Source organism: Netta rufina, assembly GCF_964035555.1.
Source record: "Netta rufina genome assembly, chromosome: 3".
Classification (NCBI taxonomy): domain Eukaryota; kingdom Metazoa; phylum Chordata; class Aves; order Anseriformes; family Anatidae; genus Netta; species Netta rufina.
The window spans coordinates 44,160,825-44,232,281 of record NC_140125.1 but is presented as its reverse complement, the minus strand read 5'-3'; the positions used below and the strand labels follow the sequence as shown (position 1 = coordinate 44,232,281).

Sequence of the window (71,457 nt, the reverse complement as noted above, 5' to 3'; positions counted from 1 at the left end):
CTTGCCTGTCAGGGCAGACACCACAACAAAACCCGGACCCCTGAGCAGCAGCAGCACTGTGCCAGCAGCGCCTGCCCCATGCCCTGGGCTGGGACGTGGATAAATTTGGCCTGCAAGCTGCTGGGATGCTGAGCCGTAGGGATGCTGAGCCGTAGGGATGCACACAATTCTTCCAGGCTGCTGCAGGGCTGGGGGGCTGCAGGGTGCAGGATGCAGTGATGTCGCGATTCCGGGATGTCGGGATGCAGGATGTCGCGATCCCGGGATGTCGGGATGTGGGGCTGCGGGGCTGCAGGATGCGGGTTGCGGCGGCGGCGGCCGCCCCCTGCTGTCGGTGCCGCCGCGGTGCTTCGGGGCCGGGGTCCCGCAGCTGTGGGGACTCCCCCCCTTCTACCTGCTCTAGCCGTAGCAGGGTGCCCACCCCCGATTTTACAAGATCCTGAAGGATCGTTGCGGTTTTTCTTTATTTATTTTTTCCCTTTGTGCCTGGTGTTGGCGGCAAAGGGCCCTGCATTTTCCATGCAAGATGTCCTGCGGTGCCATCAGGTTACTGATTTATCCCATTAGTCACAGCTTGGAGGTCACAGTAACACATTCAGGGGCTATTTGTCTGCTAGCCAGTCACTCGCAGGATACAAAACCCTGGCATCAGCCTCATTTTTAGCTCACCGTGGCAGTGTGTGAACCCGAGCTGTGAGCAGGAATTTTCAAAACCGCACAGCATCCGCATAGAGCAGCACAACAAACCTGTGCTTACAGGTAGTTCGGTGGCTCGAGCTTTCCTTTCCCCAGGGACCGGTGGGACACTTGCACAGGCACTGCACACGCCCTAGCTACCCATGGTGAGGCTACTTTTCTAGGTTCTTATTTTCTACTTTTGCATTCTCTTTCAATATAATAATAATAATAAAAAGGAACACCGCTCTTCCACTATTATCAGAAATGTCCTGGTGTAAGTACAAACAGGCTGTGCTGCATGCATTTCTTTATCTCCTCTCAGATGAACTAAAAAATTACTCACGTAGTTAATTAGTTTTCATCAAATATAGGCAGCACCAAGCTCTAGGACACTGCATGCAGTACAGTTTGTTTCCCAGGACTGTTCTGTGCCACTTATGCAGTGCTAGCAGCACAGCTGATGCTCAGGGGACGAGATCCAGGACAGCATGTCTCAAAGCCTTCATGTCACTCTGTGAACCACTTCTGAGGGCTCTTCATGTACCCAAAAACTGGTGCTTGAACTGCTAGCAAAGAGCAGGAGGAAAGCATGGCAGTGCCCATCCCAGGGCAGGGCAGAGGTGGGGAAGCTGCCCCTGCAGTCCTGCCTGCGCTGGCAGACTGTTCAGGCATCAAATTGAGAAATATATATATTGTTCCACAGACCTTTAGTTTTTATCCAGTTTTAATTTGCCTGATATTTTCCACTGGACGTGCAGACCATCTGTCATGAATTTAAGGCAACTGACAACAGGGTTGATTTTCTTAGCTCCTTTCCCCTACAGATAACCCGGAGGTCCCCTCAGGGCCTGCAGACAATAGGTTGCAAACTGTTGGCATTGATAGATGGGCTTCCTCCCCCTCTGCTCAGCCTGGAAAAGTGCTTGCTCGTCTGTTGCTTAAACAAATCAAATGTTCCAACCCCAAACAATGCTAGAGCTAATAATGGAAACAGGGACTGATTTAGGGTTTGAGTCTCCTGACTCCTGGTCCTTTCCATCCCCACCCTCTGCTCTGGCACCAGCTTCTTAGATTGCATTTCATTTAACAGTAAAGTGTCTGTGCATGTGTAGTGAGGAATAAAAACATCATTCCAAAGGTACCACTGTTTCAATCTGTGGTCTTGATGCAGGATTTGAGCTGGCAAGGTGGGGAATTACAGTCTTTTCCACTACAGTAACAACAAAAAATAATCACCATATGCCATTCCTACAATTGGCAGACTCCTTTACTTCAGCTGACCAATACTCTCCCATCCGTATCAGCTCTCAGGAATGGGATCTGGCCTTGGACAGAACCAGGCACATATAGGTGCAGCACCAGCATGAATACAGGAGTACAGAAGCAGGGACACATTTAGTGCTGTAGGATCCTGGAGGCAAACTTGGCTTATAGCTCCCACACCTATGTGCCAAGGTACTTGAAGTATAGACGTGTTCAAACCCTTGCACCACAAAATACTGGGCCTATTTTAAGGATGAGAAAGTGTCTGGCTAGCAAACAAGCTTTGTGTGCTTGGGCCTGGCTTGTTTCTTCCAGAATATTGGAAGTAATGAAACTGCCCGCAGTAAAATACCCGATAAGCCTCTCCTCCTCTACAGAGGGTAAATGCATGTCATTTTCCAATTAGCTCTTGCTCTGAGCAATTATGTTGATCAAATAATTGAATAAGTGACAGGAATGTGAATTCTGGAGACAGTTAATTTCCCTCATCTGCCAGTTTATAGCTTGACTTGCATGAACACATAAACCAGGCTAATGTGTTATTTATAACATTGGAAATACAATTATAATAGTCAGGCATGAAGAGCTGTGTGTTTGGTGTACAGAGAGGAAGGTTTCTGCTAGTAAATTATAATAATAGCATAACGAGTGAGTTTGCTGTTTATAGCCAGCATGCAGGACAGGAAGGATGTGGGGCTTGTGTTTGAAACAGCGAGCAAGGTTGGCGTCAGTGCTAGCAGGGCTGGAAGTGTCCCTGACCCGCGTGCAGGGCAGAAGGGCAACCAAATCCCCTCCATCACGTTTGGTGGGACATGGCATACGTGCTGTCCCAGGGACTGTCAGCGAGGGGCTCCACCTCCTCCAGCCATCCCTTTACTGGTGCATATGCACCACGCTCATATCGAAGCTGAGCATCTTTTTTTGAGGGAGAGCCAGGACTGGGATCACTTTGCATGGAAGATCAATTGCAAAAGAGACAAGGTGTTTCCTACTTGGCATTGGTTTTGGGCAAACACCAGGGTGCTCTGGAAAAGAAGTTGAGCATGGTCGACATTGACACATGGGAACAACCTTCACAAACCCTGTCCTGACTTCCAGCAAAAGTATGAGCTGTGCTGGGAGCTTTCGTCAGATATAATAATATAAAAAAGAGTTAAGTGGAAAAACAAAGCTTTTTTTTTTGCTTTTTTTTTTTTTTTTTTTTTTTTTCTTCTTCTCCTTAAAGCTATCTTTAGATTCTCTTAACTGGTTGTACCTTTTATCTGAACCCCCTGTAGCAATCTGGCCTCCCATCCGACAGGAACTAATTAGCAGAGATATACAGTAATAAAAGTAGTGTGCAGGCATGAGCCATTGCCTCCCAGGGAGTATTACCTGGATGAGTGCTACACAGGCTGCAAGGAGGAAATTTGTGCAATTAATTGCTTCCTGATTAAAGGCGTTTGCAGTCTGGTCCTTGCATCTTCAAGGCCTAAAATCACACACTGAGGTAAATCTGGAATTTGCCCACAGTAGTCAGAAAACATTGCCCCAGACAGCAGAGTTTGGTGCTGTAATTTTGATTGTGAATAAACACTTCCCTGTCTAAGCGTGTTATACCCCAAGCCAAGTCTGCAAAAAGTCAAAACTAAAGGGCGACAAAAGGTTTTGCGTGTGTTTAACTAAAGCATTTCCTAAGCTGGTTTGGTTAAACCAGCACGGTTTTCCTGCAGGGCCAAGATCCTACTGGAATTAATTTCCCGGGCTGTGAAGCAGAAGAGGCAGAAACCCCCCAGGAGGCTGGGAGGCTATTTAAATGGTAATAAACTTCAGGGCAAAACAAAAAATGGCCACTGATTGCAGGCACAGCGGGAGAGGGGCTATTTTGTGTGAGGACGCAGGCGGCGGGGAGGCCTGCTGCTCGCTGCACACCCTGCACGGGTCCACGCAAACAAGATGGGGCCTGGCCCCGTGGGGAGAGCAGAGACCCGCTTCGGGAAGGGGGGACAGTGCTTGGGATCCGAGCTGTTGGGCTTGGAGGCCTGCTGCTCTGCGGGGAAGCCATCAGGGGAAGAACGAAGGGCAAAACAAGGGTATTTGAGCACACAGAGCCCTCTTCTTGCTGCCTCCTGGGAAGCCGCAGCGCTGGTGATTTATGGGCAGTACTGGTCCTGCTGGAGATGGGCTTTGTTTGGCACCACAAATTGTCACGCTGCAGGGGGGGGTGTCACAGAAATGCACACTTTGTTTGCTAGTGTGTGCTGCTGTTGCCCCAGTATTGCCCCATTATCACTTCTTCACCAGTTGGTTTTGTGAAATTCAACAGAAATACGCTGATATTCCAGGCAAGAAAAGCATTTTAACATCTAATTAACTCTGAGTGTAGGAGAGGGCCTGTCAGACTCAGGGGGACATGATATAGGTCTTTAAGCATGTGCTTAAGCACCTTGCTGAGGGGACAAAGATGACAGATCTTCTTTGTAAGCCCCTAGCCCCTCTCCTCCCCACATACATTGACATCAGTGAGTGCAGGCAGGAAGGTGTATGGCCTGAATTATGGAAGGCTAATGCACAGATCACAATTTAATATGCCATTAGGCCTGCCTCCTCCACGAAACCAATCTCTCACCTCTACAGAAGTTAGGTGGTGGGGAGGGAAAACAAACAATCCTGCCAATTGTTAGTGGAAAAAAGAATAAAGAGGAGAATGGGACCTGCTTATCAGAGACCCACATTTTGAGAGGAAAATTCCCTGAATCCTGAGGAAGGAAGGAAGGATGCCCTGCAGAGCTTCAAGTACCCATCTGACAGCCCTGTCCTGCAGGAGCTGTGGTAGGGTGCTGGGCCCCTTCCTCTTGTGAAAACTGGGCCCAGAGAGCTGCAAGTGGATGTAACAGGAGTCCCCAGACTGCAGCAGGACTTTGAAGCTGTAATTAAACAGACTTGGTCTTAACAAATCTGACTGGCACAGAGCGCTGTGTATGAACTGTGATTTTAGAAAGGGGAAGAATGACTCCGAGACCAGAGAACTGAAGTTTGGAAGAGTCTGAGGCGAGGTTTTCTCTCAGCCCCCAGTCAGACTGGGGGCCATCTGAAGTTCAGATCTCACTTTTGCACAAGTGTGCAGGTGTTTAGATCTGCACACCTTATATATAGCAAAGGATTTGGCTACCTTGCGTTCAGCTTCAGGAGAACTTTGATTTTGACTCATCTGGGGAACAGCTGTGTGATTTATTTAATTTTTTAATGACTGGAAATCATCATTAATTGAAGCACCTCCAAGGACTTCCCTAACACCAGCGAAATTAATTTGCCCTCTTGCCTCCCTGGTCTAGTTTCCTAACACAGTAGGTCCAATAATCACTTGCAACATATCAGCACCTTGGAACAAGGTTCCAGAGATGCAGGGCCAAACTATCTTTTGGGTAATCTAATCTCAGAATCCAGCTCCTGCCATTACATAAAGGGATTAATATCTCAGCTTTCATATGCGCTTTTAGCTCTTGTCCTGGCCTGTGAGAGCAAGCTGAACGCAATCCTACCTGCTTGCGTTTATGGTGTGGTGTCTGTTTTCCCTTCAGAGGTAGAGCTCGCCAGTGCAGAGCTCTTGTGGGACACCCACTGGTAACTGCGTGCTATCACAGCTCCTTCAAGTAATTTGGGAAGCAGGCTCTCTCCATCCTCCCATATAATCTGCTTGGGTGTGAAGTGGGATGCTCAGCCCATTGAAAGAAATGCAACCATGATCCAGCTACAGCATGGGGAGGGAGAGAGCATAAACAACACGGGGTCACAGAAGGGTGATCTAAAATTGCCCTAAAGCTGTCCTGTCAGTCATGTAAACCTCTAGAAAGGGGAGTTGCTAGTACTTGGTCTCTGCTGTGTCAGACCAAGGACATCTGCAGCAGAGAAGAGCCTGTAACCCTGAAGTCCAGGTCTGTATTATGGGGCATGCTGAAGTCATTAAAGTTGCTTTAGCAAAGTTTCCTAAATACTCAGGAAGTAATTACTCTCTCTGTGCCTGTGGTGGCTCAAGCAAAAACCGATCTATTACACTACTTAGTGTCCATTGTAGTAATAAAGGGCATACACCTATTTTCATAAAAACAGTATACTACATGTGATTGGGAAACAATCTTCCCACAGTTTGTGGTGTTTCTCTCCAATGGCTTTTGGAGTTTACAAGCACTGAACATACACCATCACACTTGAACCTCCGAGGAAAAGGATTTTTCTGCAGGCTATGCTCACAAAACTTTTTGACAGATAGGCTACGTGCTGGATTTGACTTTCTTCATAGAATAAGCTTGCAGAACTACTAATATTTTTAAGTAAAAGGTAGTCCAGTTAAAATATGAGTTGTGCAAGAGAAGTTTAAGGAGTGTGTAAAATATGAAGATTGGTGTTAGGGTCCTGCATGACTGTGTTAAGAGTACAAAGCTGCATTATGAACGAGACTGGTTAAGCTCTCATTAGGCATTTCAGTCCAATATTATAGTAAAATGACAAAAGGCCGTGCAGGCTTGGTGATGAGAAGTCACTAAAATGAACACCATTCACTTAGCTTTAAAGAATTATCAACCATGAGATAGCTGAAGCTAGGACAAGCAACTTTCCACACCCCTGCAGGGGGTTGCAGTCTAGCAGAAAGTCTGAGGCAGATCAGTAGTCACATACTGGTACACACTTCTAAAAAAAGCAGACAGATGAGAAACCAAGATCCTCTGCAGGATGCCTGCTGATGGTAGAAAAACACTGCAGGAAAAGAAAACATGAAGAATTATGAGACTGATGGTACAAAGATCAGAAAGCACATAAGAAAAGCAGTACCAAGCAAGGAGTTGTGACATGTTGACGCTAAAATTCAAATCATTTATTGCAACACCTTCATTCCCAATGGTACTACAAAAACGTCCCCAAGCAAGCTGCAAGGCAGTACAGATTTAATGCCCATACCTGCCCTGGCTTGCTGAGGATTCAACTGACAAAACTCCACCTAGTGAGGATGGGGCACACTGCACATTGAACATTCAATTAAGTATGAACATATCTAAGGGCAAAATCAGCTCTGGAAGGTAATAAACTTTATGACATTACACTGTCCTGTTGTTGGTAAGGCCTCAAATATTGAGCCCAGATCATAGTAGACTGCAGCCCCTTCTCAATTTTAATCAGATACTATTTTGAGAAACATTATTTTTAAATTTCACTTTATTATGCTATGTGCTGGCTTTGTAAGAACATAACTGACAGTGTAACTAGCATCTCTTGGCTTTTTAGCACCTTGCTGCCTCATGTATCCACCTCACAAATATTAACTGACCTGAAGCTCTTCAACATCACTGGAGATTTATTAATGGACTTGGACTTTGAAAAAGGCCATCAACATTCTCCTTCTGATGATGATGTAGTAATAACGGAAATACACCACCGGTGTTGTATGTCCAAAAGGTTTTAATATATGGTCCTCACTGTTCAGAAAAGTTATTGCATTAAATTCTAATACATAAATTCATCTGAATTAAAAAAGAAATAAATCATATTACACATCACAATTTTGTCACAGCAGCTAAAGGAAAACAGATTTTATATGCAATTCTCTCAAAAGAAGCAGTAACTAGCAAAATTACAGCTAGCTCTTCCCCAAATCAACAGAACTGCTATTGTATTGTTCAGTAGTTACTGCAAATCCCAATTTGAGCCACACTACCTCCACAAGCGAGCAGCTCAGGAAAATAAAAGTGCCATTCCAAATTATTGTCTGCAAATCTGAAACGCATTTATTAAACAATGACTTTCAGCATGTGTTGGCTTTATCTGTTAACTGAATTAACACACAGAGTGGGGCTAATGTAATTTACACACCATTTTCCTTAAGCCATTGTTTTTCTTTCCACATGACTTGAATAGATTTGCAAGTTAAAAATTATCAGTGCTCCTTACAGCAGCTTACACAATTCAAACGTGTGGATTTCTAACAGGCACGTGAAAATGACATTTGATCACTAAAGTGAAAGGTCAGATCCCCTGATCCATTAAAGCCAACATCCACATAAGCCTACTGCCCCATGGATAACAGCAGATACAAGATCAGGAAGACCGGCATGCCTTAAATAGATTAATGCCCTCCCTTCTCCCTGTCTTCCAAAATGCCCATCATCACACAGAGTTCTCACTCAAAATCCACTTGAAAATATTTCCCAAATTAAGTGAATCCAGATTGCTACCTTTGCCTATTTGAAACAGTTGATGGAAAATGTATTACTTTAATACAATTCACTAGGTTCTGGTATCAGAAAGTCCACTAGTAGAAAAAAAACACCTGTTTGGTGCTCTCTTGAAGCTCACATTCACACGAGTGCTAGCTCTCCCCAGCCCTGTACTTTAAATCAAAACTATAGTTATTACAGTGGTTTTCAAACAGTTTTAGCTCAGAGCAGTGAGATACACCTTAAAAAACACTGTTTTTTGATTTTCTAGCAAAACACTCAGAACTTTGGAGAGCAAGCAAGCAGACACTTTGCAAAATCTGACAGCTCAAAAGACATCCAAAGATCAAGAGAATTAAAACTAGTCACCAAAGCAAAGGTTGCATTAAACCAGAAGTGTGAAGACATGGCAAAATGACACACCTCCAGTATAAGCAATAACAGAGGCAGAATGTTTTACTAGTGGTTTCTTTTCTTTGCTCACACAGTCACAAGGTATTCATTATCATGATACAAATTGCAAAAGTGTTCATTTGAAAACAAGAGGAATAGGGTACTCAATTATTCCAGTTAAGACCGCTTATTGAGTCTAATATAACGTTAAACTGCTGCGATTTTCTCGCAGTTAAGGTCTGCACTAAAAGGGAAGAAGTTTATGCAGTTTAGACGGTGATGCTGACAGCTTCCTAAAGGCAGGCTTTACATAAGACTTGGCTCATTTTATTTCATAATTTGCCACATACTGAACAAGACAGGCATCACCACTCAATCCCAACAAGAAAACATTCACATAAACTTCCCCCACCTACACTTGAGCTCGCAGCCAGATATATTCCTTGTGTTTTCTGTAAAAAGGATTGTTCTTGGTTATTGCTGTATTACAGGAAACAGGAATATTTTCAGGAGAGTTAGGGTGTGTATTTTGAAGATGAAAGTCCTAAACCCAGGTTTTTTTACCCCTTTTTTTTTAATCCTCTGCTGCTTCTGTACAGCAAAACTAGAATCCCGTTTCTTCCAAACGGAGCAGTACCTTATGATCCTCTCCCTGCTCTGAGCGTATCAAGAGCATTTATGCCTCTTTGCTGTGTTTTCTATCAGCAGGTAATGGCCCATAAATTCATTTATGACAGCACCTTGAGCAAGAGTGCCTACCTCAACACATGGAGCTGGGAGGACCAAGGAGGTCCATGAAAAAAACAAGAAAAACAAGGGGAACGCAAAGGGGAAAGGAAGACAACTATCCTCATTTGTTCTCTGCACGGGTCATATGTTTCTGACAACAGCAGGTTTGTTTTCAAAGAGCTGTAATTTAAGTTGACAGGCAAGCTTATTAGAGGAAAAAACCCCTTCACCCAAACACAAAAATCTATCCAAATGAGTTTAATTTAGATCTGTCTCTGGAATGAATGAAGAGGTTTTGCATGTGGGAGAAACTGAAGAGTCTGCATTGCTACCAAAGGAATCACAATGTGCAAATCCACGTTATCTGTAGTGCTGAGTCACATCTAGATGGTGGATGTGCCTTACCAAATACCACACCCTGGGAGTGTTTCAGCACTTCCCCTTCCACCAGAACACTGCATTAAAAAAAGAACTCAGACAATGTGACAAGAAGTGATCTTTTCCTGCTGCACAGTTTACATACATTTAAGACTTTCACAAACATTTGGCCAAAAATTGTACACCACAGTATTTCCCAAGTCACAAACACTACACCAACCATTCTAACAGGATATGCAGTCCAAGCAACCCCACTGCTACCTCTCACTCCCACACACCCTCCCAAAAGAAGTGTTGAGCCCTTGATGGCTTTGACTGTAATTTTGCCGCCTCTGTAAAGTTGCAGCTAGCCTTCTTCATTTCTCAGGGACTCAAAAAACCATTTAGTTCATCTATTCACTGTACAACATTTTCAGTAAGTGCCTTCACACCCTGTTAATAAGAAGAGTTAGTTCGCTTCACACCACAGAGGTGGTACTTTCTGGGTTCACACGCATCAACCTTGAAGCATTTCTCAGATCCTGGAGCTGCTTGGCTGGCTTTCCAACTCCTTCCTCAAATCTTTTTTCCACAACAGGAAGGACAGTTTCATAAAGGAAGGACGCATTCTGCCTAATGAATGCTTTCTTCTCAGGGTCCTGTTCACACCGTAAACTGTAATCAACGTGCTGCACAGCCACTAGGATGATTTCCACAAGACTCTCCAAAAGAACCATGTGTAGCTCTGGAAAGTAAAGCTTTAACGCTTCCTCCAAGAAGGCCATAGTCTGCTTAGTGAAAGCCACCACAGTATAGCTGAGGTTGACCCAGCAGTCATCACCAGTGTACTGGTCGAAATTCCCCACCCCGCAGCTCCTCATCTCCTCTCTGAGCTTCCCCAGAGCCTCCGGGGTCATGAGGTTCATCCTTCTCCACATCTCCTCAGAGTTGCGGTGCTTCGTGGCCTCGATGATGATATCCTTGTAGCTCTGTAAAGCACCTTTGATATCCTTTACCAGGAGGGCGTGAATGATGAAGGTGAGATCCAGTCCAATCTCGCTGAGCTGCTTGCAGTGCTCTTTGGCGACCTTGGGTATTAATGAAAAGCAAAGCGTTAGTAGTTTGCATGCCCCCTTTACACTCTAAATGTTTACTTCGTTTTTATTGTTCTCAGAAAACAGGGAAGCATTTGTCATCTTTCATTTACTTCTTGTGCCAAGAAAATCCTTATTAGTAAAGAAATCAATGAATGAAAGACAAGCCATGCATGTCAAAAATACTCTGGACAATTACTTTACAACTCCTTCCCTCCCCCATCAGTAGCTACTATAAGTAAAGACACCATAACCTGAGAGAGCTGGTCCCACAGTAAGATCAAGGAAGCATAGTCCAGAGCAGGCTTGGAAAACAAACAAAAAGCCTTCAAAATACTCATCATTCAGATGTGTTTTTACAAATTTTAGGATCTCCTACTGGTCAAAGGCAAATTAAGAAAGAACACATTCTGTGTTTCTGATAAGGGCAGCATTTTTCTTGCTGTGCATTCTCATCGTAACATTTTCTTCTGATAAACTAAAAAAGGCACAAACCAACCCCACATGCCTATGAACCGTTCAATGCAGGAAACCTCTCCAGCAACACTCTGTCAAAAAATTTCTAGGGTTAGAAATGAAGGCTTGCAAACCTTATAGCTTGCATTCAGGCCAGCTCGTCACACCACCCTGTGTGGTCACACCTACCTTCACGCACTCCGCTGCAGTCGACAAGCTCTCTTTGCTGTCAAACACCTGCTTACTGAAGGCATCTACGAACATCCTCATGGAGGAGCGGGCCCACACAACGAAGGCAGAGTAGCAGCCGTTGTTGCCAGCGAAGTCCGTCTCGAACTCCCTCGCCGTCTCCAGAAGGCTGGTGAAGAAGACGTGGCAGAGTTTGTGGATGTAGAGCAGCGTGGCGCCCTCGATGCGCAGCTGCCGGATGGCCGTGTGCACCGCAGCCGCCCGGTTCTTCAGGAAGAGCTCGCACGCCTTGGTGGACTGGCCCAAGCGGATGAGCTGGGACACGGCTCGGCGGGTGGCCCGCGGCCCTCCTCGCAGCGAGCGGTCTGGGGACAGCTCGAACACCAGCACGTCCGTCAGCTGCCGGACCCGCTCGTCCACCTTGGCCCGCAGCTCCTTCACGGGCTGGCTCACGGGCTTGTCCGCCAGGTACTCGTTGAGTTTATCTAGCAGGTCCACCGCCCCCTCGAAGTCCCGCTGAGCGATGCAGACGTCCAGGTCCTCCGGCAGCTCCTGGATCCACTCGAGCGAGAGGTCGACCGCCTCTTCCTCGGCAGAGGGCTCTTCCTCCTCTTCCTCCTCCTCCTCCTCGAAGGGGTTGGTGGATTCAGGGGGCATCGGGGCGGGCCGGGGCATGGCCTCCTGCTCCAGCCGCCGCTTCTCGCTGAGGGCCCGGTTGCGCTTGGTCTCCTCCAGCACCTCCAGCCACTCCTTCTTGATCTTGGCGTTCTCGGCCTGGAAGATGCGGCTCTCGGGGAACATGAGCAGCTTGAACATGTCCTTCATGGGCGGGTTGTCCTTGACGTTGACCACCGCCAGCCCGTCCAGCGGGTAGAGGGCATCGTAGCGGTAGGCGCCGCGGCGGTTGGGCAGGGCGGTGGCCACCAGCAAGCAGTCGTTCATCAGGAAGGCGTGCACCCGCTGGATCTGCGCCATGTGGTCGGCGTCGTACTCCAGCAGCTCGCCGTTGTACACCAGGAACTTGCCGGGGCTCTCGGGCAGCAGGTCGCGGCAGCCCTCCACCTTCTCCAGGAGGGTGGTGAGCGTCCGCTGCCGCCCCTCCTCGCCGCCCCCCGCCGCCTCCTTGCCCGACAGCGGCAGGAACGGGTCGGAGGGCCCCAGGGCGGGGTCGTCGCGGTCTGCCTGGAGGAGCAGGGCCTGCGTGACGGCCTCCATGATGCCCTTCTGCTCGGTGAGGATGTGGCTGAGCTGGTACATCTCGCTCTCCAGGTAGCTGATCTCCCGCGCCGTCTCGATGAACTGCCGGTAGTTCTGGTAGACGTTGCGCTTCAGGCTCTGCGCCGTCTCCTCGCTCAGCGCCTGGATGCGCTGCCGGTGCTCCTGCAGGTCCCGGTCGCCGTCCGACTGCTGCGACAGCTGCTTCACGTACTCGCCCGCCACGAAGCCGCCCGACTCCAGCTGCCGCCGCAGCCGGCTGCCCCCCCCCCCGCCGCCGCCGCCTTCCCCCAGCGCCATGGCCCCGCTCCGCTCCCCTCCCCTCCGCTCCCCTCCGCCGCGCCTGCGCAACCAGCGCCGCGTACGCCACCTGCGCAGCGCAGCGCCGCGGCCGCCCCTAGCGCTACGTAGCCCCGCCTACGCGCGCAGCGCTGCGGACGCTGCTTGCGCACGCTCCTTGCGCACGCACGCCGCCTGCGCCACAAGCGGGCGGGGGAGCCGCCAAGATGGCGGCGGCTGTGGCGGAGGGGGAGGACGGGGACGGGGACCTGGCGCTGGCGCTGCAGCTGCAGGAGCTGTGGGAGGCTGAGGACGGGGAGGGGGTGGCCTCCGCCCAGCCCCCGGCCGTCCCCGAGCCGCTCCGGCCGCTGTCGGTGGTGGATGAGGCGTGGGAGCTGCTGGACCCCAGCCCCGACGTGCGCGGCCTGTTCGTGCAGCTGAACGAGGCGCTCTTCTGGGGGCGCCTGGCCGCCGTGGAGGTGGCGTGGAGCCCCCGCATGACGCTGTACGGCCGGGAAGGGGACGGGGAGCGGGTGGGAGCCGCGGGCAGACCCGTGTCCTGCTGGCAGGGGCCGTGCCGGGCACCCCCCGGTCCCTGCCGCAGGGTTTGGGGGGTCCCGGGTGCGGGCGGCAGTTGTGCGGCGCAGGGTGCCGGAGTGCTGCCCCCGCTGCTCCTTAATTTGGGGTGTTGGGCTGCTAGACGCGTAAATCGGTGCCGACGCCAAAATTTGAAATGGTTTCTGAGCGATCAATCCACCGCGTAAAGGTTCAGGGAGAGTCAAAAGGAGAGGGAGGGTGAAATCGTAGCAGCCCCGAGTTCGAACCCACAACCCCTGCTTTAGATGTTTCTCTCCATCTGGAGTTTTAATGAAAGCAGTGCTTTACTTCCTCAACGTGTTAGCTTGGAAAATTCTTTGTGTATATATATATATATATATTTTTTTTTTTTTTTTTCAGGATTGCCAGCTTTGAATTAAGGGTTTGCGAGAGATCTAATAAATTATATGTTGTCTTGGTAGTTCCATCACAGCTTATTAAGAACAACTTGTGAGCTCTTATTCCTTGCTTAATGACATCGAGTTCTTTGAGTAACTACCAAAAGTGTGTTTCATATTCAAAGTTACTTAGCGTGTGTTGGAAAGGGCCAGCATTTTAACTCCCAGTTCTCAACTTACTTCACGTAGAAAATCCTTATTAATAAAGAAATCGTAGAAAAGCACATAGCTTTCAATATCTTGTTTCTGTGTCTCTTTCAGATGTGCTGGAGTGTGCAGATATGAAGGAAAAGGTGGAATGTGTTCTATTCGTTTAAGTGAGCCACTCCTTAAGCTAAGACCGAGGAAGGATCTTGTTGAGGTATTTGAAAATTGCTCGTGAATATACGCATAGAATGTAGTGTGTGTCACACCCCGCATTTTATATTTTGTAATGTAATTTTTATATACAAAGACTTACAGATCATAGAACAGTGGTCACTATTGCTGTGTTTGTGTTGCTTGTGTGGGCAACGTCACTTTAGTTGCATGCTCCTAAATGAGCAGCTCCGAGTAGGAGTCTAAAGTCACTTTTTTTAAACTGATGGGAAAAAAAAAAAAACACTTCTTTGCTTCTAAATTATTCTCTAATATTGAAAGCAGAATAGTCTTAAAGTGCAAGGAGGAAAATGGCTGTAGCTTCATTTTTTAGGCCAGTAGCAGAAAACAAGGATGTAGAATATGACTGTAAATATAATTTTGTGCTGCTTGTTATGCATCTGTCAGACTGCTTATTTGAGTTGGCTTGACATTCAGATTTGCTCAATAAAATAGAGTTTCAACCTTTTTGTAAGCATCTCTTTGGTTGAGGAGGGGATGACCCCTTCAAGGATCTGACTGGGGCTTGAGGATAATTTCTCCTTTTTGGAATGTCCCTTATTAAATATTGTATGGAAATTGAGTTATTCTACCCATCGTATTATGTACTGCGTTTTTATGACCCAAACTTAACACACAGATGCGTGAAAATTAGATCAGTACCAATATAAACATAAAAGAGTAAAATACTTCAGCTTAATTCTGAAGCTGTATGTAATGCTTCTTAGTTAACAACTAATAATTTTCATCGTTTCAGACGCTGTTACATGAAATGATCCACGCCCTGCTTTTTGTAACTAATAATGACAGAGACCGTGAATCTCATGGGCCGGAGTTCTGCAAACACATGCGTCGCATTAATCGCTTGACTGGAGCCAATGTCACAGTAAGCCTAACCCACTTGATACAATACAATTTTTTTTCTGAATTTGGTAACAAGTTTTTCGATATTCCGGATGTGGTTTGAGTAATCTAGTTGTTTTTCCTTCACACTCTGCGGTTGACACCATGACAAATTTGCATTCAAGTCTGAAAATTTCATGGTTATTTTGTTGTTTGTTGTTGCGTGATGGAGGGAAGAAGTTGAGGAAGATGCAGTGAGTTTTGAGTCATGTAATTACCATACGTGCCCTTTGTACAAATTTCCCTTTAAAGTTTGTTTTAACCTTGAAACAACTTACGAGTTCAGAGACAGAGTAGCTCCACGCTCAGGACAGTATTTGTGGAAGAGCAGTCTGTTTTAGTTGGGATTTATATCAGTAGAGGCTGATGAGTGGATGATACTTAAAATTTGTGTCCCTGGTAAAATCAATTCAGATAATAGCTGGAGCGAGAATGCAACACTAGTATTGTTTACAATCCATTCTAAACAATATGTTGTTTAGGGTGAAATTATAGATACATATTTTTAAAGTGGTTTTATTGTAGTCCAAGCAAGATAGCCAGGACATATTTCTATATGTCTTGTCATTTTTAAAACTCTGTTTTAATATTATCTAAAGATTCAGCAAGCTTCAGCTCTTTTAACCGATAAGGTTAAAATCACAACAGTAACATATCTTGGGGATTAAAATGTAAAACCAAGCAGTGGGGAGCAGGGAAAAGTTGTTTCTCACAGTAGTGGGTAGAATAATTTTTTTTCAGAGTGGGGCAGTAAACTTCAGTGGTACAATGCAAGGGCTTTTCAAATCACAGAGCACTTGTCAGTGTTCAGGTCCCCTAGGAGAAAAAATCACGTTTATTTTGTGAGGAAGGCACTTGGAGAAGGACTTTCTTTCTACTGTGTCTATTCCGTTAGCAGATATATTTTTCCTTCTGGACACATTACTGATGTGCAGAAGTACTTTATCCTTGACCTGTATTATGAAATAATGGAATGCTCGTGTGTGTATATGTGAAGTTTGTAGAGATAACGACTGATAAAATCAGAAATTTTTGTGTGACTGGTGCTCCTTTTTGTTTTTCTAAACCTAGATCTATCACAATTTTCATGATGAGGTAGATTTATACCGCCAGCACTGGTGGCGATGCAATGGCCCCTGTCAAAACAGAAAACCTTATTTTGGGTATGTGAAACGTTCAATGAATAGAGCACCCTCTGCGCGAGACTTCTGGTGGGCGGAGCATCAAGAGAAGTGTGGAGGTACATTCATAAAAGTGAAGGAGCCAGAGAACTTCTCTAAGAAATCCAAGGAAAAAAATGAGCCAGCAGAACTTCCAAATTCCAAGTCAACTAACAAAGGTATTTAAAATATCGTTTTCTTTTCCAAACTGTTTCTGTCTTAACAGTTCCTTGAACACATACAGGTCCACCCTTATGTGAACTTTGTTACTATTACATAGCAAAGAACAGAGCCTATTTTATATGTGCATTTCTAGGCTCTTTCTCAAGTGTTTGCAGAAGATTTATTTTGCTGCACTGTTTTCAAGCAGCGAACGTTTCACGTGAAGCACAAAATTCTAAGCCCGTGGTTTGTATATGAAAAAGTTACTAGCTTTTCTTTTTTGCAGACAAGAAACGCGTGGATGCTAAGAAAGATCTGGTTCCTTTTAGTGGAAATGGCTATCGGCTTGGAGGAAGAGAAGGTGGACTCTCAGAAAAAAACATAAATTTCATCAGCAGCATTAAAAACAGTGAAAAATCCGATTGGCAGCATCGACCAGCAGGAAGCACAATACCAATCCCTAAAAATGAGATAAAATTTGAAAAATCACCCCGTAACGGTATCTCTTTTCCTTTCTGTGCTGATGATACCAGTAAGAAGGTGAACTTGGCTTCGAAGCGTGATTTCCCCAAACTCTCTGTTGCTGATACAAAAGCGTACAAGAATGTTGGCGGATCACCTGTTAAAGTTTCTCGTGTTGTGGAAGAGCAATCAAAGCAAGGCTCTGCAAAAGGCAAGAGGGCTTTGCCATGCTATAATAACAGGCCACCAAAACAAACTTGTTTTGAGCAGACAACAACATCTGAGAAGAAGGGCTTGGAAAATAGGGTGCAGCAGTGGCCAAAAAAGGAAGACAAAACGGCCTTTGAAAACTATTTCATAAAAAAAGAGAGTACTTATACTACTTTAAGCATAAATACACCCATGAAAACCAAAGCTGAATCTACAGTGTCCTCCTCTGCATGTTCCAGTGCTACTGAACAGAGGGAAAAAACAGTCAGTTGTCCAGTTTGCCAGGCTGAGGTTTTAGAGCCTAAAATAAATGAACACCTTGATTCTTGTCTTGCATAAAGCCTCTCGGACAGCTACCTTGAAAAAAATAAACCAAGGCTGAAAACACTGCTTGAAAACTAGTTTGCTCAGGGTTTGCTTAGCTGTAGTTGTTTCTTTGTGTGCCTGTCCTGAACTGCAATTTGAACTACCATCAGCATGCTGAAGAGTAAGTTCTGTGGAGCTGCACATCAGCACTGACTAAAAAACTAGCTGCTAGCTGTGCTCCAAAAACTAATGCTCATATTTTGGTAGGTGGATGCTTGTGCTAATGTTCGTATTGCACAACCTGGGTATTGCAAGAGGAGGTGGATACTTGCTGAACTGCAAGTTTTCAAGGCAGTTTTTAAAATGAAGACATTTTAAATCCTGCTAGTTTCTTTGTTCCTAGGACCATTTTTTATGTATTTTTGGCTGTTCTTAAAGTTAACCACTTATAATAGATAAGCATTGTTTACTGTACACCAGATAGTTTTAGAACAGCAAGTATTTTGCTTAAGCCACTGTTAAACTCTCAGGTGGTCTTTCTCACCTCCTTCTCACCTGTGACCTTTTAGAGAAGATAGATGTGAATGAGAAACTCACAGAAAATCCAGAGGGGCAATAAAGATGCTAAGAAATCAAACACAGAATACTTGGTAGATTAGGAGGAGGCTCTAGGCTATAAGGGCTCAGTTAAATAAATAACGCAGCTTTGTTTCCAAGAGGATTCGAAAGCTGGCTATTCTGTTAGAAGTTGCAGTGGTCAAATGCAAGCTAATGAACTTCAATCTTCCGTGTATCTTTTGGTCAAGGATCAGCTAGGTTCTCCGTCCACTTTTTTCTGATGTTTTGCACAAATTTGTTGAAACCTTACTACTTCTCAGCACACAGGTATTATGTACATGAGTAACTGCCCCACGTGGGCTGGCTCTGGTAAGTGAAAGTGAAGAATATTGGTAGCAATACTGGTAAAGACAGTTTCTGGCCATGCCATAACAGGCTTCACAATTTTTCATTTTTCAGTTAAGCTTCCAGTGCTTTACAGACCAAAATGGCATTGAATCGACATTACCTGACAGTCTTTGTTTTGCTGATTCAGTAAGTCAGCCAGTTTGGTGTTTAGTATTCATCAGGCCAGGCAGTTGAATGCTAAAGCCATTGTGCTGTAAAGTTCTGAATGCTGAGCAGATGTGTATTCTGTATAAACTTCCTGAAATGTTTGCCGTTCTTCTTGCTGCTGAAAATACTTAACTGGTTAAATAACTAACAGCTCGATTCCTTACTTGTAAAACTGGTTATAATTATTTTTGTTAGAAAAAAAAATGCTGTTTTCATATGATATTGCTGCTACAACTTTAAATGGCTATATTAGCCTTAGATACAGATTTTATATACAATACTTGTAGTTCTTAGACTAATAAACAAACTGATGTGCAATAGAATTTGGTAAATTATCTTTACTCTTTTGAAATAGTGGTGTATTTTAAAATTTTGATGCTATGGATGTTTAATATGAATCAGTTTGTTCTTGCATATCCTGAATAAATTGTTAATTTTACATTTTCATTAATCCTGGTCTTCACGTGACAGTCATGGCCATCTTACATTACCCATCAGTGCTCTCAATTGCCTATCCAGTAGCTGTCTGGTTTAATAGATCCTTTCTATATCAACACTTTCCCTTTTTATACTTCCCTGTATATTCACCAATACCCATTTTTAATTTGGATTGACCTCTGCCATCTCCACTGTATGTTTAGTCCAGTTTAACTTGTGTTGCATTTCATTGGAAAATGCTGATTTTTACACAAACTGCTTCTAAAACTTGATTTGGCACGTTCATTTTCCATACATCCTTCTTAAAACCACAGTGTCTATTCATATTTCCAGTGAAACTTGACACTCACAAGGACAATATTACTCAGAAGTATTTGGATGACTATTGTTTTTTTTTAAACAGCAAGTAGAAAACAAATGCGGGAATTGATCTGTAGTACTCGGTGAATAATATAGCCCATAAAGGGGAAAAATAGTATTAACCCATTGGAAAGTCCCGTTTCAAATACAAAATGTCTTAAAGGTGCCCTAAAATATCTTTTAAAAAAAAAAAAAAAATCAATTTTGAGTCAGAAAACAGTCTTCATATCCACCCAGCTTTTTCAGCTGTTAACAGTTCATAGCCTCATTTTGGGGTATGTTACTATGAATGCTATTTCAGTAAGATGTAGTTCTTGAATAGTTTCCATTCCAGCATTATCATAATGAGCACCACACATGCTTTTTAGAATATGCTAGTAAATTTGGGTCAAAGGGAAGAAATCTTGCTTTGTGTATCAGTTGTCTTTGTCCTGAAGGAGTTTGAAAACTGCCTATAAAAACAGACTGGTAGAGTAATGAATATTGAACATACTGTGCTCTAAAGTTGCCTTGAAATTGGTTATTGAGCAAGAAATCCTGAAGGTCAAGTTTTTTTTTTTTTTTTTTTTTTTTTTTTTTTTTTTTTATACTCTTAATGGAAACATTATCTAAGAAGTTGGAGCTCCTGTTTCCACCTAAGTAGAATTTTTCTCCAGATTAATAGATGAGCGTTTTGCCAGAAGATGTGTAACCGGAATAGTCTGCTTTATAACACGTTTAAAAAGTGATAATGTGCCATTCTGTACTATATCCCATAGTACAGCCACTGTGTGTATTCACTTGGGATATCTAGGTGCCATAGGAAGTATAATCTTACAGCAAGTTCAACCCTAATTCCTCTGAGTAAGCTGATGAGCAGGCTATTCATGTCTAGGTGGAGCTATGATTCTCAGGGGAGGTACTGCTGCTTGCCCTGCATAGGAATTAGGTACCTGAGCCTCCTTCTAGGAATGCTTTCAATGGTTGTGTAGAACAACCTTCAGCAGGGCTTATGCTATCGTGTGCCACCTGCTGCTGTACCGTGTGATGATGTGCTCTAAAAAAAACAAGAGGCAGGGAGGGCTTAGTTGTAACTGGGCAATTCGTGAATAATCCCAGAAATGCAAAGTGGCTTTTCAAACTTCAAGCTTCTCTTCTTGCAGCAGCAAGATGTACTCTGGAGTAAAATTCTAACGAGGATTTTCTTCCTCGTGTGTTCTGAAGCCCCTTGGTTCTGTTGCACTTTTCCCTCCATGCAGAGCATGCAAGCCAGCACTCATTATTTTTTGCTCTCAAATACTCAAGTTCTGACTTGCGTCTCAACTACTACAGCTGCTTTGAAGTCTGAAGATTGATTAAACAATTTGTTTGTATATGAACTCGAAGACTCTGCATTAAATTGCTGTTAAAATGTAATTTACAGGTAGACAGCCGTGGAAGTGTCTTGCACTTCAGTATGTTGTGTACTCCGATATACTAAAAAACACCAAGATGCCAGGCTGTGTAGGACTCCATGGGATTCTCCGGTGGGCCATTAGATGGCACTCGTTACACTTGAGGACTCCTTATTTCTCCTTTCCAGCCTGTACAGAGGAAGAGCAGGAAGTGTGAAATTAGCACCTTCTTGTTCCACCTATACCGGCACTCCAGGCTGAAGGTGGGTCAGGGCCCCAGGCTGCACCACAGCTGAGGTAGAGGAGGGGGAAAGGCAGGGTGAGGAAGGGAAGGGAGGTCTGCAGCCTGCTGGGAGCTGAGAAGCAAAGTGTACAGCTATGTGGCTTTCATCTGAGCGTTCAACTTCTATGTGAGAGGGACTTGGAAGATGAAAGAGGAGCTCCTTTTCAGCAGCTCAGTGAATAATGCAAAAGGCATCCTTCTGTGCTGCATGTACACCATGCCTCTTGCTGTGATTTTTTTTTTTTTTTTTTTGGTCAGAATTTGGCATCAATCCAGCTCTACAAGAGAGGCGGAACTGAGCTGTAAGGAGCCAGAGAGGGTCACAAAATAAAAAAGCTTACCTCCTGCTCCTTGGCTAAGCTTGGGAGCCAAACGGGTGTGACAGGCTCAGAACAGGGTAGGGTGTTGTAGGTGTGTAAAAGGAAGAAGGTCATGCCCTTAATCCCTCACTTCCCTTTTAGAATCTGCCAGCGCGTTTAAGACTAGATTAAGTTTCTAAGAAGGTGCAGCAGCTTGGCCTGAATATCTCGCCTTGTCTCTGTCCCAGCTATCCCCTATTGCTTGCGTCATTTCATCCACATTTTTTTTTGTCTTAGACCTGTCATTTCAAAAACTGTGAGGCAATGAGTGTTTGTGCTGGAAAGATGTGCAGAAGAAAAGGATCTTGGGCTGCTGGTCAAATCTCACCTGAACATAAACCAGCTGTGTGCCCAGGTGGCCAGGAAGGCCGATGGCATCCTGGCTTGTATCAGGAACGGTGTAGCCAGCGGGACCAGGGAGGTGATCATCCCCCTGTGCTCTGCTCTGGTGAGGCTGCACCTCGAGTGCTCTGTTCAGCTTTGGGCCCCTCACTACAAGAAGGACATCGAGGCCCTGGAGCGTGTCCAGAGAAGGGCTACGAAGCTGGCAAAAGGCCTGGAGCACAAGGCCTGTGAGGAGCGGCAGAGGGAACTGGGGGTGTTTAGTCTGGAGAATAAGAGGCTCAGGGCAGACCTCATTGCTCTCTGCAACTGCCTGAAAGGAAGGTGTGAGGAGCTGGGGGCCGGCCTCTTCTCACAGATAACTAGTGACAGGACTAGAGGGAATGGCCTCAAGTTGTGCCAGGGGAGGTTCAGGTTGAAGTAAGGAGACATTTCTTCTCAGAAAGAGCAGTCAGGCACTGAGACGGGTTGCCCAGGGAGGTGGTGGCGTCACGAACCCTCTGGGGGGTTTTAAGGAAAGGTTGGACGTGGTGCTTAGGGACACAGTTTAGTGGGTGACAATGGTAGTAGGGGGGTGGTTGGAGCAGATCATCTTGGAGACGTTTTCCAACTTTAATGATTCTACAGTTTTATTCAACCAACAGCCATTTTGGGGCTTTCTTCTTGATAGGGGCTTCCGCTCTGCCCCCAAGAGGGTTTTGAGGAGAACCGTGCCACGGCTGCCCCGCTCGGATGTGGCTCTGCCCACGGCTCCCTCTCACTGAGAAATCCAGGGCACAGTCCCAAACACGGGGGGCTCAGGCCCACCGCCCCGCTGGTCAGACAGACCCCCTCTGCAGACTGCAGTGGCGGCAGCAGGCTTCGAAGCCCAGCTGCCCGCGTCCTCCCCAGCCTCGCCATGGCCTTTGTTGCCTGCCCGTCTCCAGGCGACAGGCCCTGTGACCTCAGACAGGGCTGGGTATAAAAGCAGGCTGCGGCTGGGCACCGCTGCTAGTGCTGTTGGTCACTGCCGCTAGTGCTGCTGGTGATTGCCACTGGTGCTGTTGGTCACTGCCTCTAGTGCTGTTGGTCACTGCTACTAGTGCTGGTAGTCACTGCCGCTAGTGCTGTTGGTCTCTGCTGCTAGCGCTGGTGGTCACTGCTGGAGCTCTGCTCAGCGTGACAGCCATCCCAGTGTCGATTTGTGTTCATCAGGAGAGAGCAGGATGAAGTTCATCCTGGCTCTCCTCCTGGTCACGGCTCTGGCCGTGGCTGTGTTCCAGGCATGTGGCCTTGGCCTCTGCGGCCACCACTGCTGGGAAAGGGTCAGGGTCAGCCGGAGCCTAGGCGCCAAGCACCAGGTCTCCAACTGGCCCTGCAGCCTCGGCCTTTCCAGCTGCCCCAGCTGGATCCGGCTCAGGCTGAACTCCGTGGACCCTTCAGAGGGCCCAAAGCTACGTCCCGTCGGCACCGAGCGCCAGCCCTCCGACCTGCCCTACCCCCTGCTCCACTTCTGGGAACACCTTGCCCTGGGCGGGAGGGTCTGGCTGCTGTGCACTCACTGGGACACCATCTGCTTCCTTGGCGTGGGGCTGCTTGCCCACAGCCTCTGGAGAAGAGTAAAGAGACGCCTCAGACAGGTGAGTGCTGGAGACGCCGCGTGCAGGAAAGGGCCAGCCTGTGGCGAGCCCCCACGGCTGCCCGGAGCAGTCCTACGAGGCTGGAAGCTCCGGAGGAAGCCGAGCCCAGCAGGACAATTCGCCACCTCGTGAGCCCTCGTCCCTGCCCTTCACTGTGCCGCTTCTCTTGTTGCTTCCAGGGCACGGGCCGGCGGGCCTCAGCTTCCTTTTGGACAGACCGCCGGGGAAAGGACGCTCTGGATGATGGCGCCTTGCTCTGCCGGATGGAGGCCAACGCTGCCATCATGGTGAGGTGCCTGAAGCGCCTCTACCAGCTCCGCCTGCAACAGCTTGGGCTGCCACGTTGGAGGAAGAAGGCGCAAAACAAGCACGGGAGAAGAACAGCCCCCGTGCGTCCCCTCCGCAAATTCATCTAGAGCGTGCGTCCCCTGTACCGGTGACAGGAAAGGCAGCGCGGCGAGTGAGTGCTGCTGGCCATGGGTTTGGGGAGGCTGATGCTCCAGGAGAAGGGGGTAGAGGGGCTCGGGACCCGTGGCTGGGGGTTGCCCCATAGGAGGAGCCCATGACCCAGGGAAAGGGGCGCGTGGCCCGGCCACCACCCACGGCCCTGTAAGATGGCAGTGGCCAGGGAATGCCCATGACCTGCTGGGGTAGCCCTTGGGCTTAGGAGAGGGTAGGCATCGCACTGGGAAAAGGGGCAGGTGGAAGGAAGTGCCTGGCTAATAATTGTGGCACAGCATTTTCAGCCACCTGACAGTCAATTCCCTTCAGATTGACAGCGAGCCGGTGAGACAGGACACACCTCAGCCCTCCGAAGGCTCCCGCTGCACTGAAGGCATCTCCCCTGACAACTGGATGCCAACATCGCCCTGAACACCTCCTCCCTGCGTGGGCACCACCGACAATGCCAGCTGTCCCCTGCTGGGCTGCCCACGCCCAGCCAGAACAACAGCCAGCGGGGACTCGCCATTCATCTCATGAGGACCTCTGAGGAGAAGTCTCCTTTTCCATCCTCCCTGAGGTGCCGCTGGGACCGCTGGCATCCCAAAGGACGTGGCTCTGCTTTGTTGCTCCACAGAGGACAGCAGGAGCACGCGTGTGCAGCAGAGCTGGCTGGGAGACTCTGGAAAATTTCTGTTGGTAGCAGACCACTTCTCCCAGCTCAATAAAGATCATCCCTACACAACCTGTGTCCGTCCTTTTGGTACCAAGGGGCTTGGGGCAGCAACCACATGGGAGGCAGTGGGGCAAGTGAGGGCTGCTGTGTGTGGGGTGCAGAGAACACACCTGCAGAGGAACGAGGGAGCTGGGCTGGGAGAGAAGAGCTGTGAGGTGCCGCCCAGGCGCCCATGCCCCAGGAGGAGAGACCACATCCTGGCAGGGTGCCCGTGTCCCACTGAGGTTTCCTGGGGGTGCCCATGGCCCTGGGAGGTGGCAGTGGCTGGTGAGTGCCCAGGACCCCGAGAGTCATGGCCCTGGGGACTAATTCCAGACTAACTCCACTCCTACTTCACAACACTGTACATTTGGAGGCTCTGCATAAGGACCTGGAAAGTTTGGATCAATGGCAGAGGCCAAGGGGATGAGGTTCAACATGGCTAAGGGCCGGGTCCTCTGCTTTGGCCACAACAACCCCATGCAGCGCTACAGGCTTGGGACAGAGTGACTCGAAAGCTGAGCAGAGGAAAGGGATCAGGGAGGGTCGATGCTCATCTGAACATGAGCTGGCAGTGAGCCCAGGTAGCCAGAAAGACATCCAGCATGCCTGGCTTGTATCAGGAATGGTGTAGCCAGCAGGACCAGGGAGGTGATCGTCCCCCTGTGCTCTGCTCTGGTGAGGCCGCACCTCAAGTGCTGTGTTCAATTTTGGGCCCCTCGCTACAAGAAGGACATCGAGGCCCTGGAGCATGTCCAGAGAAGGGCTACGAAGCTGGCAAAAGGCCTGGAGCACAAGGCCTGTGAGGAGCGGCTGAGGGAACTAGGGTTGTTTAGTCTGGAGAAGAAGAGGCTCAGGGGAGACCTCATTGCTCTCCGCAACTGCCTGAAAGGAAGGTGTGAGGAGCTGGGGGCCTGCCTCTGTTGTCGACGGAAGGAAGACAGGGACACTCAATATGAGTCATCAGCAAGCTTCTTTTTATTGCCCGAATAGCCTAACTTTTATGGTGAACTTAACAGGGGTGGACTGTGTTTCACACAAGATTATTGGTCAAAAACACTCAGACAAGCAACTACAAGAAAACAAGCCCACCTGCAAGAAAACAACCCCCTTGTGATTAGCAGTCACATAGACCTTGTCCTTGAAGCCAGCTACTGGTAACAATATTTTTCTGAATTCCTCAATTGGGCGATGTGGGAACACTGTCATGGGAACTTCTCATAGTTGCCCTGGTAGCTTGGTTTGCTCAGCTATAGCAAGCCATGGGATTCTTGCTGTTTCAAAAATCCCTCAACAATTCCCCCCCCCCTTTTTTTTTTTTTGAGCAAACCATGCCCAATATAACATTTTTGCAAGTAACCCTTTAACCACATTTATCATAATACCACATGCAATGATGATTGACACCACAGCAAACAGAATCCTTAATCCCTCTTTGATTAATCCCAGTAACCATCTATGCATTGTTTCAAACAAATCAGTGAACCATTGATTGAAAGGGTTGATACCATATTGAATCTTTCTCATGTGGTGTTTCAGGAAAGTAATGGATTTGTGAATTGACTCATTATGATCAAAAAGGTTTAAACAGTACATTCCCTTAAAGTCCTCACACCCATTCCTTTGAGCCAAAAACAAGTAATCAATAGCAGCTTGATCCTGTAAAAGCACATGTTGCAGACTATTTTGATCTGGTAACATCTCCTCAAGTATCTCTGATGGCATAGGCTTGCTTCTCGGCCCAGCATACCAATTTTTCTAAGTTGTTACGTGTGGCCGCAGATGCCACTCCAGGCACTAAAATTGCCAATGCTGCTCTGGCTGCAACCCCACACAATTCAGCATTATCATTGCAATCCGGTGCGAGCAATGCCCATTTATGTCTGGTGATCTCACGCAACTGTAACAAGCTAGGAGCAAATACAATGAGTTTATCTAAGTAACATGGACATCTGATAGCATTTGCAGGGATACCTTGCCAGGCCCTATCCCCACAAATCAGAAAAATATCAGGAGGTAAGGCCAAAGCTGTACAATTGTTCCAAACACTGTAGTTGTTACCCCTTGTCTCCGTGCCATAAACCCCTAAACCCTGCTTAGCAGCGTCATTGTAATCACAGGTGTTATTTGTATTTCTATACCCGTATGGCCCTTTCCAGGTTCCTGTAACAGGATTCATCTGATAGCCACGGCTACATTCACATTTGTAGCCACCCTTCAGGTTGATACAGATTTGACTACAGATACCAGGGTTTTGGCATTCATCGATATCTCCACAGTTTCTCTTGTCTACAAACTCAAACCCAGCTCGACAGTCACATTCATTTATGATGCATTCCTTCAGGGGCTCATCACCCCAGTCCTTGCAGTCTCTCTGCTGGTTACACACTTTATTGATATCTATGCATTCTCCACTTCTGCACTTGAATTTGCCAGGTCCAGAGCACTGAATAACATTGTTACAGTTTGCTTCATCAGTGCCGTCCAGACAGTCTCTCACACCACTGCACTGCCTACTCCTATGGACACAGTTCCCATCTTCACATCTGAACTGGTCTGGCCTGCAGGTCCAAGAAGGGCAGTTAATTTCATCACTTCCATCCTTGCAATCAGGATCTCTGTCACAGTCTTTTCCACCATCCCATTTCCAGGACACTGGGATACACTGGGTTGACTGAGGACCACAGCTGATTTCATTTACCCGGCATGTTCTCATATGACACAGCTCAGCACTCTCATCAGACCCATCTTCACAGTCCGGATCCCCATCACACTGCCGTCTGTTTGGCACACACTGACCACTGTTGCACACAAAGTCAGATTCAGCACACGTCTTCTTCACACAAGCACTCTCATCACTGCCATCTGAGCAGTCTTCACATTTTGCTCTAGCACCATCGGCAGCAGTGCACAGGCCGGCGAGGGCGAGCAGCAGGCAGAGTGCCCCGCAGCGTGGCAGCGCCCACCGCCGCCCCGCACCGTCACCTGTGTCACTTATACTACTCCTATTACCCGTGCTGTTAGTGTCAGTGGCATCCTCCTGGTACCGTTTCTGTCTTTGTCGCCCCTTACTCTCCCCATTTTCTTTTTGCCACTGACCATTCACCACGAATGGATGAGACACATGATTACTAGTTAGGAAAGAGAGTGTAACATCTGCTATACGGCTGCAGGCAGTGCCGGCTGCAACCTTAGAAGCTGTTTGTGAAAGAGCCTGCCGGTGGTCATTTGGCGGTGTAATCTGTGTCTCTGCACTCCTGCCCCGCAATAGAGCTGTCGTCATTAGTAATCCGTAGAATGTGGCAACCCCACGGAATCTTATCCAGAAACATAGTTATAACACCGATCTAGGGACGAATAGTCTTTTTTGCAGTGCAAGATAAACCTCTTATGAAGAGAATGCCAGAGAGAAGCAGCACAGCTGCCGCTGCCTCCATGGTTACGTCAGACAGGCTGCAGGGTCCTGATGTCCGTCCCTCTGCTCTGTGCCGACTCGCCACACGGTGAGGGTCGGCTGCTGTTGTCCACTGACGCCTCTGGTCTCCTGTAGCAACTCGATCTCGGATGTCCCGCATCGCACCGCGATTACTTCAATTTCCCGCATTTTCCGTGGCTCCGTTTCCCGCGTCTCTCCGCAATTCCTTTTTCCGCATCTCTCCGTGATTCCCTTTTCTGCGTCCCTCTGCGATTCCTTTTTCCGTGTCTCTCCACGATTCCTTTTTGCAGTCTATACCCTACGTGCTCCGCTTTTCTAAAAAGCACTTGAGCAGATCATACGCCGCTTGTCTCTCCATACCTTTGTTTACGTCAGCACTGTTGCAGCCTTTGCAAGACCTTGGCGATGCGTGGCCGGCGGGACCCTCTATAGGTGCTCCCGGGTGCGGGGATTCAGCGTTTTCGTCCCTTTCACCTCCTGAGCTGTGTTGCAGGACCGGTTCCCATATTCCGTCGATCCATGGCTCGCAGGTTCAACCCCAGCAGGATCCCTGTTCGGGCACCATTTGTTGTCGACGGAAGGAAGACAGGGACACTCAATATGAGTCATCAGCAAGCTTCATTTTATTGCCTGAATAGCCTAACTTTTATAGTGAACTTAACAGGGGTGGACAGTGTTTCACACAAGATTATTGGTCAAAAGCACTCAGACAAGCAACTACAAGAAAACAAGCCCACCTGCAAGAAAACAACCCCCTTGTGATTAGCAGTCACGTAGACCTTGTCCTTGAAGCCAGCTACTGGTAACAATATTTTTCTGAATTCCTCAATTGGGCGATGTGGGAGCACTGTCATGGGAACTTCTCATAGTTGCCCTGGTAGCTTGGTTTGCTCAGCTATAGCAAGCCATGGGATCCTTGCTGTTTCAAAAATCCCTCAACAGGCCTCTTCTCACAGATAACTAGTGACAGGACTAGAGGGAATGGCCTCAAGTTGTGCCAGGGGAGGTTCAGGTTGAAGTGAGGAGACATTTCTGCTCAGAAAGAGCAGTCAGGCACTGGGACGGGTTGCCCAGGGAGGTGGTGGCATCACAAACCCTCTGGGAGGTTTTAAGGAAAGGTTGGACGTGGTGCTTAGGGACATGATTTAGTGGGTGACAGTGGTTTTATGGGGGTGGTTGGAACAGATCATCTTGGAGACATTTTCCAACTTTAATGATTCTACAATTTTATTCAACCAACAGCCATTTTGGGGCTTTCTTCTTGATAGGGGCTTCCGCTCTGCCCCCAAGAGGGTTTTGAGGAGAACCGTGCCACGGCTGCCCCGCTCGGATGTGGCTCTGCCCACGGCTCCCTCTCACTGAGAAATCCAGGGCACAGTCCCAAACACGGGGGGCTCAGGCCCACCGCCCCGCTGGTCAGACAGACCCCCTCTGCAGACTGCAGTGGCGGCAGCAGGCTTCGAAGCCCAGCTGCCCGCGTCCTCCCCAGCCTCGCCATGGCCTTTGTTGCCTGCCCGTCTCCAGGCGACAGGCCCTGTGACCTCAGACAGGGCTGGGTATAAAAGCAGGCTGCGGCTGGGCACCGCTGCTAGTGCTGTTGGTCACTGCCGCTAGTGCTGCTGGTGATTGCCACTGGTGCTGTTGGTCACTGCCTCTAGTGCTGTTGGTCACTGCTACTAGTGCTGGTAGTCACTGCCGCTAGTGCTGTTGGTCTCTGCTGCTAGCGCTGGTGGTCACTGCTGGAGCTCTGCTCAGCGTGACAGCCATCCCAGTGTCGATTTGTGTTCATCAGGAGAGAGCAGGATGAAGTTCATCCTGGCTCTCCTCCTGGTCACGGCTCTGGCCGTGGCTGTGTTCCAGGCATGTGGCCTTGGCCTCTGCGGCCACCACTGCTGGGAAAGGGTCAGGGTCAGCCGGAGCCTAGGCGCCAAGCACCAGGTCTCCAACTGGCCCTGCAGCCTCGGCCTTTCCAGCTGCCCCAGCTGGATCCGGCTCAGGCTGAACTCCGTGGACCCTTCAGAGGGCCCAAAGCTACGTCCCGTCGGCACCGAGCGCCAGCCCTCCGACCTGCCCTACCCCCTGCTCCACTTCTGGGAACACCTTGCCCTGGGCGGGAGGGTCTGGCTGCTGTGCACTCACTGGGACACCATCTGCTTCCTTGGCGTGGGGCTGCTTGCCCACAGCCTCTGGAGAAGAGTAAAGAGACGCCTCAGACAGGTGAGTGCTGGAGACGCCGCGTGCAGGAAAGGGCCAGCCTGTGGCGAGCCCCCACGGCTGCCCGGAGCAGTCCTACGAGGCTGGAAGCTCCGGAGGAAGCCGAGCCCAGCAGGACAATTCGCCACCTCGTGAGCCCTCGTCCCTGCCCTTCACTGTGCCGCTTCTCTTGTTGCTTCCAGGGCACGGGCCGGCGGGCCTCAGCTTCCTTTTGGACAGACCGCCGGGGAAAGGACGCTCTGGATGATGGTGCCTTGCTCTGCCGGATGGAGGCCAACGCTGCCATCATGGTGAGGTGCCTGAAGCGCCTCTACCAGCTCCGCCTGCAACAGCTTGGGCTGCCACGTCGGAGGAAGAAGGCGCAAAACAAGCACGGGAGAAGAACAGCCCCCGTGCGTCCCCTCCGCAAATTCATCTAGAGCGTGCGTCCCCTGTACCGGTGACAGGAAAGGCAGCGCGGCGAGTGAGTGCTGCTGGCCATGGGTTTGGGGAGGCTGATGCTCCAGGAGAAGGGGGTAGAGGGGCTCGGGACCCGTGGCTGGGGGTTGCCCCATAGGAGGAGCCCATGACCCAGGGAAAGGGGCGCGTGGCCCGGCCACCACCCACGGCCCTGTAAGATGGCAGTGGCCAGGGAATGCCCATGACCTGCTGGGGTAGCCCTTGGGCTTAGGACCTTCAGGCCCGTGAGAGGGTAGGCATCGCACTGGGAAAAGGGGCAGGTGGAAGGAAGTGCCTGGCTAATAATTGTGGCACAGCATTTTCAGCCACCTGACAGTCAATTCCCTTCAGATTGACAGCGAGCGGGTGAGGCAGGACACACCTCAGCCCTCCGAAGGCTCTCGCTGCGCTGAAGGCATCTCCCCTGACAACTGGATGCCAACATCGCCCTGAATACCTCCTCCCTGCGTGGGCACCACCGACAATGCCAGCTGTCCCCTGCTGGGCTGCCCACGCCCAGCCAGAACAACAGCCAGCGGGGACTCGCCATTCATCTCATGAGGACCTCTGAGGAGAAGTCTCCTTTTCCATCCTCCCTGAGGTGCCGCTGGCATCCCAAAGGACGTGGCTCTGCTCTGTTGCTCCACAGAGGACAGCAGGAGCACGCGTGTGCAGCAGAGCTGGCTGGGAGACTCTGGAAAATTTCTGTTGGTAGCAGACCACTTCTCCCAGCTCAATAAAGATCATCCCTACACAACCTGTGTGCGTCCTTTTGGTACCAAGGGGCTTGGGGCAGCAGCCACATGGGAGGCAGTGGGGCAAGTGAGGGCTGCTGTGTGTGGGGTGTAGAGGACACACCTGCAGAGGAACATTCGTTGTATCAGGAAGGGTGTAGCCAGCAGGACCAGGGAGGTGATCGTCCCTGTAGGGAGATGGTTGGATCTTATGATCTTGTAGGGCTTTTCCAGCCTTAATGATTCTGATTCAGAGTTTGCCCAGAGGTGTTGGAGTCTCCCTCCTTGAAGAAAAACCCTGACTGAGCTGCTGGGTCAGGGTGACTGCTCAGGAGTAGGGATCTGTACCAGATCTTCTCCAGGAGCCACTTCCCACCTTCACAGTCGTGATATTCTGTCTTACAACCCCATGAGCACTTTGGGATGGACGGAAATCACAGCTGAATGCAGTTAAGATCCATCTTGCCCTCACAGTGGAACAGCCTAGCAGTGCTCACACCATCTCCAGCCATCGGCTTTTTTCCAGCTGCTGCTTTTGTTTTGCTGCTTTTTTTCTCTGACTGCAAGGTTCAGCACAGGCAGCTCTCCTCACTGCCCCCACCCTGGCCACATCCAGGAGGGACAAAACTCCAGCCTGAGCATCAGAGACCTCAGGAGGAGCCGGGCACGTGGCATGACACGCAGGAAAAAAAGGTGAAAGGAAGCTGTGCCCTGCCAAGCCTGGCAAAGGAGTGGGCAGCTGCATCACTGCTCCTCACTGCCTGGCTGGAAAGGCAAATTTTTAATTGTTGCTTCTTCAGTGAGCCGTGGAGGGGGAGCCAGGATTATCGGTGCTTCAGATGACGTGAATTAAAGCTTAGATGTAACCAACTTGGAATGTACCTAGAAGAGACTTAGGAGGCAGGAAAAGCATCTGATGGCAGGAAGTGGGAGGGACTTCAGGCACCGCAAATCCCCAAAAGACTTTTCAAGCTATCTGGCAGCACTTCCCCGGCAATTTCACAGAGTTAAGAGGACACCACCCAAGAGGTTTTACTGCTAACATTTGTGCAGGCACTTGCTTCTTGAAATGCAGTTTTGTCAAAGCAGACGCATGTCCCAAGTAGTAAGTAATGGCGTTGGAGCTTTTTGCAAGGCATTTTGGATGCCAGCATTCTCCAGAAACAACGAGGACACCTGAGGTTGGAGGAAGATGCCTAAAATGACCTTAATCCAGACTTCCTCCTCATTCCTTTACATGCTCTAGAAATGTTGAATTTCCTCAGGGAATCAACAGAAGTCCCTCAGGACTCTGCTGTAGCTGAACTCTCCCCCACTAAAAGTAAGGCTTTGCACTGCTTGCAGTGCAGGCACTGAACCATTTGTAGGGTCATGGTCAGTCTGTGCCCACCCTGGAGCAGAAACCGAGAGAAATGGGCATTAACTTCTTCAGAAAGGGCAGAGGGAGCCGAAGTCTCTGCTGTTGGGCAAGCATCCCCAGCACTGGGTTGTTGTATGATGTGTCGATCCCAGCCCACGCTAGGACATGTGGGCACAGGCACTTGTTTCTGTGTTGAAGTGTTGCCATTTTCAGATTTGCAGCTAGATGCCATGCTTGTGGATCCTGCACCAGTTTCCAGTCTCCTGGAGTCGGTCCCTACCCAAGCTTCATGTGAAATGGCTCCTGGGTGTCCAACAGCAGGGACGTGGGGCTCGCAGCAGCAGCCGGAGGCAATGCTCCTGGCTAGGACGTGTCACAGGCTCTTCTCTAGGCATTTTTGTGTTCTCCTCGCTCAAGGGCTTAGCTACCACTTGACCTCCTGGAATCGCCCAGCAACCTCAAATATTTCCCTCAGCCAAGTATTTTATGATTCAATCCACTGCCCACATGAGGGTAGAGTGGAAACGCCTGCAGGTCAGCTGACAGTGCTTGGAACAACGCTTCGGGACTCAACGCCGCCTGGAAACCAGGGCTCTCCTTGGACAAAGACAAGGATCCAAAAGCGTGCAGGGCACCCCAGGCAAGTGCATGGGCAAAAATGGCACCAGGCACTCTGGGCAGGGCTGCTGTTCTCCATGCACTCTTGCCCAAGGATGCTGGAACAAACTTTCAAGCCTCCTGTTAGTGCTGGAGGTGCGACCACTGCCTCCTCTGCTCCCTGCTCCTTCATCCCCAGCCGCAGTGGATGTAAGGCTGCAGGTAACATCAAGGTGAAAGCAGCCTCACAAGGACCTAAAGAAGAGCTTGCAACAACAAAAGCCTCCCAGCCCAAACGCCCCCCCTGTGGCTGCTGCAAGCTCAAGCAGCAGCGCGGGCCCCCTCGTGCCGGTGGCAGCACTAGGGGGACCCCGCTGCTCGCTGTTGCTTCCCTCTAACTCGCTCCGAGGTTCCCGACGTGTTCCTGCATTCCTGCTACGTGCCCTACAGATAGCAGCTAATGCGGGCAGGTTTGCTGAGTCATAAGTGAAAATGATCACGCAAAAAAAAAAAAAAAAAAAAAAAAAAAAAAAAGAGGTTTTGTAGAAGCCTAATTTTTACTGTAAATACACTCCCTTGCAGATTATTTCATACAAAATTGTGGCTCTTAGCTACGTAAAGTTGCTTCCTACTCGTGCTATTTATAACAAAGCTTTAAAAAGAAAATAATATATATTCTCACAGTGCACACGAGGAAAAAAAAATAACGTAAGAAGTTTAGAAATTGTTACCTACGTCCCTTTAGAGTTCTACATAGAACAAAACTTAAGATCCAAAGAGAGTTAAGCTACTACTACACTTCTTGCTTGTGCTTTAAAATGTGACTGTGCAGAACATGTGCCCATTATTATATTGCGGCTGGGGAAGGGGAAGTAAAGGGAAAATAAATATGCCCACGCTGGCAGGTGAAACTTTTTGTGTTTTGTTGTTGGCACACCATCTTCGCTGAAAGGAGCAGTGTCAGCTGGGTTCTCATCTCAGAAAACAGATCCAGTTATTACACGTGGCCCTGTGTCTCTTTACGAAATGTTAGTGGTTTCCAGAACCACATTTTCCTTGGAGAAATGGTTACTCCTTGATGTCCGAAGATGCTGCCAAGTGCTCAAATAAAAACAGTTCTGAAATATCTTTCAGCTCCAGGAACTCAAGGCACTGCAGTCACCAACAGTTGAGATTGTGTTTGTCAGGTTTGGGGCTGGTTGTGTTTAGTTTGTTCTAAAACTAGTGGTTTTTGTTTGTTTGTTTTTTAATGAAAAACCTTCTCTAGATTGCAGCAGCAGTTAATCAGGGTCCAAAATTCTAGTTTTCTTACATTTTTAGTCTTATGTTTCACCATGTCATCTACATCTACTACAATGTAATCCTTATTACTTTTAAAACTTCATTATTTTTAAAGCTTGCTTACATGTACTAATGCAAGCAAGGTATATTTATAACACACAAGATTTATGCTAGCTTTGAGTTTTTTTTTCTTTAATTTTTTCTCACCTCATTTCATCTCACATTCCGAGATGAAATTTTGTTTCCCGTGTCCAACCAAATTTGAAGACAAAAATGGGTTTCCAGTTTGGGCTCTGCCCCAGAGCAGCCCACCCGTGTATTTTACAACCCTCAGCACCCACGTGAGAGCTGTGCCCTGCAAACCTTCAGCCACACAAAGATGCTGGCTTATAAGCTAAACTACCTGGTCACCTTTTCCAGCATTTATTGCCATGTTGTTCACAAGATAGTTATATTAATCCTTCCTGAAAAATGCACAAACTGTTACTAGTCCAAATATAACATTTCTGCTTGGTTACGTTCCATATTCCTCTCACCCACTCCACGTGCCTCTTATTTTGGGCTCAGGCATCAGTCTCTTCCTGTCCTACTTTACTATTTCTATTAAACTCTTCCTTCCTCCCTGTCATGCTAAGTAAGGACTTCAGTTTATCCCCAGTGGGTTGGTGATTTGTATCTCATGTGCTCCTTCCACTTTTTTACTTCCACTTCCATGGGGGGCGGGGGAGCTATGGGCTTTTTTTTTCCTTTCTTGTCTTTTTTTGGGAAATGGATAAATGTGCTTACATTCAGTCATCTTCAAAGCTATGGGGAAAAGCTCGATGGAATGGAGTAAGTGGTTGCAAAAGTCAACAGAGCAAATTCTCTGGAACGGGTTTTGTCTGGTAGGGCAGAGGACCTCGAACCCCATTCTCTCAGCTGCTGTCTGCTCCCACCTGACAGGTCTGATTGAGCAGGCACCTCGCAGAGCTCCTGCAGCGGTGTAATGGCACAAACAGGCTTCAGTGCATTTGCAGCAATCATTCGCATTGAAGTTTTACTTCACATTCACGAAAAAAAGGCTAAATTGTTATTTCATATGAAAGCCGATTGTCAGAGCCCCAAAGTTTCTGCAGATTCGTACCCACCTCCAAAAAATGCAGATGAGATCCAAATCCAAGCAAGTCCCATGAATGTCTTCAAAGTCTTTGCTGCTGAGTACTCATAAATTCCCACTACGCGTTTGCAAGTCCATGCAGCTATCTGCATGCCTACAGGCAAAGTACATGTGCTAGACTTCCGGATTTTTCAGATTTTGAGTTTGCTTTTGTCATTTAGCAATCTCCCCTCTTCTTCAAAGGATTCAGCAGGCACAAAAGCGGTACTTTCCAGGCTGATTATACTTATCAGCATGACTTAAAGATGTGGTCTTTCCACTCCTGACCTTAAGAGTGGCCAGCACAGCCAGATGTTTTACATACGATACTTGCCTCCCGTGCTCGGGCTGTCAGCTAGCTTCCTGTCAGATTCGCAAGTGGCTTTCTTTAGAGCAACAGCCAAAAGACTGACTTCATCGTTCCCTGGTGCGGCGTTGGACTTTGCAATGCAAACTGATCCCCCTGCACGCTGTGCGCAACAATGTGGTAATTAAAAATCGCGTCTGCACGGGATGGTTGTGAGTGCTATTAGACTCGTAACTTGTTCAACGTAAGAGAAAGATGGGGAAGAGAGTATTTCAAGAGAACCTAAGCTATGTCTCTGAAGCATGGAAAAGCCTCAATCCACGCTGGACCAGATGAGTGAGTGCTGCTGCACACAGGCTATGAGCCTAGCACACTGACAAAAACCACCACCTTAGAGCAGAGCTGAGCCCAGCAGGTATCGATTGGCGTCCCAAAAGGTGCACTACGGCTGGCAGATTCACCCAGAGATCCAGGCAGCTCTTCCTGGGCCTGCAAAGACAAACAAGGGCACATAGGAGTGCTTTATAGGAGCTGGAGCAATGGCACTCCACTCAGATGCTTCCTTGATTATCTGACAGCCCTTTGAGACTCAATGGAAAACCACAGGGAAGTGGTGTGGCATCCTGTATGGGCTGCCTTCTGCACACTACTGCTCTCTGGCCATCCTCAGAGGGCTCACTATTCACTAGGAGCCATTTAAAATTGAAGAGCTCCCATTAAACCTTACTAAAGCCTATCTGAAGGGGACTTTCAATTTGTACCTCTTGCACACATCAGAAAGTGGTGAAAACCAAGAACTGCCTCTCTGTAGGTCATTACTCCAGCCGGTCAAAACCTGATGCTGTTTTTGATGGAGAAAGTCCATCACATGAAAAATGATCGCCACACCCACATAATTAGGACAGTTCAAAAAGAAACAGACCCTCCTCTAGAGTAAAACCAGCTCTGATGTAAAGCACAAAAATCCACCTGCCCCCTTTCTCAGGGGCAGTTATAAATTAGTTACTACGGAGCAGTTTTTAAAAGTCACATAGATCACAAATAACCACATTGTTTTCAAGAACCTTTATACATCATCTTTTTTTTAATTAGATTAGCTTTACAAGCAACTTGAGAGCTCTTTCATAATGAACACTGCTTTTCAAATTACACAACTTTATAGGCAACCTGTAAATGAATCCTGAATTTCTTTGCCTGCTATAGATAAAGGTCTCATATTTTACAGCTGGCTAATATCATGAATAAAAATAGCATTATGAAGCTTTATCTTTAACCAGGACTAGACACATACAGATCATAAGACAGTTTAAAAAATATTTTTAAAACAAGGACCTGCTTGGTGATGCTCAAGACTGAATATTCAACCGACATGAAATGAACAGTTCCTAAAGGACATTGAAGAAATGGCTGACCTGATTTGTTGACCCTATTGCAATGACTTACATGGAGTGAAAAGTTAAGCACTTTTTAAACCTGTCTGGCAAGCACAAACCTACAGTGTGATTAGAATTTGATACGTTGTGTAACTGCAAAAGTTTGAATTACAGAGGGACTGAAAAGAGTTTAAAGGCTTATGCTGTACATTTCTAAATCAAAACCAACCAAACCTCCATTGAAGTAGTATCAAAGAAGATGAAGTAGAAGAGGTGGCTTTTTTGCTTGTCTCATTGATAGCCTAAATGCACGGCAGACAAGACAGTAACGAAGATTTGCACTCCTTGGCCAGGTTGGCAGAGGCACTTACAGTAAAGGAATCCTGTATTTTTTTTTTATTTTTTTCTTTTTTTTTTTCTCTCTCTCTGGGAAGAAATGAGGAAAGAGGAAGAGTACTGTAAAGGGCAAGAACTTATTAAAGAAAAGGAAAAGCAAAATCAAAACAAAACTGGGATTTCTGTTGGTTCTCCTAAATGATATACCATTACTGAATTTTTCCCCTTTCTGTCAGTTTGTTATTAAACAATTAGCTTTTTCATGTTTTACATGAACAATAGTAATCTTTTTAATAAAAAATTACTGAGCTTTCCATAGAAAAGGTCTCTAATTGAATACAAACTATACAGATGCTAAAATTGTCACAAGTTGTAATATATACAGAAATATTTCTGTACACTCACATTGTTTTGGCTAAGTAAGGAAATAAGGGACAGATAGAAAACTGCAGTGGGTAAGTTGATGAACCCCCAAACTCCTGTAAATATGAATGCTGTCTTTTATAGGTTTGCTTTTGTTTTCTGAAGCTTTTAAAGCTCAGGAAAAAGAAGAAAAAAAAACAGTGTCCAAAACATCTATTTCTTAAAATTAAGAGTATCAAAGTTTCTCACGTCATTTTTATTCTGTGATGTCCCCTTCTCCTTCAAAAGAATGAAAACAATGTAAAAGAAAGTAAAGGTTTTCTTACTAAATATATATCTCAGTATTGATCAAAGGCCAGCGCCTTTTAGGGGAAATCCTTCAGCACAGTGAAAATCTAAAGGTGTATTGCACAAGGAGCCTACAGTGATGCACTTCAGCTTCAGTGTGCCAACCATTTCCTTGATACTATATAATAGATCAAGGTGTCAACTTAAAGACTGCACGGGACACCAACATTTGGAAAGGAAATTTTTTAAAAAGCAAATTTTAGATATTCTATTAACTTATATACAAAGGAAAAGGGGATGGCAAGCATTCTTTAGAAAGGGGAGAAAGCTCAAAGTTTTCTGTCAAGTACATAAGGAGGTTCTGGGTACCTCTAATAGCCTAGGAAAGCCCTTGTATGTTCTTGTAACTTGATGGTATTTACCAGGTCCCCAAAGCCAATGACAGCAACCGATAGTGTCAAGTTCACTTAGTGCCAGTCACTTAAAAACAAAACAAAACCCAAAAACCCCAACCCAACAACAACAAAACAAAACCAAAAAAAACAGAGACTGAAACTTCCCCTCTGTGGAATCAACATACAAAACCACAAACTGAATGTTACTAATAGCAAGATACTGATTTGCTTCTGTTAATAATGTTCAAGAGGACATAGTCAAAAAACAATACAGCAGCAATTTTTAAAAGTTAAGATTAGTGTGAGATATGATATAAAACAATCAGGTTTTTAGCTGGTAATTAAAGTGCTCCTTTTCTGACTTAAGGTGTAAAGAAAATTAAAGTGATTATCAGTTACTGGCAACCCTTATATTAAATTAGGTCTTTCATGGCAGAGGAGAACAGTATGAACAGTTTTACAAAAATAGATTCATGTTATTTTGGAGAATACTGTAATTTTTTTTTCTTTTTTTCCCTGTTTTTCTTTTTTTTTCTTTTTTTTTTTCTTTAAGACTCAATTTTGATAAACTGTACCTGGTCATACAAAAATTACCCAAAATTCAAACTTTTACCATATAAAAAAAGGGAGAGATGAATTGGATTCAGCTGGATGACAGGTCTGGCAAAATATAAGGATGAACAAATTCTATGTAGGGCACTTGTTTATGTCCAGATGCATATGCTGTTTCATACTGATTGCTTATCTTCTTCACATAAGCAGTCACAGGCCTGGAGTCACAATCACATAGTACAATGCTTCAGCAGTCAAAAAATCTTCTATTTGATGCAACATTGAAACACTGTTTGCTTCTTTATTAAAATGTTGGTTTGTTGTTGATTTTCCTTTATCTTGTTATTCACATTCAAAAGTTAATAGATAGCATCAAGATATATCAGGGAGAATAGCAAGGGGAGTTGCTAAATCAAAGGCTTATAAAACGTCTTTCCCAACCGAGTCAGAAGGTTTATTAAGTTCAACCCTCACACCTTTTTCACCTGCAGAAACATGAAAAAGAAATCAGCATTATTTTTCAGCATTTATCAACGTACAGTCTACAGAATTGCTACACCACTTTCCAGATTAGTTCTACAAAATTATCTTCAAGGTTTATCTAGCACACATGATCTATCCAGATACAAATTTTTGTACATATGCTCTGTATGCTCATTGGCCTGTGATTACTCATCACCTCTGAAAATAGGCATTTATTTGGTTGCTCAAATAGAAAGCTGGATACGTCACATCTTATGTGCAGTTAGGAATTCACTATCTCAACCATTACAAAGGTGAACTTTAAGAACAGCCATGTGAGAATCTGAGGATTTGGTCGATTATTCTGGATCACCACATCCAGAGTTTCTGGGTATTTATCCTTTTAAAGAAACTCTGAGGGATTTTTAAATGGTAAAGGAGCATTTGACTTGCTGCTAAAGAAAAAATATACCTCTTCTGTCCATTTTTTCCTTAATAACTTCAGGTACACACAAAAAAGTTCAGCTATCAAAACATTAACAGACAATATTCCATATCCATGAAAAATTCATATGTACTATGCATGGCCTTGGTAAGACTGACACTAAGCCAGAAAATGAATAGCTTTCAATTTTATATTTTATAACTTTATCCTTTCCTATCAGTAGAAAATAAAAAGATTCTTGTACAACTCTTGCTACGGACACCGAGTAAAGAACACAATTTTAATTGCCAATGATACTGGAATCACAAAAATATGATAACAGGTATCAGTTACAGAGCAAACCAGTACCAAAACTTCTATTTCTTCCTTCCTTCCTGAAGTGCCTGCAGTGCAGGGGGACACTGGAGAGGGAGGGGAGCAGCAGATACCAGCTCACCCGAGCCATTTCTCTGTATTTCTCCAACAGTAGCAGCTGAAGCTACGTGGAGACGACCAAAACAGCTCCGGCCGTGCTCCAGCTGGCTCAAAAAGCTGCAGGGTCACACGCGGGTGACACGAAGCCTGACTTACAAACGCCAACACACTTCCCGTGGGGCCAGGTAGGCGTCACCCGGCATTCCCCATGGCCCGCAAAGTGCCACTGCCACCCCAAACACATGCAGGCCTAGGGGCCAGGGACTCGCTAACAAAGTGCTTCAGGCACCGAAAAGCCATGAACAGGAATCCAATTTGGAAGCGACCGGCCTAAAGTGTCCAAAATCATCATTTTCAGAACATTTGATGAAACTGTCGAGAAACTGGCCGTGTGTGCATGTGCACCTGCAGTACACCTGATTGTGGTTTATTTTTAAACTATCGCAGCAAATGCAAAATCATGATGCATTTACAAGTATGACAGAAGTCCCAGACCATTTCTACTTATAATGCTAATTTGAACAGGAAAATTAGATCAACTTCCTCTTGAGGGAGAAGCCAGAAAAGGAAAACAGATGCTAGATATGTGGAATTGGAAATAGAGGAAGTCACTCCATTCTTTGATTCCAGACTTTAATTTTAGGCTTTTGTTTTTCCAATGCAGAGATTCTAGTCAAGTTCAGTTGCATTCGCTTGTCAGATCACTGTATCCTACCACAAGTATTTACACGGCTGTCAGTTCTGCAGTGCCTCACAATCTCTGGTGTATTTGTTGTGTTCCACACCTACTAGAGAGACACGAGTAAGGAGAAGCTGTATCCCCCGTAAGAAAAGCCTGAGCAGCCTCAGGTCCCACAGGAAGTGTGTGCAGAACAAGGAGTTGACCTGGATTTCCCATGTCACGGGCTAGCAGCTTAACCACTGGATCACCTCCCCTGTAAAGCCTATATGAGTTAAGTCTTGCTTTTTCCTCCTGCTTTTTTTGCATAAGGGAGATGAGGTTGGAGTGCTATTATTCCAGGAAAAAAAGAAAAAAGAAAAAAAAAAAAAGAAGAGGAGATATTAATGAGAGATTACCTGTTAGATATTTTACTTTAGCTCGTGCTCTTTCATCTGCATCAAAATACCACACTGTTATTGCGTACCTAGGGAAGGGGATGAAAAAAGAACTCCTGAACTAGGAAGGAAAGCAGACATACTACTGTGAAGCACTTGACATACAATTCAGACTAAATGAGACAAGATTTCTGCAGTTCAACATATACAACAGATGAAAGCTTTCATAAAGCAAGCAATTTTTATTTTTTTTCCTACTCGTAGGCATTGTCTGACCAGTCATTGAAAAGGTGACACTGATGCTTTAAGTATACAGTGTTTTTTTTTTGTTTGTTTGTTTGTTTTTTTCTCTCCCCAGTGAGTTGTCATTATGGTTCTTGCTCAGGAACTGTAATACAGTCTCTGCCTTATGACCTCATCTCTTCGACTTTACGCAACTTTTGCTTTACCTCAGCTTTTACTTTACTTTGTCAAGTCCATCAGTGAGTCACACAAAGCTTTTCTGGACATTTGCCATAAGGGAAAATTAACTACCCCCATCTTACACAGCTCCTCTGGTTTTCCATGGTCCACAGAGGATTTAAATATGAAATGCCAGCTATTGAGAAAAGACTTTAAGGAGCTTTAGTAAATGGCATTTCACCCTCTGACTCTGCCCAGAGCATGCAAGGGGGAAGGCAGAGTGGGGCAGCCTTGGGAAAAGGCTCTGAGTGCTGACTGCAGTTTCAAATTACTTCTTGCAAAGGTACTTGTGTTATCTAACAGCCCCAGTTAATGTTCAGTGCTCTGAGCATCAAAACGTGTTGCAACATGTGCAACAGGAAGTTTGGATTAACGACTCCAATGATTTACCTATTAACACTATCTGGTAGCATTACTTAAAATGTCAGGCAGTGAATGCATTCACATTTAGCATCATCCTCTCCCCAAAACAGGGACAAAAGAGGTTTCAGGTTCCATCTGTGACTCAGACTGGAACGAATTCTTGCAATACTCCAAAGAAAGAGTTTTGTTTATCAATGGTCATTACCACCCCGCAGCCCTCTCCCAGTTCCCAAACTAAGTCACCTGTAGAGCAAAGAAAAGGGAGAGTGAACCTAACTATTGGCTAACAACTCCCTTCCTCCCAATGAAAACAAGCATAAAACTGAAGCACCTGGTCAATCTTTACAAAACACAGAACTGTGCTAACGACAATGGGAAGGGACCACAGTATAAAGCCATTACACAGCAACAACACAATCAATACCTTTTGGCTGTGGTTGGGGCCTGCTTAAGGCTGTGAATGGTGCCTTCCAGCTCTGTGAAGTACACTCTCAGGAATTTCTGAGGATTCATGTACCTCACCCTACCCATCCTGGCTGAGAGAATATTCTCTCCAAAATAAGTGATCAGACATTGGTACCAACTCAGCAGCACAGCTGAAGCCTATTCAACCATCAGGAAAACAAAACCAAACCAAACCCTTTGCCATAGTGTAACTGGAATTTGGGATGGAAAGACCTAGGATCAGGTTCATAATTCACAGTTTAATTCATTTCTTGTTAGGAATCCCTCACCTTTTGATAAAAGAAGCATCATGCAATGTATCTGAGTCTGTGAGTCCTACCTTGTAGCAAATGCTGGCTGTACTTCATGAGGGTTGCGGCGATCAGACCAGAAGAATAGCAGTCTATCAAATTTGGGTTCAATATCTGCAAATTGGGCTTTACCTTCTGGAAATATCCGGAGGATGCCTCCACTTACCTACAAGTTAAGTATTTAAAACCAGTGCGTTAAATATAATGAAATAGTATTTTCAAAGTACTGAATATCATATTTAAAAATACTTCAGATGCATTGAGCTGAACTAAAAGCCTTTATCTTTATACATGCTACAGAAATAATGATTCTGTGGCTCTTCTGTAAATGCACTTCATGTAGCAAGTTTTACATATTTTTCAGCAAGTAATTTCAAAATGTTTGCAAATATTAAACCTCCATTCATGTTGAAATAAAAGGCATGGTTTTAGATTGGTTGGATTTTAGTTGTATCACCTACTTGCAAAAAATAAACGAACAAAACTGAATGATATGATGGAGGTGGCTAAAAATATGGCCATACAGTACAGAAATGTATTTCACATCCGAGTATCACCTGTTCCCATTAATGGGATCAATTCATTTAACAGCAGCAGAAGCAATAGTTTCATGTCGTATTTCTATAACTAAGATGAGGAAAGACTAAGGAACTACAATTTAAAGCTGAGACCTGTATTACTCCAATTTAGATCCCTTACAGGCTTTGAAAAACAGTTGGAGCTACCTATACACACCTAGAAAGTATCATGAGATCAGGTTGTTTTTAAGTCGCATTAACTTCTTCTTACTGACGGTACTGATGTCATTAAATGAAAACGAGGTTTTGCAGGAAATCACATACCTTTGATCATAAATTAAATACCCAGCTAGTAAATTTTTAAAGTTATTGGGAAAATGCAGTCTGTTTTAATTCTAGAGTTTGAAATGCATCCAATTGTTCCAGGAGAGAAATTGTAATCCATGCATGTTAAGCTGTTCTGTCCAGCCAGTACACTTGTGAAGTGTACAGGGGAAGTACACGTCAAGATGCTGTCATAGCAAAGAAGGTTAATAATTTATTTCCTAATTGAAGGATGAAATTTAACATTTCAAAGAGCAGTCAGAAAGATTCAAGTGCACCCATTTCTCACTCAGCTTTCTGATCGGCAAGTTTTGCGTGAGCATGGACGTGGTCTCGTTGTCTCATCCAACTCTTGTAAGAAATCGATTGTACCCATAAGGAAAAAAAAGAAAACCTCCTAGCTGCAACTTACCTATATTTGGTGCCCCTGATTCACACAAAAACTGACTGCTCAAGTGCTCTTCCACTTTCTGTTTCTTAAGTATTATGACAGAAATATCACTTGTTTTATCTTTTTTTCTCCATATACAATGAGAATAAACTTCTGTACAGCTGACTGCATGGGAGTCACAGAATAAACAAAGCTATCTGTGCATTACGCTCTCATGCTATCAACACACCCAGTTAATTATATCCCTTCTTCAAATCTATCTAAACCACTGGATTGCAAGGATAATCCTTATTAAAAAGTTAGTCATCACATCTATGGAGAGTTTTAAACCGATGGCAGTAAATTCTTAGGCCACTCTTAACTGTTATAAATGCTCATCTATTCTACACCTCACACCCATAATAATATAAAGACTTATGCTGATTTGGATTATACTGATACCTTGAAAAAAAATGCCTCATCTATAGAGTGCCTCAATATCTGCTCAATCAACAAGGCAAAGGACATCCACAAATACCATAATGTACGAGCAGAACTAAGCACAGATGTTGGGAAGGACGTGAACAATAACCTACAGCAAAGATGCATTAGCAAGTAGATGTAAAAAAGTATAGAAAGAAGTTGCATACCTTGGCATCCCAGTCTTTATTAAGATAATATATACATGTAACACATCTTCCATCTCCGTTTGGGTTATCAACATGGCGCACATATCCTGTTCCATTGCCTGGATAACAAGCCACCATAGCCTAGAGTCAAGGAAGCAAAAGTGATAATTACTTTTCCTGTGTTGGTGGAAAAGTCTATAATTTATCTGCATTGGCTCCTACATAATCCATACATAAGCAACACAAAATTTAGATTAAAAATATTTTACCGCTATTTCTAATGAAGTTTTCTTTGTAGTTAAGAATAGCTTTTGAACATGAGCAGATGTCTACAACAAAGGCGTGAAACACATTGTGAGGAACACTGTTAAGGTACTGAAGGTGAGGCTGCCTCCATGCTGCTCAGACTTCCCTCCCTTGACTGAGATATAGGAGAAGAAAAACGTCTTGTTTATAATTTAGTAGCACACACTTCTTGTGGTAGAGGTACTAGTTCTCCAGACTCAAGTTCACAGCTATCCTCTTTTTTTTTTTTTTTCTTCATTTCCAATGTAAAGAGTTCCTCCTCAAAAACTGGTGCCAAACTTTATTGTAGGTGACTTGTTAGACAACACAATTAGCCCTTCTTACTCAATCACTCCAAGTGCGATCTTTGGCTTGCCTTTTGTCCTGTACATAGGAGGTCTTTGAACCTTTGTTGGAACAAGTCTACATGTACAACAAAAACATATTTTACAGTCAAGTGAGAAACTGAAAATAGACACTGAACAGTAATATCCAATAACCTTAGAACATCAAACCATTTTCAGTACAGTAGCATATTTAGCTTCCTATGCCGCAGTTATCCAAGCCAATTAAAAGACCCCGGTTTAGTTCATTAGGACTCAGACATGCAGATGTGTGTGTGCAACAAACTGGCCATCTTGCTCACTCGTGGTCTGATTCGCGTGATTAGCTGCCACTTCACGAACATGGCCAGTTGTGAACAGCACATCTGCACATCTTTATAAATTTCCTGGAAAAAGTAATCATTTCAGGCTTTTGAAAGAGATCAGAACAAACTTTTCCAAGCCAAGTTATTTCATGTATTATTATTCATGTTATTTCACTGCCACAATACCCAAATGTCTACAGAGACAATGCAACTTCTGCAAAAAGTCATAACATGAATTTCAGAGAAACGCAAAAAAAAAATAAAAAAAATTGGGTTTCTACCAACAATCCAATACACTACAAACCTCAACGAATGTCTGCTGCCAAAAGTAAGTTTTAGCACAATCATTACAGTACAAATTTGGCCTGGTTAACTTAGAATTTAAAGTCAGACCCCCAGATGTTCAAAATTCAGCCACACCACTCTTACATAAAATATCAAAAATAATTTTCCCATTAGAATGTTAACTGTGAAAATATAACACACCAGATTAAAATAATCTCAAATAAAATGTTTCAGTGCATTTTTTGCTTCTTTATACTGATAATTTTACTTTTTTTTCCCTTTTAAAAATTATAATAAGTGAAGCTTTCCACAGTTTCTAATACTTGCAAGAAACTTCTTTGAGCAAGCTGAGAAATAGTTTAAAGTACTTGTGATTTAATCAGGAAAATATCTGTATATGATACGGAAGTAGAATGTATTTTGCTATAGCAGTAAACCTCTATAATCTTTTATTTCCAGATATACTCTAGTAAGGCAAGAAGCAATTTTTTTACTAAATCCTTCTAGGATCTATGAGAACATGTTTTTTCTAAAGAACAGCATAGTGGCTATAAATAACAGTAAAAAAAATAGGCCAAACTATTCACATGAAATGGAAATAACTACCCTGATTGGGCCTTGCACAAAAATTACTCAAAAGTATAAAATCGAAATATACTTGTAATTTTGAGATTAGGCATTTCAGCTTCCAAGCCCCTTTACTGTAATCATAGCGCAGTCATCATTACAGGTCTCCCATTATGTAAACATATTACATACATCAAATAATGTGACCTAATATTTGGCAAATCTACTACTTATCAGTTTTGCAGGAAGATAAACCCACAAAAATCAAAACAGCGAGTTAAAGATACCAAATAATGTAATAAGGGTTCTGTAATTTCCTTTCTTAGGGAGAAAAAGGGAAGAAAACAAAAGCGAAGCTGGCCTGGAAGAGGAAGATATTTGGTTTCCACTGTAAGCCAAACCTCTTGAAGAAAGGCCCATGTACCGCAGAGCTCGTGCCGGGCTCCCATGGCACGAATGCAGTGCAGAACACAGATCCTGAGCTTTGCTGGATCCAAGCCTGTACCAGCATTCCTAATAACGTGAAAACGTAAATTTAAAAGTTCTGCTGTGAAGTATCATGAAAACAAAACCCTGACATTCACTGCTCCTCAGCACCCATGTGAAGCTGCTGCTTAATCTCCTTCAGAACAAGGAAAAGATTGAGGCCAAGCAGCCACAGCAACTTCAGCTTTCACTGACATCACGAGTTAGACTCAGATATGAAAACATCTCCAGGCATGTAAGCGACATCAATATCTGTCCGTGCGTTAAAAGACCCTACAGTTACAAGTTTAGGAAGCACTGTTCCCAGGTCACCCTACTCAACACCATATTTTTTCCAAAGGGCACAATTGCCTGCCTTCTGTTTCTCAAGAAAGTTAATTTTGCAGCTAGTTGAGCATAAATTTGCATTCTGTTTTTCTCATCTCCTTTCCAAGCAAGGCACTGTTTTCTTCACTTAAGGGAAGTCCCCACCTGCATCCCCCAAAGCTGAGCTCTGCCCAGGAAAGCAAAAGAGGATCCTTTAACCTCAAACCTGCTGAAGGCAGAGGACTAGCAGCTCTTGTCAGAAAGTTTGGGGGCAATGTCAGCTGCTGTCAGCTTAACATCAAGATCAGCCACAAAGGTCGGTGTTAGAAACGTTTCGTGCCATTTGAGTCTAAAATACAGTCACTGGAAGGAAAAAAAAAAAAAAAAAGAAAAAAAAAAAAAGACCATTTGTTTTTGACTTTGGAGCCTGAAACTTCTGCTATCGTTAGCTGCAAGAGCGGAGAAGCAGTGTTGCCGCGATAAGTTAACTATATGTGTTTGTTATAACAGTAACAATGACTCAGCCTTTAGCCAGAAACTGGAAAGCAAACACATTTGCACATCAGGCAGCGCAGCACAATATACACGGCGTTCTCCAGCTAGCGTGGCAACTGCCTTTCCCCAGTTGAACTGTGATAAGAGAAGCTACAAGCTTAACAATTTGCAGGACATGAGAAACACACTGCTTTGGGGAACGATGCAAACTGAGCTTGTGTCAAACAGTCACGGACTGCAAGATTAGTCACGATTCTGCTCTGTGGGAAAGCACAGAAAAGTTACCCATGTAAATAATGACATATTTTTTTTAAAACCATTTTACAATACACATAAGCGTGCAAATATGTATGTCGGGCAGGGAGAAAATTTTGGTTTTGTGGCCTTTTTTAAAAAAGACTTTATTAATGGCAGCCAAAAGAAACAGGCATCTGAGACCAGAATGTCCAAAATTCCTTAACATTTCAGACTACGAGCAATAGAGTTGTTAGCTCTCCGAAACAAAGCTACCTGTCTCATCCGTTCTCTCATAAAAATAATTAGCAAATTTAACTTAAGACATTACTTCCAGTTTTATAATTGACAAGGTCTCCCCTTTTGTGCTTCTCAGGCATTGCAGCTTTTAATCGTTCAGCAATCCTAACTTCTGCACAGAATGTGTTTAAGTCACACACTGGATTTGTTCACCCTCTGCAAAACACTTCCAGTGTTAACCTTCTTTAATCCAGCAGCAGCATTCCCTCTGCCCGAGCACTCATGCCTAGCACATGAGCGCTGTCCTAAGATACCCTCTGGAATTCATGAGTAATTGAAAAAGTATGAAAGCGCCCTAGCTGCTCTGCAATCAGCACAACTCGGGTCTGTCAAACGAAATTAATCACACACTTAAGCAGCTGCTGATCGCTCATTCACACACACGTTCTGCTTCCAACTGTTCAGCTCTGGAAAATTAACTTTAGGTTTTTACCCCAAACAAGCAACACTAAGTTGCTGTTACTAGCAGAATTAATTGAAACCACAGATTTTTTTTTTTGCAAAGCATCTTCATCCTTACTGTGTCAACCCTTATTGTAATTAGGGATTAAATGAAGGTAACAGAGGGAATAACCCACAGTCCATACAGTTTTTGTTCACTACATGAAGAGGCATCAGCTAAGACACCCGACCTGGCAGGCACAGCACATCAATTCAGCAGAGCTGTGATGAAAAAATGAAAGAAATGTGAAGCTGAGTTCAAGGGGAAGCAGTCTCAACCACCTTCACAGAGAAGAATGAGAGCCTAACCCATAAAATAAAGAAGGAAGAGCTGCAGGTAAACAAAATGAAGCTTTTTCTCTCTCCTCTCCCATTCCTCTCACAGCTGGACACTGACAAGTTTAGATACTTGCTATTCCTTCCTTCTATTAAGGAACAGTATCAAATTCTTAGGAAAGGGAGGAAAATACCATTTACATGACGACATAAAATTCTTCCAGGAAAACAAACAAACAACAACAACAACAACAAAATAACCCACAATAAAATGGAGAGAGGATGTGTGTTATGTCACATTAATTTATTAATATAAAATAACTTTATTGTTTAGCTCAGATTAAAGAAAGCTGCATCAGTCAAGGAGATGTCACTTTTGCTGTTTGCTGGAGGAACTGCAAATCCCAGTGAGCAAAACAAGATGTCTAAATGCAAGACCGATGACTTCCTAGCAAAATTTATCAGACGCTCTCACAAAGACTTCACTGGAAATCCTTGGCGTGGGTAATTTGACAGATTATTCGAAGAAAAAAAAAAAAAAAAAAAAAACACCACTGGAATGAAGAACCAAAGTAAAGAATAAAACATCTGACTTGTCTCTTTGTGGTCAATCTAATGCATCTCTAGTTCAAGTAAGTGTTCATCCTGGACAAACAGCAGTCCCAAAGAAAGACGTTTCAGTTTGAGCACTCGTCAGTCCGAGATTTTTCACAAGGCGTACAAAATAACAACTGACTGAAAGAAAAAAGACTGCATTGGTACTACCTGGTGTGAGCACAGTCAAGATTACTGTTTTAGCATGCTAATGTGGTACAAATTGGCTTGCATTCATGTGTCTTCTACTGCAGGTTCTTCACAATCAGAGACGGAAGCTTTCAACAAAGACAATATCAACTGGAGAGAAACTCCTACCAGTTCTGCCCAAACAGAGGAAGTCAAAAGTGGTAAAATAAACTCTTTGGGTCACAGCTAATCCAAGTATTTCAATACTGACTTTCATCCGAGTAAGACTTTATGCTGATATACTCCATGTATAGCAAGTACTCCTGGCAAGCAAGGCCGGGGCACCAGGCATTTACAGAAGTCGGAACTGCGAAACTAGAAAAGCCAGAGAGAAATACCAACATTGGCAAAGATTCCCTCAGTAAAGATCTACACCTTTCAATCACTGTCAGCCGAAGAACCTGACAGAAGAAAGCAATCTTACTTGTTATGGGCTTAAAAATTAAATAATGGTGGTTCACATATCCACAAGTGAGAATGGGAATCTCTAAGTTTGAGTTAGGAACTAACAAAAACAGGAGACTCGCCCACTGCAGCAGCTCTGAGGCCCTCACTGCCTAAACCACCAGCTATCTGGATCCTACTCTGGCAAGCGCAGAGCAAGCTGCTCTTCTAGGAAAAACCAGCTGAGGGTAAGGATGAGAAGCAGGGGTCACTCCAGGCCACAGGGATGGCTCTCGGGTGGCTGCAGAAGGCGGCGGCGGCAGCAGTTTTATCAGGAAAGCAGGCTTGGAAAAGCTGCCAGCCCTCCAGCTGGCACACCGAAGGCAAACCGAACGGAGAACAAAGTTGAAAAACAAACTCAGATAGGTGGGGAGAGAGGGAAAACAAGAGCCGAAATAGCTTCTTGCTCTATAAATAGAGTCAGGCACACAGCTATGTGGGAGGTTTATATTTTCCATGAACTTCCAGGCAGTCCAGAAAGTAATGGCAAGCCGACCTGTCTCACCCTTCCCCAGGCCTCTTTCGGTGCAACGCCCACTGCAAGCTTTCTAGCTGCTCTGACAGAAGCATGCTTGTAAGTAACTTTGGCACAGCAGCTAAATGATTTTACCACTTCACTTCTTTCTTGCTTTCTAGTCATATTACAAAGACACATGAGGAATCATATGATTTCTCAGCTCAGAGAAAGCTTTGTCCGGTTAGCAGTGTGTCTCTTCAGCCGCAGACTCCTCAGTTTCTCCTCAAGTTAACTCAAAAACATCCACTTCACCCATCCTAGAAACGTTCATGCTGCTTAACTGGCCGTGTTCAACCCCCCCATCTATTCTGAATTTACACCAAATGCCTTCAATGTAACCAAGATGCTGCTCAGCAAACAGGCTCAGGCATCCTTTGGGGTAGCTTCATGAGGCTTGGTGGTACCCCCCCTTCACCATTCAATTCAAATCACACAAAACTGATTTCCAAATATCATCCCTTTCATTCATGCCTGTATACAGGCTCTAAGAAACTTTCATTGGCTCTTAAACTGATGAATAAATTTCCATACAAATTTGTATAACTCGGCATTTTTTCCAAACGGCACAGGAAGAACTGATGCTGCTGATGTCTGTTATTCAGGAGTCGAGTGTGAACATGGGACGAGCTCACATTTTAACAAATAAATCTAAAATGAATAATAATAAAAAAGCATACCTAGAAAAGAGAAGCTCCCTTAAAACAATCAAGCAGGGGCCATTAACCTGGGGGAGATCTTGAAGGTGCTTGGAAGCTTGGACAGAGAGCACTTGGACGGAGCCCTGAGGAAAGCAGGGCAATCAGAGAAACGTATCTCCAAAGGCGAACCGATAAGCGACTGAAACCCACGTTATAGACAGAAATAACAGGAAGACCTAAAATACGCTTCCTACCTCCCAGACAAGCATTGTAATGTTTTACAGCCGCCAACTAGTCTACTCCTTCACTGAGATAACAGCATTTAAACATTAACAAGGTTCTCTCTGCTCTCGCACACCTGAGCTCGTAAAGTTACTAGTCTCAGATCTCCACATGCAAAGAGAAGAGAACACCAAGCCAGCTTACAAGCTTCAGGGGAAAAAATACAGATGGTATCTTCCTTAATAGTTAACACGCTGGCATTTTCCAGGCTGCTAGCCAAGTTAGGTAAGAGTTGCCTTTTCTCAAAGTTATGCCAGTTTAACCAAAAGGCTTTGCTTTAAAACCAAATCAGTGAAATGAATGCAAATACCCCTGCAGTCCTTCGATTTGATTAAGATCTGGCTTCCATTAGCTTAATCTAACTCCTTATTGGAAAAATAAAATTGGGTTCAAATCTAATTAAGAAAGTCTACTAATAATTGTGCATTGACTTAAACAGGATTTAAAAAAAATAAAATAAAAATGTTTATCTAATGCAACTCTGAACATAAACAATGTCTTCAAGCTTAAAATGCTCATATCCCCTTTAAAAAATAATACATCTGAGTTGTTATTTACTGATGTGCTTCAAAACACTAGTAGTTTCCTTGATGTTCAACATACACATTCTGAGTTTTAATACTGGTCTACTACAAACTTAAAATTCAACAACCTAGAACAGACAAAGAAAAACTAATTGAAGCTTCCCAAAGAAGGTAGACGAAAATTGCTGTCACCAAGGGCAGAATGTTCTCTTTAACATCCTAGGCTCGAACACAACACTCTACTTTGCAGCTGAGAAAGGTGTTTAAAGCATACTCTGAATGGTAGTAGCCCAAATCTCTTTACAATATGGTTAAATAAGTTGACCAACAGACTTCAGATTCAAACAGCTGGTGAAAAATGTAAAATGTGTTTCTTCAGTTGGCTGGCCTCCATGGATAACTCCCCATTCTCTCCAAGAGAAGCAGACTAGTGAGTCAGTGTTTTGGCGCTATGTAAAAATTTGACAGAGAAGTCAATCAACACAAACGTTAAGAGTCTGCTTTTAATTTAACATCATAATTGCTTTGAAAAGAATAATACCATCCAAAAAAAAAAAAGAAAGAAACTTTTGAAACCACTTTTTTTTCCAAGAAGAGGCAGAACGTTCTGCTCTTGCATGACTCCAGTCAACTTAATTCATCACTAACCATTCAGAAAAAGTGCAGGAAAGCAGCATCTTTATGAACTAAAAATAACACAACACTAAAACCAATTATGATAGTGCACTAAAATAGAAAGAGGTTGTCTCATTCAACTACATCACTTAAAATATATTCTTGCAGAGTTTTGTGCAGACCAGATTCTCTGATCTAACCACATGACACCAGCAGACACACTGATGACTTCATGTCTTACTTGAAACTATCAATTTGTTTCCACTTTAAGGAGAAAAATAACCATGGAACAGGCACTCGGCTTGTATGAAAGATTTCTTTATATATGTTGATGAAAAATGATTTTAAAAATATTTTTCAGTGACACTTGCAAGGAGCCATACAGTATTCAGCAACACCCACAGCATCCCAGCTTGACAAAGTACACTAAAGCATTCACTTCTTCCTTTAAGAGTTCTGACTTATTCTTATAAATTATGTATTAAAAGCAAACAAACAAACAAAATAGCTATGCAGTGAAATGTTAATAGACAAAGTTCTGCTTTAATTCATATTAATCTTCAATAGAAGCCTTACTGAGGTTTACAGCCAAATAACAACAAACAGCCTGTAGCATGCTCTCAAACCACCTACAATTGAAACCCAAGAAATGCTGACTCTGTCCATACTGGTTTTTATGGGCTTTCACACACAAACTGTCTTTACCCAAGCTCTTCTTTACAGTCCCTGCATCACAGCGTAAGAGGGCCTCTCTCACAACTGGTATAAACAACACTTAGGGTTTTTTTGGTTTTAACCAGATGACCCAGCGTATGCAGCTCAAACACAAGCAGGCATCATACAGACCTACTCCTACTAGTGCTGGTAGAGAGTCTTGAGAAATAGCCATGGCCAAACAGAATTAAAGGCTGATCACAAAGGCCACGAGCAGGACTTCTGATGTTGACACACAAGTCATTATTTCAGCTTCAAGAAGCACGCTGCGGTAGTAAACCCAGCCCTGACTACCTGAGAGATGATTTCCCCATGAGAAATCAAAACAAAAGGTAGAAACACGCCGGCCACAGACACCAAGACACGCAACTTGTTTTTCAGTGCCAGTTTCGGACATGGAGCCAAATGCCGTGAAGCCACACCAGGCCCACCAGGCCTCATGTTCATTCACGGCGTTTGCTTGCTGCCCTACCACCAAGTCCACACAAGCGTGTGCTGCGACGAGAAAGTTAGGCAGGCACAATGCAACTCCCGGACAAGACTGTCTCAGGAATGTGATTTATTTGCTTTACGAGTACGTGTCCATGTGCACGAGAAAGATCTGAATGTACCAAGCACCGACTCCAGGCAGCCAGAAAAACTTGAGAGAATTGCCTGCCCTGGCCTGGGTGATACAAAAGCCCCACCATTTCCTTAAACGCCAATTCAGCTGACTCTACAGTAAATTTAAGTTCACAGCAACAATAACATCCCTACTTTAGGAACTGGTGCTGCTCGGACAGGATTTCCCAGTCCCCCTGAAAGTCACCTCCCCAGCCGCCACAACCACTTCTGCCCCAAGAGAGCAAACAAGCAGCGTGGTGGAAAAACACATCACCCTCGTGCCTTGGGAGAAACAAAATGTGTTGTATTGCCCACTATCCATTGATTAGAAGGAACCCATCTGGCTTGTTCTTTGTCCATTTATAGATAGCACTATGAAACTGCTAGGGAAAAAAAAATCCATGAAAAAAAAAAAAAAAAAAAAGACGACTTTCCTCCTTCCCACTATAATGATAATGAAAATAATATTTTATATCATCATCAAACTGAGTAATTTGTCCTCCCTAAAAGGCAAGAAGACTCCTCCACAGATCTGTCTGTAAACAGCTAAAAAAAACCCTGCTGATTCTGTCAAGGTTCCTGTCAATCACCATTGCTCTGACTGGATCTCCACAAGCACCGTGGGCAGAAGCAGGGTGCTTACCTCAAGCTCAGACTGCATTTTCCACTCTAATACTCAGAAAGTAGCTGAACTGAAACTCTGCATGAGTGACAATGTAAGAAGTAAAGCTATGGTGCACAAAACCCAAACCTGACAGGAACAACAAAAAGCCTCCCTAAAACAAATTATCCCTGAGATTTTTTTCCCCTTTTTCAAGGCATTCAGAAGAACCCAGAACCAGAACCTCTCTCCCTTTCTGCCCCGTATTACCACACAAAATGTTAGAAAAGCTAACACCTGGCTGAGTTAACACATAGCCACTCTTACTTTACATTTCTTAAAAGTGCTGCATTTACTAAAAAAAAAAAGGGAAATACATTGTTCCAGGTTGCACCCATAAATGATGGATTTAAAGACAGAACACACACCTCTATCCATTCAAGATGTGTGCTTCTGCAGAAAAGTTTTCGTGTATGTCCCCAAAAATTCTACGAGTGATAATAAACTTTTTGGTTAACCAAGTGAGAATTATGGTTTTACAATATCCTGTACTTGCTGGGGAAAGGTTGCAGGGACTAGCGGTAATAGCCTAGATAGAGGTATCACGTCAGCTCACCAGAACTGATCTGTAAGATGTATTTATGCAACCTAAACACTAGATCTGCAAAGCACATGTTTTATTTTTCAAAGCCTCTTCCCAACTTTAAGTTGTAACCAAGAAAAGAAACTAAAACTGTATTTAAGAATATAAATCTGGAAACATCTTGAAATAACTCCCAAACTCCCCATCATCTTAAGCAACAGCAGTGGAAATTACGGCTGTAAAGGTGCACAGTGAAGCAAAAAGATGAAGAAAGAGCTACCAGAAGTAACAGCAGCACTGCCACAAGCATTACCAGAAGGGTGAAAATAATGCTGAGAACCACAGGAGCTAAGGAACAAGTGAACCAACAATCAGTTCTGCAGAATGCTGGATTCCAGATTTCTATACGAGAAACAAATTTCCTGTCCAAGTCAGCAGGCAACCAACACGGATTTTGGGGTTGGCAGAAGTGAACCTTTCAGCCACGGACCATATTTTACAAGGAAGTTTCTCCATCATTGCTGAAAAACAGCTCTTTAAAAACGTGCACCTATTATTTTGCACCACTGGTGATTAATAGTTTCTGAGTAGGAGAAAACACTTCAGGAAATTTCCTGCAGACAGCCAGGTCATTTACTAACTTTGGTAACATGTAGCGATGGCCCCATATTTTTATAACAATGGTAATACAGCTCCCAGAACGTCACTTTGCATCCTCTACAGGTCTTTGTTTGATCCAGGGTATACAACCAAAGAAGAGCAAAAGCAATTTTGAAACTAGAGCATGACGGAAGGGAAAGACGAGGAGGAGAAGGAGGAGCGGGGCAAGAACTCGTGGAACGCGGTGGCGCTTGCCAAACATGCGCTGAGATAACGAAGGGGAGCAACTTCCAAAGCACGGGGTTTAATTGTGACTGCCCTGCTACTAACCCCATGAAATCGAGTTGCCGCTAACCACTGAGATACCCCAGAAAGCCTCAGCTGCAATTGCTTCGCTGTGTCCCCCAGCCCCTTAATCAATGGCACTACAACGTATCTTGGATGCTGGAGGTTACTATTAACATACAGAAATGCGAATGAAAAAAGAAGAAAAGGCACCACACACACAGCAAATCGCTGTCATGCTCATACCCACCCCCTGCATGCAGAAGGCTGTTCACATAACCTGCCTCCCAGATAAAATGTTCGCACAGAGTGGCCTTGCAGAAAGCTAACTAGAAACAAAAAAAAAAAAATCAATTCAAGTGGCAGGTGCTGTAACAGCAGATAACTGCAGTGTTCCTAACAAACCTCTTCCATTAGTTGTAGCCGAAGCTGACTTGCTTCATGTTCTAAATAATTAATTAGCTCTTGCTGGAGGCTGGGTACACAGAGAACTGCTGTATGTAAAGACTGAACTAACACTGAATTACAAATTCTTCAGGGAAGCCGTTGCTTTTGTAGGGCAAAATAAGCAAAATGGGATTCAGGCCTATAGGCAGTAACACATAAAATGTTTTTTAGAAACCAGTTAGCATTGCTAGAACTAAATTCTCAAGTAGGAAAACAGAGCTTGGGATGCCATGTGAAAATGACATGGCCCAGGGTGCTGACCAGGAGCCAGCAGCAGCCATGGCAGCGGGGAAGGGCAGCATTGTATTTTGTTCCCAGAACCAGCAAGCAGTGCTACGCAGTTACCAGAAAGACTGCTAAAAGTTGCTCCAGAAAACAAGGATTTTCTTCCCCTGTAAAGACAACCTCAATTTCGGGTTCCAAAGCCAAGATAACCCTTTCCTGGAAATCGAGGAGACTGGAGGGTGGGGAAGGAAGTATCGGATTTTTTCAAGGGGGAAAGTCTCCCAGGGACTGCATCTTCCTATCACCGGCCAATTCTGTTCCCTGCTGAGTCCCTGAAGAATTCCATCACTTCCTCTGGAAAGCTGTACCCAAACGGAGAAAAAAATGTGCTTTGGATTTTTCACTCCCTCAAAGGCTATTTTTTCCTCTGGCATTTTTACCATGCAGCTATTACTAATTGAACTGGAGGAGCTGAAGCCTTAATGCCGAGGAAGGGCCGTGTGTTTCTAGCATTGTCTTGCCGTGGGTGTATCTTCCAAGTAGCAGGATGTGTGTTCAGAAAGAGAAAAAGACACAGCAATAAGTAAAACCCAGAAACAGCACATCTGCAACATTCCTGTGGAGATGGGATAAGATTAAGCTGAAGATAAAGCCAGCTGATGGTATCTTCATCTACGCTTCTTGACCTGCAGAAGTGCATTTATTTCCCAGGTTTGCAAGGCTCCCTTATAAAATTATAGCTCTAGATGGGTAAAAAATAACAATAAAACCATCTTAACTCATTAATACCAACATAACTTACAATGCAATTTGGGCCTAGCCTTTGGCTCATGAGAAATTACCACTCCTGTTTTCTGTTTTCTCCGAGGAAAATGACAAAGTCAGGACTCCAGTCTAGGAACTCCTGTGTTGTTCTTGAGCCGGTGCCAAGTGTTAGGAGGCCTCAGGGAGTCACTACTTGTCATTTTCCCCAAGCTATAATGGAGATTTACTCAAGGCATTAGCTTTAATGCAAAAATTAGAAATTTTTAGTTATAAAGCACTTTAAGTATGGCCCTTACTCCCAAGGCATTCCAAAATCCTGGAACAGGCAAATGCAAATAGCAATAAAACAGTGAATTTCAGTAGCAATTTCATCACAGCAAACTAACCTCCATTAAGTGAAAAAAAATGACAGCTGCCACCAGGATCCCTAAGGGGTCTGAACTGTTCACATGACCTGGGAAGAGGGGGGTGAGTGGCTGGCTGACAGTGTTCACATGCAATACAGAAAAGAAAATACATTGCAGAGTCCTTTCTACCACCGACTGCAGAAAGGTGCACAGAACAGAATGACACCAAGCTCCAGGATGACAAAATGGCAGGTAACATTCAGTAAAGAGTAAGTGCAAGTCAATGCCCCCAAAAGGGGAAAAAAAAAAAAAAAAAAAAAAAAAAAGCCTTATACGCAGTGTTATCTTGTAAGCTGGATACTATCACTTTAGAAAAAAATGTAGTAAATATGGGCAGAATATAAACTCAGCACAGCAGCAGAGGCAACTAGTGTCACAAAACAGAATATATTATTATGCTACTATGCAAATTCATGCTTTATTTGTACATTAACAATGCAATCCTGGTTGCCTTACCTTAAGGGGGGATTAGCAGAACCAAAAAAGCTGCATAAAAGAGCAACAGGAACATTCAGACTGCACGAAGCAGTACCCAAGTGAAGAAATCCTAAAAAGAATCCTACAGTTCTTCAGTTTAGGAGGGAAAAAGTGTCAGCTGAAAAATGCATGGAAGCAAGTGTCAGACTTCTTAAAACCATGAAAGACAAAACGACTGGGAAACGAGTTCTCACAATAAAGAATCTCTAGGACATGGAAATCATCAGGCTGTAGGCTTTAAACAAAAGGAAGTTCCTTCCCCATCTAATCAAACGGTGGGACTCATTGTTACAGGATGTCGCAGAGGCCAAAAGTACAAATGGCTCTTAAAACAAGATTACATAAATTTAGAGCAAGTATGTCCATCCATCTCTGCGCACTAAGAGCAGTGGTCCAGATGCAACCTCTGGCTCGGAGAGTTCCTGAATTGCTGGAAACTGGACATATATAGGAGCATCATTTTGTCAGTGTTTTGAAGCTTTATCTACACGCTGATTACTGATTAATTACAATAAATGCATAATGGTACGATGAGCTCACATACTTATGTGGAAAGGAGACATCTGATAAGGAAGAACACGAGAAGGCACTAGAACCTGAAACGAGATTACTCAGCCCGCGAGAGGGGGTTAGATCTGAGCAGAAGGGACTGCCAGCATCTGAACGCTAACAACGGCTGTTTTTAACCACTTCACAGGAAATTTTGTAGCTTCAACCTACAGCTCAGGGACGGTCTAGCATCGACTGCATATAAACAGTTCCTTCAGATGAGCACAACTCCATCTGGCTTCAATTTACAGATAGAGATAGGACACGGATGGTCAAGTGGCACCTCACGAGAGGCACGCAGCCCTTATCTCCCCGATGCAGTCCTTGTGGAGGACAGCTGGCAGGGTGTCTGCGACTGCTGAACACCCAGCAGAGCCCAGGAACTGAGCACAGCCTCGTCCTCTGCACCCGGGCCGGGCAGCCCCGCTCTCGGCGCCTGCTCCTTCTCCACCCGTTCACCAGGCAGGGGCTCCATCCTGGCTGCCCTGGGCCTCGAGGGGATCACAGGCAGCAGCAGCATGCGTGGGGAATACGGGAGGCCAAAAAATGGCTAGAAGTTACAAGGGGGAAGGGCGGAGGACTGTAGCTTACAGTGGCTATGAAGCAGTGTTAACACAGAGAAAACCATGAAGAAACAGCAGCAGAGGCTACAGCACAAGTGACCACCTCCATAACTAAAAGGATCCAAGGCAGGAATATTTCAGACTGATACACTACTTGGACATCCAGCAATGTTTCTTTAAGAAGCAAATGACAGCAGGAAGGCAGGCTCCTGGACACTTCACTCCAGCAGAGGTGGCCTGGTTCAGCCCCTGCTTGGAGCAGGGCCACTGGGGCAGGTCATCCTGGGTTTTGAAGACCTCCAAGGAGGGAGACTCCACAACCTCTCTGGAGCCCATCTCTCTGTTGGATCACCCTCCCATCAAATAAGTTTCTTGTATACAACCATAATTTCCTGCATGTCAGCGTGTGCCCTTTTCCTCTTGCCCTGTCACTGGGTGCAACTGAGAAAAGCCGGGCTCCATCTTCTGTACTGGCCACCTCAGGTACCTATACGTACTGATTTGGTCCCCCCAAGACTTCTTTTCACCCCAACTCTCTCAGCCTTTCTCCGTATGACCTGAAACAGCGACTCCACTATCACAAAAGTACTTTTGACTGGATGATGCCCACTAAAGGAGTCACTAACAAGGTTAAGCCCCAAAGAGGCACGATTAGCCGACATCAATTCTGCGGGGCATCGTATCATATCACATGCCTGCTGAAACTGAACCAGTTTGAGATGCCCTTATCAACCGGCCGCAGTTTCCTTTCTCACAGTGGCAAGGCTGCGTGCCAGCTGCTCGAACAACAATGCAGCAACCAGCAGCAACCAGGAGGGCCTGACGCCTTCAGCTGAGCGCCGACCGAGCGCCCCTCACACACGGCAGAAGCTGTTCGCACAGGCTGGAGCCCACGGCAAAAGTTCGCTGAGCAGATGTCTGAACAGGACAGAAAGCAGCGACAGGAAAAGTACCTTATTAGTCAACTAAAAACTGCTCTGAAATCCTTTCGTGTGCTACATCACTTTGTCTTTTCCACAGTGCACACCTGCAGAGAACTTTAATGTATGAGGATATTATATGAACTGGGTATGGACCAAGTTTTTGATCTACAGCAATTTAAAGTCCACATTGTCATACCACTCAGATTATTCTATTATTATATTTTTTTGGTTTAATTTGATCAGTAACTTCAGGATGATTCTAGCTACCTATCTGCTGCTTTCTGGATGATGTAAGCACAAAGATAACAGACCCTAGCACACCAAAAGGTCAGCAAGTCACAGGAAGAGTATGCCCAACACAGAAGCCTCCATCCTGACACTTCACCAAGACTTTGGGGCTACCAACAAAATGATGTGAATTGGCCATACAAACTCTTCCTGTAAAGAGATTTTAAATATATTCATATAAGAAGGAAAACAAACAACAAGAACAACCACAACAACATTAAGAAAAATATGAAACCTTCCGCTGGTCCATTGCATCTTAAAACCTCATACAGTCGTCTGACAATCACATCACCAATTCCTCCACCCTATTACAACCAAAACAGAGACCAGCTTCCTGAACCCTCTCAGTGCATTCACCTTTGTATTCTTTCCAACATGACGCCTGGTTTTGCTGCAACAAGGCAAGGCAGTTCCAGGTTCACACAGTGCACTGGGGCCTCACGGCACCGTCTCCTCAAAATCTAAGTCATCTGTAGAGTTCAGAAGGTCCTCGTGGTCAAACTATGTGCTCCAAGCTGGCCTAACACTAAATTAATGTGTAAAATTAATCCTTGGGTAGAAAATTATCTTTTTTTTTTTTTGTAAGACCCCATTAATTACCTGACAGGTATGGCATTTGCGTATGTGTTAGGGTGTTGTGCACACAGCACATCCATCACTGCCCTGCATTCACACACAATGACCATACAGACAGGCAGGCACTCGCATTCCTACCCAATTCCTATTTATAACATTATACACGAACAAAAATACTCTTGAGTAATTTCAAGTTAAATACCAAAGAACAAGAAAGTCTTCAAGTGCAAGCAGCTGTTACGTGCATGAAAGCATTGCTCTATTTTTGACGGATGCTGTTCTGGAACAGCGAGTGAATTAGCTTTCAACCTGATGCTTATGACTGCAGCTTACCAACCAGCTCTGGCACAAGCCTGCACTGAAAATGTGCTTGATCAGCCATGGCTAACCAGTAATCTCTGGAAACAGTTTACAAGGACTTAAAGAGCACCAACTGACTTTTGAAAAAGGCCACATAGATCAGCGCTGGTATTTCTTACACCCTTCAGAAGGAAGAAGTCATGAGTTTGAAAGACAAAAAGGATATCATAAATAATGCTTACTGCATTTAGCAGTGGCTGGGAAGTCAAACAACCCCACTGCTCTGTTCACTAAAAATACTGCTTTCATTCTCTGATTTCATTAATGCAGTGTGAAAAAACATGCCAGTGGTTAAAAAAATTAGATTAATAAATTCAAAATTATTAAAAAAAAGCAAAAAATACACCAAAAAAATCACTTTCAGTCCTTAGATTGTCTGAAGTCACTCCCTTACTGTACAAGAACAAAATACAGTGGCACAAGAGAAAGGGACCCCACCAACATCCCACTGAAGAACTAACTAACCAACCCACTCCGACAATCCAAAAACCAGTTTTGAAACAAAAAATAAAACCTGATTTGTAATAGAGCTCTTCAAGTAGCTTAAGGGAAAAAAAATGATCTAGTTTCTGGGTGAGCAAGAAGCCGATTGCTCTGTACAGCTTACCTGTTTGCCTTTATCAAACAAGTTCCTTTCTAGTGCAGCAGAAAAGCCTTCCTCTCAGCTGTAAGGTTAACTGTAGCTTCATCGGCAGATACAAGTACGTACATATATACATGCTGACACTCAGTAGAGGGCAACAAGTAGCAAATTCCAGCAGCAACTAGGCTGATTAAACCAAAAGCTGTCAGAGATTAACTGCAAAACACCGCAGTTTAATCACAAGCCTCACGAATGCAGGTAACCACCATGAAAGAGAATAATATGCTGTTGATTTATTTGCAGGAAACAGCTGGCGAACTATTCAGAAATTAAGCGTGAGCTGGAAAATGGAAAAACATCTCCCAGACACGCAGTCAAGGTCACAGACGCAACTGACCAAGCAGTTTGAGGAGAGCTGCACTCGGCCGGCCCCGCGGCTTGGCAGGACACGGCTTTCAAAGAATTCCAGCCCCGGAGGCCGCTGGCAAGGGAAGGCAGCTCTTCCTCTCGAGCTGCAGAGCTGAGATGGAGAGCGGCCCGCTTGATTTTGGGGTGGAACTGCACCGAGCTCCTTGTGGCTAGGACGGGCAGCATGGCACATGAAAGCAGCAGCGCTGTCAGAAAACAGCGATGCTGCTGAGAGGAACAAATGCTGTGCACGGAAAGCACCGATGTGCCCAAACCTCAAGGCTACAGGTGCTCTGAAACAGCAACAACTCGAAATCGAACTGCAGCTGCACGGCCCCAGGCAGCTGCTGATGGAAGCAGGGTGCTCACAGCACAGGGGATGCCAGCCCAGCTCCGTCCCGAAACAGGGAAACCAGGACCTTCCTCGGTGCTAATAAAACTCCAGGATAAAGGAGAGGGGCAAACGCTGAGCACAAGGAGCATAGCTAGCAGGTTGGCTGGCTTGGAAGCTTTGCGTGTGTGTGTTTGTGTGTGGCAGAGATGGGGGGGATCACGTGGAGAAAATACGTTTCCTTCTGCAGGTTCCATGGGGTAGGTCGGCAGAGCTGCTGCATAAAACTGTCACAAGGAAGATGCTGGAGGACAGAACAACACGTCTCTGCTGGCAAAAACAGCCTCACGCTGAGCACGGGAGAACAAAGAGAAGAAAGCTTAAGAAAGAAAAAAAAAATACATAGCAAGCAAAGATTTCTTAACTGTTATTCAAATCTTCACAAACAAATTTTGGGATAATCAGTCCCTAAGTGTTAAACTAAGGCTGTAGTTTGGCAAATCCTTTAAGCTGGCATAAATTTGCATTGCCGCTGAAAGAAAGTCTCACCATCTGCCAGTCCCCCGTGCCAGCACAAACATCCGAGCTCTGAACCAGGAGCACTTCTTTTGCCAGTTCACTTTTTCAGATGGATCGGTTCCCCAAACCAGTTCACAGGCTGGCCATGTAAATACTTGTACTGGCAAAGAAGCGGGACTACTTCTCCGGCAGCACCAGCCTGAATTATTCCCTGGGCTACAGCCTAAATCATGTCGATACTGAAACACTGAGAGGACTCCCAGGTAGCACTCCCCACCCTCAGACACATTGTATTTGTGCCACGCTTCACAGTTACAATCACCAAAGTGAAGTATGGGAACTTCCCAGAGCCTCAGAAATGCCCATCTTTTAATTTTCACCAGCCATAAACAAGCATCTTTTCTGGATACTCTGCTCCTCAGTCAGAACACCATTTGTGTTTAGAAATAACAGGCTGCTGCTGATCGTTTGCTCACGTTGGGCCCCAGAACACTGGTACATGACTGGAAAACGAAACTGGACTCAGCTCAGAGCTCTACCCCAGCAGGAATGTAAGATCTGTGGGCTGCCCTGAGTATCCGTGAGTCACCACACAATCCTTTGCTGAAGAGCACATGCGTCTAGAAGAAAATGCCACTGCCAACAAAAACACCATCAGGAAAAATCCTTAAGCATAACTATCTGTAAAACTCTATCTGGTTCGAGCAATTCAAGCAAATACTGAGAGATGAGACTGAGAGCTAGCTGCTCTTTCCTGCAACTCAGGGACAAACTCTAGCCCAGGCAAGCATGCACGATGAACCAGTTAGATCAGCAAGTTGTAGTGCTCCTGCACTGAATTTATTTCTGGGTACAGAGCGATCTCTACAAATGGGCATGCCATAGGCAAACGGAGGGGAAGGGAAGCTCCTCTGCTCCACAGCTGCTCCTCAGCCTGAATCCCAGCTGCAGCTCTGGGCTTCCCCAGGGCTCAAGCAGGCAGCATCCGAGCCCCGTGCCCATCTCTGCCCTTACTCCACGCTGTCAGCACTTTTTGGTACCAGCATGGTTGCAGAGCCCTCAATCTCCACTTCTTTGCCTGTCACCTTACTACTGCACAGATACTCACTGGGATATTCCGCAGAACAAGATCTAGTGGAAAGAACATCCAGAAGTCCTGCTCAGGTTTCCTGTACACTGTTTTAAACAGCATCTGCAGAACTCAGAGCTGTGCCTCCTGGTGCCTATTCAGTGCTTCATCAGCTGCTGGCAGCTTCAGCTGTACCAGCTCATTACCTCTTCCTGGTTAAATTTCTACATCCTTGGCAACATTAAGCCAGCACATCTGTAGGAAAGCTGCTACACAAGTGTCCAGAGCACAGACCCTCTTCTCTACGGTGTCTAGAAAAGCTGACTGCTGGATGTGAGAAATCCGCACGCTGTTAGAGGATTATTTTCTAAAGGAGCATTACTAACTCTGAAAGAAGCTAATTTAACAGGACACAGTCAGATCAGTCCAAATCCACAGCACTCCGGGTCTTCAGAAAACTCCAGGACACGCTAGTATGCGGCATCACATTGAAAATTTATTAGTACCCAGGAAATCACACGCAGCAGTTAAGGTAGTTATAACCAGGTCAGTTTATTTTGAGATCAGAGGAGAGGAGAGAATAAGAGAGAAGCAGTTGGGTAATTCAACCATTTCAAGAAAAAGCACGGGTGCAGGTTTGCACCACATGCAGCCTATAGAGCAAATTTTTAAGCCACCGGTGGCTGAGAAGCAGTGGGTGCCACTGGCCTACGGGTAGAGACAGGAGGGCATTAAAATCGAGCCCTCTGAGTTGCAGCTCTTCTGCTGGGTTACAAAGGGGTGGGAATGACACAAAGCCTCCAGGAATGTAACAGAGACTGTCAAACCATCTGTGTGCTCTCCTCTCAATAAAAGGCACGGGGTAGGGTTAGGAGACGTGGTGTTGGGAGGAGCTGAAGCACGAACAGTAGATGGATCAGATGCCTGCTTATACGGTGATTACTGGGTCCCTGTCTGTGGGTACGATCTCCCTATATTGCTGCAACACCAGCAAAGGAAGCAAGCTTCTGATTTATAAAAGGCTTGAAGTTTTAGATAATCATCAGAGTTCACACGAGAGGAGACAGACACGTAACAAAAAAAAAAAACAACAAAAAACACATAAAATAATGAAGCTTCCTCCCTCCTCAGCCTCTGCTTGGGACGGAGGAAAAACCTTCTCACCTGGGAGAGATTCAGGAGTAGTTCACTCCCTGACTCTGGTGAGCAGGTTTCTATCTCCAGTGGCTATCTAGGACAGGACAGGCAGGAAACAGAACTATGCTCACGTACGAGTGCGATAACTGATAAGAGAAAGGAAAGAGAGAGTTAACATTTTGGGAGAAGATGGAAGAAGTAAAACCAGTAATAACAGGAAGTGGGAGAAAGACAGTGCAGCTCATGTATGCTGCTCCGTGCCATGTGCTGCTAGGGGAAAAAAAAAGCCGCACAATCTGGAAAGAAAGAGAACAGCAGAACAAAAGCAAGGAATGTAGTAAATCAGGCCTTCTGAGATGAGCAAATAGTTAGCCATTGTGTTATATCTGCGACTGCACTGTATACTCATGCCAAAAGTAGTTCATACCTATTGCTATGCAGATACTTTTCAGCCTGGAGAGTAATCTGCTGATGGTCTGGTCTAGGCTGAGCCACATCCCTTGAAGCAGACCAATTTCGGGTAGCCCAGTTAGTCCAGAGAAAATCCCTAACAAGATGTCTGCAAATGTATAATTTCAGATTTCTCACACTTAACCTTTCTTGGTGTCCTCTACCTTAAGGACTAGCACTGGAGAACGTGGATCAGTTTAAAATAAAATAAATGTCATTGAAACAAGTAGCTTCTCCCCCCACGGACGGTTTTACAGGCTGAGAGTGGAGGGTGTGGACTAAGAGCCGCTTCTTTTCCCCTTTCATATACAACATACCTAGAATCAGTATAAGCAATGGCAAGTTCAAGGCCCTAACGCTCACAGGTACAGAAGCCGAGCCTTAGCTAGAGGTGCAATTATAACCTACATATCATCTCTTGCATTTTATCCACAGCTATTTTCCCCCACAGTCAAAAACAACCCATGATCAACAGCGTCATTAAAACCTTCGGCCAACAATCCATCCATTCCTGTGAAAGTGCCCAGCTGCCAGCTGAAGCTCGGAGAACAGAACTCTTCACAGGTTTATTTAGTTAACAGAAATGCTTTTGAATGCTCAGTCCAGAAAGAGGCTAGGAATTTCAGCGCACTGTGGCGTGGATGTATTTCTGATTCATTCCCTCTGATAGGGTATGCTTGTTTACAGAGCTCGAACTAGGTCTGGTAAAGGCTGAAGATTCACTCTTGTGACTCCTAGGACATAATGCCAACCCTTGCACAACACCCAAAAACAAAGCTAGTTTTCCAAGACACTGCAGTGAACACAAAAAAAGTATTTTAAAAAGCAGGCTGCAAGCGTGTTTTGTTTTTGCTTGTTTTACATACAAAAGTCTAATAAAATAATTACAAAAAAAAAAGTTACACTTAAAAAAAATGCATGTCCCCAACTGCACGAGGCACCCAACCACAGAGGGCTTGCACCATGCCGCCCCCAAACCCCTACTGCCCTAACTCCAGCCTTTGGAGACAGCAGGGGGGCCCCAGGGGCTGGATTTCTGCTGGTTCGGGTGCTCGTGAATTACCAGTCTCACCAGTGACACTGCCAACTGGCTTATTTAGTGCCCTCAGTGAAACAGTACGCTAAGTTCTCCACACACCAGCTCAGTGAACCACAGGGTTATTGCAATATTTACGTGCAGGAGCAGTAAATTATTGCGTAGAGCTTAGTCAGTGCGTGCTACGTTTCTGTCCATTTTGGTCCTATCGCTTGAAGTAACACCAGTAAGAATAAAGATTACACATGGACCATTCATTTTTAAAAAAACGTTGCTGTGAGTGGCAAAATCCCACATATTCATAAAAATTTAGAAATGGGCTGTCTTTGGCTAAATGAACCGAGCAGCTCACCACGCAAAGCGCACCAACAGAAAAGGTCCAGAGTAACCTGTTGAGGCTATTACAGCATCTCCACGGCGTACTCCTCTGTACTGCCAAGAATAACACCCACGTACACTGCAGCTCCTGCAGGAACGCAATCAAACCCAGATCCAGAAAAAGCAGGAGTGAGGTGAGAAGCAAAGGCAAAAAATTGACTTCATGTAACCCACAGGTGTCTCCACTTTCACTCCGCTTCCTCCAGCCCCCTACAGAGGGCCAGGAGCTCTGAAGGGACACGTGGAAGAAGTTTGGGCTGACAGACTGCTGCCCCCTGCCACAGCCCTTGGCCTAAACGTGCAGTGACAGCAAGGGCAGAGGGAAGGCACAGCAGAAGGAGAGAAGGTGAAGGCCACCACATTGCTGCTGTCCTTGCGGACTTGATGAACCAACGCTGACAAACCCAGCAGCATGCTACAAGCTCTGGCTTTGCTGGGAGAAGATCAAGGGAACACGAGAAGACAAAGTGAAGCATTTCTGTACCGCTGAGCAAAGGACTGCACCTGTTCTGATCCCTGAAATACACGGGAATTTCAGCAGTGTCCGAAAGCCAAGCAGTGCTAAACAACCTTCATCACTTTACTGTCACTCCAGGAAAACGTAGAGCTGTCTGTACGGAGGGATTCATCCCCGTCCACAGACATTCTTTGACAATTAGCAAAAGCATCAGTCACCACTGAGAAAGGCAAGATGCAGCAGCTCAGGAATCACACGCGTGATCCGGCATTACAATGCCAAAAGCCCTTTTGTAAAGCCCTGGCACGTATCATTTACAGAAGCATACCGCTGCAGATGGAAACAGAAGCTGTATTCCTCTTTCCTGCACAAAACTGAAACCCAGTAAAGCCACAGATATTTTTAGAGCGCAAGTTTCAAGCGTTGGGGCCTTAAAGAGATTTAGAGCCGTCTGCAAGATAAATTGGCTTAAAAAAAAATCCAAGCTAACGGAGGTGTGGGGGGGAAATCCAGACCACGTCCCTGCTGAGAGCTTTAGCACAGTACCGGTTCAACCAGAGGTACACAAAGACCTCATTTCAAAAAGGAAAAAAAAAAAAAAAAAAAAAAAAAAGCACAAGAAAGAGGAAATTCCCACCCACTTTCTGTATCGGAGGAGCTGGGATTTAGCGCACCCGGCACAAACCCGGGGCTGTTCCTTCTCTCCTCCCTGCCAGGCTCCCCAGCAGCTGAGGTCCTGCAGCTGCAGCAACAACAGCCTGTCTGTGGCTGGCCCCGGCGCTGGGACGCTGCTGGGCAGCTCACTGCCTCCCTTATGCTGCACCGGGGGCAGCAGCAAAGCGTGCAGGGCTTCCTTCTCCCCCCCCCCCCTCCCCTTCCTTTCCCCGTCCCCTTTTTTAAAAAGTGAAAAGCTCCTGATGAATATTCATCGCCCGGCCTTTCTACCCGGGGTGTGAATTTCATTTTCAAGGGCTCGGGGAGAATTGCAAATCAGCCCGGCACAATGGGCGAGCTTGACTGGCTTTCTCCGGCCTCAAGACACGGCGACAGAGAGGAAAAAAAAAATTGATTTGGGCAGGGAAAAATAAATAAATAAATAAATAAATAAAATGACATGAAAAGCGTGCGAAGATCTTGGGAACACCCAGCGCGGCTCCAGCGCCGGCTGGGCCGCGTTTTCGGGACTCTGTGGGTTTGCTACTTTGGGGTTTGTGTCATTTGCGTTGTCTTCCTAACCCCAAATTTCAGGGGGAGGCCCCCTGCCCCCCGCGCCCCACTCACTTTCGTCCTGCCGTTGATGTGGTAGTTGCCCAGCTTGCCGTTGCAGTGGCGGATCAGATCGTCCATGCTGTTCATCAGCAGGCGGATGGTCTGGCAGCCCGGCTCCTTGCCCTCCACCCAGGTGATCTTGTCGCCGCGGATGTCCTTGGACGAGTCGCTCTTCTGGCTCACCAGCTGCCCGTCGGTGAAGCGGCCGGTGTGGTGCAGCGCCCGCACCTCCTGGGCCACCAGCCCGCCCAGCTCCTTGCCCAGGAAGTCGTCCACCACGCAGATGCCGTGCTTGTTCATGCAGGGCACGATGTACTCCAGCGCCAGCCGCTGCGGCACCAGCGACTTGGTCTGCCCGTTGGGGCGCAGCGCGGCCCCGCCGGGCCCCGCCTGCCCGCCGCCCGGGCACAGGTTCGACTTGTCCCGGTACAGCAGCACCGCCTCCCCGCACGGCACCACCGACGCCGCCTCCGCCTCCCCCCCGCCGGCAGCGGCAGCGGCAGCGCCGGCCCCGGCGACGTGGTTGTGGCTGAGCGGGGCGGCCTCGCCGGGAGCCTCGCTGCTGGGGGCCGCCACCGCCGCCGCCGCCGCTGCCCCCCCCGGCCGGCCGCCGCCCCCCGCGCCGTGAGCCCGCTGCGGCGGGGGGAGCCCCGCGCGGGGCTCGGCGGCGCCCCCTGCTGCTGCTGCTGCTGCTGCTGCCGCTGCTGCTGCTGCTGCTGCCGCCGTGCCCCCGCCGCGGCAGATGAGCTTGTGCTTCTTCCAGTCCTGGCGCTGGTGCTCCTTGCTGCAGTAGAAGGAGCTGCGGCAGCGCCCGCAGCGCAGCAGGTTCTCCATCTTCCCGCACAGCTCGCAGTACTGCCGGTCCCTCTCGCTGCTGCTGCTGCTGCTGCTGCTGCTGCTCCCGCTGCTGCCCTCGCCACCGCCGCCGCCACCGCCACCACCGCCGCCGCCCTGTCCGGCCCCGCCGCCGCTGTCATTCGCCATGGCGCTGCGCTGCGCTGCTCGGGGTTATGTAAGGAGGCGGGCGGCCGCGGCGCTAAGGCGGGCCCCCGGCCGGCCGCGCGGGGAGGCAGCGCTCACTGCATCATGGCCGCCCGGCGCCGCCGCGGCCCCCGCCGGCCCGCGGCCTCCTTCGGGGCGGCCGAGGCGCGGGGCTGCCGCGGGGGCCCCCCCCGGCGCCTGCCTCCTCCTCCTCCTCCTCCCTCCCGTGCGGCGCGATCGCCGCTAGCGCCGCCTCATCGCCGGCCGGGCGGGTGGCGCGGTGCGGGGCGGGGGGCGCCGCTCGCTGCCCGCCGGCTGCCTCCTCCTCCTCCTCCTCCTCCTCCTCCTTCTCCTCCCTCCTCCTCCTTCTCCTCCGGCCGCCCGGCGCTGTGTCGGGGCGAGGAGGAGGCGCCACACTCGCGGCCCGCTCCGCACGTACGCCACTTCCAGCCCCACAGCGCCGCCGGCGCGTCAGGCGGGCGGGGCCGCGGCGGGCGGAGCCGGGCAGGGCGGTGGAGGCCGCGCTGAGGGGAGCCCGGCGCTGAGGAGGGGTGATGTAGGGCGGGAGGGGGTTGTCGCGCTGGTGCCCACCACGACGCCTCCTGGGCGGCTGGGGTGGCCGTGGTGCCCCTCAGAGGCAGCTGGTGAGCAGCCTAGAAGCGCCCCTTCCATGGGTTTGCCTGGGCTGCGGCTGCTGAGG

General features: G+C 45.9%; 3 protein-coding genes across 3 annotated transcripts; 1 reads left to right on the top strand and 2 right to left on the bottom strand.

The window, feature by feature from the left end:
- Positions 1-7,373: 7,373 nt before the first annotated feature.
- Positions 7,374-12,862, bottom strand: EXOC8 (exocyst complex component 8; the record flags this gene model as incomplete). Its single annotated transcript, XM_084283741.1, has 2 exons — positions 7,374-10,696; positions 11,348-12,862. The coding sequence occupies 2 exons, from the start codon at positions 12,860-12,862 to the stop codon at positions 10,088-10,090; spliced, it is 2,124 nt and encodes a 707-aa protein (XP_084139867.1). The 3' UTR covers positions 7,374-10,087.
- A 206-nt stretch (positions 12,863-13,068) lies between these two features.
- On the top strand, positions 13,069-18,948 carry SPRTN (SprT-like N-terminal domain; the record flags this gene model as incomplete). The annotated part of the gene is made up of 5 exons (XM_084284412.1): positions 13,069-13,346; positions 14,098-14,197; positions 14,951-15,079; positions 16,168-16,435; positions 16,705-18,948. The coding sequence occupies 5 exons, from the start codon at positions 13,069-13,071 to the stop codon at positions 17,427-17,429; spliced, it is 1,500 nt and encodes a 499-aa protein (XP_084140538.1). The 3' UTR covers positions 17,430-18,948.
- An 18,724-nt stretch (positions 18,949-37,672) lies between these two features.
- On the bottom strand, positions 37,673-71,173 carry EGLN1 (egl-9 family hypoxia inducible factor 1). The gene is made up of 5 exons (XM_084284789.1): positions 69,789-71,173; positions 45,068-45,187; positions 43,235-43,371; positions 41,647-41,714; positions 37,673-39,733 (listed from the first exon to the last, which is right to left on the bottom strand). The coding sequence occupies exons 1-5, from the start codon at positions 70,758-70,760 to the stop codon at positions 39,669-39,671; spliced, it is 1,362 nt and encodes a 453-aa protein (XP_084140915.1). The 5' UTR covers positions 70,761-71,173; the 3' UTR covers positions 37,673-39,668.
- Positions 71,174-71,457: the final 284 nt, after the last annotated feature.

Bases quoted from the DNA above. Each gene is read 5' to 3' on its own strand.
- EGLN1 (XM_084284789.1), bottom strand. From the start codon at position 70,760: ATGGCGAATGACAGCGGCGGCGGGGCCGGACAGGGCGGCGGCGGTGGT. The intron at 45,188-69,788 runs GTGAGTGGGGCG...CCTTGACTCTAG, and splicing joins ACATCAACGGCAGGACGAAA to GCTATGGTGGCTTGTTATCC. The intron at 43,372-45,067 runs GTATGCAACTTC...CTTAACTTGTAG, and splicing joins ATAAAGACTGGGATGCCAAG to GTAAGTGGAGGCATCCTCCG.